The sequence below is a fragment of the Cinclus cinclus genome, chromosome 3 (assembly GCF_963662255.1).
Source record: "Cinclus cinclus chromosome 3, bCinCin1.1, whole genome shotgun sequence".
NCBI classification, from domain to species: Eukaryota; Metazoa; Chordata; class Aves; order Passeriformes; family Cinclidae; genus Cinclus; species Cinclus cinclus.
Window position 1 is genome coordinate 115,718,648 of NC_085048.1, and position 70,744 is coordinate 115,789,391.

Genomic DNA, 70,744 nt, shown 5'->3' on the forward strand with positions numbered 1-70,744 from the left:
AAACTCCTGTTCTTCCCAACAAGAGCAAAGTGAACCATCTATATTTGTCACCACCTCTGCTTTGCCACCTCTGAAAAAGTGAAGATGTTTCATCCAAGGCAGTTTTACTTACATTCATCACATGGTTCAGTCTCCCTTGCAGGTTGGCCTCTTTGCCCTGGAGGAGCCGTGTATCAGCCTCCAGCTTTGCCTGGTGACTCACTGCTTGCTGCAAAAGCAGCTCTTTTGCCTCTATTTCTGCCTGAAAATCCCTGGAGGAAAAAAGCAACATGGTTGGGGCAGACAGAGCATGCTCCTGGATGGCCACAGGGTACAGGTACCCCCTCTCACCATGCACCATAGGGGATGGAGAGGACTCTTCAAGGACTTTCCTGCCATTGACACATTGGCAAAACAAGTGGGATTTTCAAAAGGGACACCTTTTGTGTTGGAAATGCAAGCACAGAGAGCTCTCAGGGCCTTGTGCATACAGGCTCAGAGATAGAGATGGGTACAATGTTTGGCCTAAGACCTTGGAGAAGGCTTGGAGAATTAGAACATTAAAGTGAAACAGACATGAAAAAGGATATAAGTTTGTAGTTTAAGTAGAAATATGTTTTAAGCAAACAGAGATACGCATTATATAAACAAAGCAGTACATTAAGTAAGATAGTAAAAGATTTTAAGGTTTAGCAATAGAACCTGTTATAAAGTTAGTTAGAAGCTTAAGATGTATCAATGTGGGTTTGTGAAGTGTTACAGGATTAGTTTAAAAATGACGCATTGCAGCAAAGCCACAAAAAGCAAAGCAATTAATGATTGGTGCAAAAAGATGCTAACAAGTTTTGTGGAAGTATGTGACTGGCTAAAAAACTAACATAAGGCATTGTAACTAACATTTAAGTGGTTTCTGATATTGTGGCATTGGATGTAACACCTTTAATGTCTCATCACCCTTCTAGGAGGCCGACACCATGAGGCACTAAACCATCTTTTAAAATATCTCTCAGTTGCCCTGTCTCTCCTAATTTTAACCTCCCCATACACCGGGATGTGCCAGCACATTTTCTCCACCCCACCCAAAGAACCCCTCCTACCTGAGCTTGCTCTGGGTGTGCTCAAGAGCAATGTACTGCTCATCCAGCTCCCTGGCCAGCTGCAGACAGTGTCTCTCTGCCTTCTCCAAACGGAGCCTTGCCTTGTCCCTCTCCCTGGCGATCTGCCTCACCTGGGTCCTGCAGACACAGCGAGCAGGGCATGAAGAGACCCCTCACACAGCCCACAGAAGGGCTCTGCTCACAGGGAGTCGTGCCCTTACCAGAGGCACTGCAGTTTGTATCTATAGGAAGTGCCAGCTGCATGCTGGAGGCCACTCCTGGGGACCATGAGTATGTTGTCCAAAGCTGCAGGCAGCCCTGCCAGGCTTACCTGTTCCTCCGTGCTGCTGCTGCCTCTGCAAGAACAGCACACAGATTAAGATCACTTCCTCCCTCTTCTAACAGTTCAGACAGGATTTCTGTTGTTACAGTCTATCAGGGATGCCCTCCCCTCCATCTCACAGATAAGCCTAGATCACATCCACCCCTGCATTCCCCCAGCCTTGGGGTGGCCAAACTCACCCTGAACCTGGCTGCAAGCACTTCTCCCACCCCAGGAAGCTGCTCACTTCACCCACCACCACTGATCCAGACAGAACCAGGGACACTGAGGATCTCTGATTTCTTCCAGGATTCAGGTGGCAATGACAAGTTGAGGCTTGGCAAATCCAGTGCCTTTGCTGACGCTGGAGAAGTGATGTGGGCCCAGGTAGCTTGGTCAGAAGGACACGCTGCTTCCCTGAGTGTTCCCCTCTGAGGCTGAGGAAAAAAAAACAGCAGGCATAAGTCATTGGGGCCAAATTGGCAGAAGAAAACTGATGGTTTCCAATATCAAAGGGAAACTTCAGAGATAAAATCAATACTGAGGAACATTTTAGAAACAACCCCCAGGCTGCCAGGAGGGAGATGTCCTGAGCTGCCCTCGTGGCAGCTGCAAGAGCAGGTTTGCAGGCACAGACCATTCAGTTTGAGCTCCCTGCTGACCCATCAACACCCAGTACCCACAGAAAGACCACCACTGAAAGTTACATCGCTTACAGGGACTTGTGAAAACTCTCACATGGGGACTGCCAGCCAACATTTTTTCTGACCAAAGAGCAGAAACCAGAAAGGTGATACAGAACTCAAAACATTTCCAAAAGCACCGATTTTGTACCAGGTTTGCAAGAAGCCTGTCTTGAGAGAGCTGTTACCTCAAAGTCTTAAGCCGAAAGAACCTGAAATTATTCTTTTTTATTTATTTTTTGCTCAAGATCCTGGATTGAGCTGTCCTGCCCATCAGGATAAGCAGAGATTCACTTCCACCTCAGTGCATTAACATGGTGTTACTTCAAAAGCAAATGCCTTGCCAGTCCTTGGAACTGAAAGCACTAAGGAGAAAGAAGATTTTACATCAAACAAAGAAAACGTGGATGAAAGCTTGTTTGTGCACTAAAAAGAAGACAATCTGTGTCACATGTGAGGTGCAGAGACATCAGCACTTCTGAGGTCAATATTAGAATTGGGCTGATGTTTTTCCTCTCCTAGGATGTGCATCCCTCTCCCTCCCATAAAAAGACAAGGCTCAACAGCCCCCTGTTGTTTTGTATCACAATCCCACACCACCTAGGCAGGGATTACTCCTACTCAGGCAGTTCCCAAGGGAGCCTTTTAGTTATCGTGCAGTGGCTGCAGTACAGATCATATCTAAAAACTGTCATGCAAGTGAAGAACTCTCCCCAGGTCACCACGTTCAGGTGCCTGACTGATGTCTATGGAATCACCCATTTGTGACAAGAAGTATCTTGGCCTGGATTGTTTTCAGTAAACCCTGGTCTTTAGTATCCTTTCGGTTCGTTTGTTTTGGTTTTTTTTTGTTGTTGTTTGTTTGTTTGTTTTTGGCAGGTTTTTTTTGCGCGGGGGTGGAGCACAGGGAAATGGAAACCTTTCTAAGTGTGTGATGTCTGAACTCGTGTCTGGATTCCCTACAGGATCGTTTTAAAACATCAAACACAAACGAACTGTCCTGTGTAGGGGACTGGCAATGACTTAATTCCTCCTTACCAAAGGTTAGTGGAAATCACCTCATGGAGCTGCAGATCAAGGCCATCAACCAGGATCCTTTTTACAAACCTCATCCCACGGAGTTGCTGAGCCTTGGCTGCTTAAGAGACACAGACATACCGTGGAAAACGGGATTATGCATCCGCGAGGATGCGGACACTGCAGCATCGGCTCGGCTCGGCTCGGCTCCGTTCGGCTCGGCTCGGCTCCGTTCGGCTCGGCTCGGCTCCGTTCGGCCCCGCTCGGCCCTGACCCCCGCGCATGCGCGGGCCGCGCGCACATCCCCGTCCAGCCCCCCGGATGCGTTTCCTGGGGTGAACTGGGAAGAGCTAGCGGCGGGAGTTGGTCCTGCCTCTGTAGTCAGCTCTTTCTGCAGTGCTGTGTCCAGTTCTGGGCTCCTCAGGGGAATAGAGGACAAGGAGCTCCTGGGGAGGGTCCAGCGGAGGGCGACAGAGATGATGATGATGGGACTGGCGCACGTCTCATGACGAAAGGTTGAGGGGGCTGGGCCTGTTTAGTCTGAAGAAGCCTGAGGGGAACCTCATCAACGCAAACAAACACCTCAAAGGCGGGGGCCGAGAGGATGGTGCCGGGCGCTTTCCAGCGGCCATAAACTAGAACGCAAAAGTTCCGCCTCAGCATGAGGAACAACTTCTTTTGCACTGAGAGCGGCAGGGCACTGGAACGGGCTGCCCAGGCAAGGGAGGTCGCGGACTCTCCCTCTCCGGAGGCATTCCAGGCCCGGCAGGGCTGGGCGCTCTCCAGAGGGCTCTTCCAAGCCCCGGCTATCCCGTGGTTCCGTGCGCGCGCCCCGTGGCCTCGCGCGCCCGCCCCGCCCCGCGCAGGCGCAGTGGCGGCGCAGGGCGCGCGCGGCGGGCGTTGTGCGGCGGCGGCGGCGGCGCGGCCATGGCGGGGTCCGCGGGGTCCGCGGGCGGCTCGGCGCGGAAGCGCCTCATGAAGGAGGAGGACATGACCAAGGTGGAGTTCGAGACGAGCGAGGAGGTGGACGTGACGCCCACCTTCGACACCATGGGCCTGCGGGAGGACCTGCTGCGCGGCATCTACGCCTACGGTGGGCGGCGGGGACGGAGGGGGAAGGGGCGAGGAGCGGGGGGCGCGGGGCACGGGCCCGGGGGGACGAGCTGAGGGCACGGAGGGGCTCGTGGGCCGCGGCAGGGCCCGGATGTGGCCCCGTCGCGCCTGCGCCGTGCGGCCGCCGCCGGCCGGTGTCGGGGCCTGCCCTGACGGTGTTCCTTGGCCCTCGCAGGGTTCGAGAAGCCGTCGGCCATCCAGCAGCGAGCCATCAAGCAGATCATCAAGGGCAGGGACGTGATCGCGCAGTGAGTGCGGCCGGGGACGGGGCGGGGGGGGTGTGGGTCGCGCTCCCTGCCTTGAGGCTGGAAAGCGGGGTCGGCCACCCGTGGGCCTGGGCTGGTGCCTGGCAGGGTGCGGGGAATGGCCTGAGATTGGTGGGACACTGGGACGGGTTGGCTAGAACAGCCGTGGATGTGCCATCTCTGGGAGTGCTCAAGGCCAGGCTGGAAGGGGGTCTGGGCAAACTGGTCCAGTGGAAGGTGCGACTTCCCATGGCAGGGGGGACGTTCTTTAAGTTCCCTTCCAATCCGAACTATTCTGTGGTTTTATGATGCGACAAGCAAAACGCTGAAATTGCCTAACTTGCTGTGATCCTAATAGTGGTTAGCGCCAAAGTTTATTAGGTTTAGTTACTGTAAAAAAATACGTCTTAGAAACTAAGAAGGATAGGCATCCCGCTGAAAAAATCTTCCTTGGTCGCTAGTGCAAACTACTAGCCTTGCAAATTGCATTGTCTTACCTGTCATTTACTTGAAAGAAAATGTATGGCTGATGGCAGAAAGTTAAAGTGCTGGTCTGATAAGGAGTGAACGTGCCGGAGCTGGGGATCCTGGAGTCTTCTGTCCATGGTATTACTGCAGTTCTCAAAGATGCTTGACAGCAGATCACGCTCTGATCATGACAAAACTTTGTTGGCACTGTCGAGTTCTTTGCAGTGGAGGGGTGAGAGAGAGCAGAGGGGTGGGATATGTTGAAATTGCCTGTTCTGCTTGCCCAAACATCCAGAATATTCACCAGACATCTGTTTCTCAGGTCACAGTCGGGAACAGGGAAGACAGCAACATTCTCCATATCTGTTCTACAATGCCTGGACATACAGGTAATTTCACAGCAGCACATGCTAAAAATAATTTTTACTAAGTCACTGGTCTTCATCGTAAAAGTGTGTTCTTTAAGAGTGAATAATTGAAGCTTTACATTGAAATCTTTTAATTACGGGCAGTGAACCTCAGACAGAATTCTGACTGAGAACTTCACCGGACTCTCTAGCAGTGTAAGTGTTAAAGCCAGTCTGTCAAAGTAAGTTCAGATGATGTCTTGTAATCATAAGGTTGTCTTTACCAGCTGACCTCTTTCACCTCTTAGGGCTAAATTAATCTCTCAGCAGGCATTACTGTCTTCAGACAGTCCTAATAGCCTCATCAGCCTATCTGAACAACTGCCACACATTGCACAGAATCAAACCTAGATTTTGACTGACAGCTGTTTGCTCTTGTTCTGCTCAGGGGTATTGTGTCCATCCAATAGTTTTGGGATATAACTTGAATGTGCAGACGCAATTGAATAAAAGAGTGGTTTTCAGGAGGCTGGGATCACTCATCTGTCACTGGGGACATAAATGTTGCATGTTCTAAGTGGAAAGGAAAGCTTTTGCTTTGTTTATTTTAAGTGCTCCATAATACTTTTAGAGGTGACACTTCAGAACTTTGTCTTGGAGTCCTTGAGCAGTGCAGGTGTTTATCTGAACCAAACACACAGAACTGAAGGGCTTGAAATTTGCTTTTACTTTGCAAGAAGTGTGCACAGTTTTTTTGTTTCTTTTTTTTTTTTTTTTTAGACAAATTTGTGTGATATATCCTTCAGCTGTGACATTCCACAGCTTCAGTTCTGTGAGATCCATCATCTCTTGCATGCTTGGCTCTCTGGCCTGTGATTAACTACCATGTGATTCTGTGTTTTAACCAGGTTCGTGAGACCCAAGCCTTGATCCTGGCACCAACTCGGGAGCTGGCTGTGCAGATTCAGAAGGTAGGAGCATTTCAGTCCCTGTCTGGAAAGCACTGACAAGGCCTGGGGCCAGTGCTCTGGTGTTTCTCCCGCAGAGCTGAAAGCCCAGCTTCCACTTTTTCTTTCTGTTCCTGAGAGAAATAACAAAGTATCATCTGATGCTGGGCCATTTGCTCCTGGGCATTATATCCCCTTACTTTGACAGTGAGAGGGTTTGCACAGCCCCAGCAGTTTTTAAGGCCAGCGCTTCTAAAGCAGTTGTGATCCCTGAAGAACTGAATTTCCAGTGTTTTAAGGCCTGCTGTTGTGGAGGTTTAGGTGACAGACATTAAAAAGTCCCCTCTAACATCTTGTGCTAACATCTCTTTAAAAAACCCACAGCATGGCTGCGTAGACCTGCATTTCTTCCCAAATGCAGCCTGAGGAGAGCTGGGGTAATTAACACATTTCTTTGCATCCCCACAGGGGCTTCTGGCCCTGGGAGACTACATGAACGTGCAGTGCCACGCCTGCATCGGGGGCACCAACGTGGGCGAGGATATCCGCAAGCTGGATTATGGGCAGCACGTTGTGGCTGGCACTCCGGGCAGGGTGTTTGGTAAGGAAATCCTGACATTTATTGTAACACCCTTAGCGTCACCTCAAGGTGGGGAGTGTAACAAGGTAACAACTTATTGCTGTTGTGCCTGGAAAAGGCTAGGGGGAAATCAATGGTGAGGGTATTTTCATTTTCTCTGTTTATGTTTTGCTTTTCATTCTTGAGGTGACTCTTTATGTGGTGGTTTGGTAAAAGGAGAAAGTACTGTAGTCCCTGAATCTTCAAGGGGATAAAAGCCATGGCCTACATAAATGCCAAAATTTGGCCCACATTTTTTTGTGTCCTGCTGGTTACTCCTTTGTTAAATCAGGTGCACTTCAGCTGGTACCTTCTGCTGCATGAAGAGTTTACCATTTACTGTTCATGGCAGTTACCACAGGGGTTGTGTTGGCACCACACACAGCCCTTACACAAGCTCCTGTCACTGGGAGAACGTGAGCTGGTCCACACAAATGGGGAAAAAAAAATCTGAAAAAATTAGCGGCTGCCAAACCGAGCTGACTCTCAGACAGTTTTTGTGGATTCTCTTGACATCAAGTTCATCTGGCATTTTGTATTTTTCATATCTGTCCCTCCTCCACCAAAATGCCCTGACAGTGGTGGGGCTTACTTGCTTTCAGAGCATTCTCATCTCACAAAGTGAAATCTTACAGATATGATTCGTCGCAGAAGCCTAAGAACTCGTGCCATCAAAATGCTGGTTTTGGATGAAGCAGATGAAATGCTCAATAAAGGTAAAACATTAGTCTCCTTTTTACTTGCTTTCTCCTCACTTCTTTGAGATTCCAAGGTGTCCCAGTTAGCAGGCCCACTTCTAGAAGTTGTTTTTTAAAAAGACAGTTATAGTTAGTTACAGGCTGTAATGGGTTAAGCTACACAGCATGCCTTGTCTGATGTTACTGATCCATACAATAATGTTCATCCCATAGCATAGACCCAGTACTGGATTCCAGATCAGACTGGGAAAGAGGAGGATGCTTGGGAGAAGGATATGCTAACTGTTCCTGTGTGGCTTGGTTTGCCCTGCAGGCTTCAAGGAGCAGATTTATGATGTGTACAGGTACCTGCCTCCAGCCACACAGGTGGTTCTGATCAGCGCCACTTTGCCGCATGAAATCTTGGAAATGACCAACAAATTCATGACAGACCCCATCCGCATCCTGGTGAAACGGTGAGTGAGTTTCCTTGGAGAGAGCAGGGACTCTGAGCTGTCCAGCCCTGGGCAGTTCACAGTATTAACAAACCGAAATGTACAGAGAGTCTCTCGTGTTCCTTCTCACATTGCTGAGTGTCTGCAGATGTGCTCAAGTCTTGTTTCCCAGCAGGTGCTGACTTATCTCCCTGACTTTATCCTTGTCCAGTTCTGTGTGTTGCTACTCACCCTGGCTGTCTGCTTGTTCTCTCCATGGATAGCAGTCTCTGCTCATGGAAATCTGTCCTTCACACTTACCCACTTCCTGGGCTCCCCGTGAGGATTTTTTTAGGCTTCCTGTTATAATTTTCTATTATAGGGCAGGCAAAAAAACCCTTTAGCTGACTGATCCTGGGTGTTCTTGGAGGCATAGTTTACATCTGGTGGTGTCAAAGGTCCTTGTGCACTGGAACTTGGGAGGAGTCTCCCTCTTGACTGAGCTCTTACACTGCCCCATTTAGTACATTTGAGCTTCTTGAGACTTTCTTCAGTCTCTCTTGTCAAGAAGCTGGAATGTAAAAATGATGAGAACAGAGCTATTCCCCTTTGGATGTGGCTGCCTGGAGCAGAGCAGTTCCAGTCCCTGCTGAACAGGTCACGTTCAAGGCCCTTCTTAAAGCTGAGTTTTCCCAGGACTTCTTAGAACTACTTGGATTCCATCTGGACACAGGAACCCACGGCACACAGGGCATAGGGGTGTTGTCTGGTGAAGCACACCCGTCCCTTCTAACTGCTGCTCACCTGCTTGTGGTGTTCTCTACAGTGATGAGTTAACCCTCGAAGGAATCAAGCAGTTTTTCGTGGCTGTGGAGAGGGAAGAGTGGAAGTTCGACACTTTGTGTGATCTCTACGACACGCTGACTATCACCCAGGCTGTCATCTTTTGCAACACCAAGAGAAAGGTACAGGAGCCATCAGGGGGGCATGGTGCTTCCTGAGGGTGGCTCAAACAGTGCTGGGTTAGTTAAGAGGTCTGGTTGCTCCCCCGTTTGGAAATAGTTCAGTAGGACCATAGGTTAAAACTTTGGGATGTGCCTAACTTAAAACAACAGAGGCAGACCTGGTACAGCTGACAGGAGAAGTAGGTAAGAATGTGCTCAATGTAATTGCTTATAATTCCTAGAGCAAAACCACACTTCCTGAATAAATGCTCTTAATTCCTTTCCTTTCAGGGCTTGTGGAGCCCTGTAATTGTACAGCTGATGGTTTGTAAGGATTATTTACTTCCCTTAGTCTCAGAATGCTTGTGGAAGTGTCTCTCAGTCCATACCAGCTCATCTCAGCAAACCTTCTGAAGCTCAGCTGCTGTGTTTGGCTGTCTGAGCAAAGAGCTAACCCAGGCTCTGTTCACAGGTCGACTGGCTCACAGAGAAGATGAGGGAAGCCAACTTCACAGTTTCATCCATGCATGGGGACATGCCCCAAAAGGAGAGAGAGTCCATCATGAAAGAGTTCAGATCTGGTGCCAGGTAAATGCCCAGATAGCGTCACTTACATCATTGCTGCCTCAGGGCGGGGAAACCCTAAAAATACCTCTCTCTCAAGGCTTCCTTCAGCTCAGATTAAGGAGAACTCTTAATTTCCACCTATCTCTTGTGGTGTTGAAGGGTTGAGAGATGGCCACTTTCCAAGGGGGGATGCTCGTAGCTCTGGGTGTAGAATTAGTCTGTTCTATTTTGCTGAAGATGTTGAGACTTGCTGCATTTAAAATACATCAAGGAAAAAATGTTTGTGCTCCATCCTCAGTATTTTTAACACTTGGGAGCATTATTCCTTCTGAAAGATCCAAGTTGTCTTGACTGAAGTTTGGCGATAATGCAAGAGACAGCTTTCTGTGCAGCAAAAGTGTGGATGCTGCTGGTGTGCTGTGGGCAGGGGAGGGGAGCATGGAATAGCAGGGCATGCTCTGTGCTGGAGACTGGGAGTTGCCAGAAAAGTCCTCAAGTGTGCCTTTCTCTTTGCAGCCGAGTTCTTATTTCCACAGACGTTTGGGCTCGAGGCCTGGATGTGCCTCAGGTGTCGCTGATCATTAACTACGACCTGCCCAACAACAGAGAACTCTACATACACAGGTAGGCTTCCCACAGGGCACAGGGGCTGGGGGAACTCTTCCCACAGTGGCTTCATTCCCTCTTCCCCCCGTGCCTCCGCAGAATCGGCCGCTCGGGCAGGTACGGCCGGAAAGGCGTGGCCATCAACTTCGTGAAGAACGACGACATCCGCATCCTGCGGGACATCGAGCAGTACTACTCCACCCAGATCGACGAGATGCCCATGAACGGTGAGCACTGGGAATGACCCGGGAGCAGCAGTGCTGTGCTCTGGCTCTCCGCTCATTCCCTTTCATACTTTTTAATTCTTTTGTTTTCTCTCCTTTCAGTCGCTGATCTTATCTGAAGGTCTGTGGTTAGCAGGAAGTTGTACCCTTTGGTACCCTCCGTAATTCTGTTCTGGACCCACATCCTTTTTTCGTACTTTTGATCATACGTTCTTGAGTTGATCTGCACTTGGGAACTTGTGTAAATATTGTCTGTACTCCCACCCATGTTTTTCAATAAAAAAGAGGAGGTTTTACCAGAACCTGTGCTTAATTACTTCATCCAGCATAGTAACAGGCAGGGAGTTCTGAGACACTGCCATACTTGGCTGGCATAATGGAACAAAACATTGGACACTCCAGTCCATGTCTGGGTTCATAAAAGACAGGACTTCCTGTTCTCTACCCTTCGGTTGTTGTTGTGCCACGCCACCTGATGTACTTTTAGTTTCCTTAACTTAACCTTTAGGGATCAGACATCTACAGGAAAAATCTGTGGCCCGGCCCTAGCCTGCTGTAGGAAAATTGAGTTATGAGGTAGCCAGAAATTTCCTGCTGTTTACATCTTTCTGGAGCTAGAATTCACCACTGGGAATTTCCCATCCCAACAAACCTGGGAACACACTTCCCAAACAGAAGGAGCAACTCTCCTGTCGCCTCCACCTCTTTCTGCTGCTGTACCTCGTTACATCTTCCCGTGTGTCCTTCTGGCATGATGCTGTACTTTGCCAGCTGTAGCTTTCCTACCTCGCTCTGCTGTGTCCCTTTGTGAGGCAAGATTTGGCCAGAGGTCCGTTACCATCGTCTGCTCTCTGCTTTTCCTGCTAAATTCAGCTTTTTGTGTGTTCAGGGAGAGGACGGGGGAACCAAGGCCTGAATGCACCAGTTAGCACAGAATTGGATCAGCTCTCAGAACTCTTTTCCTGAGTAGCAGCAGAGTAGCCTAGGGCAGAGAAAGCAGCTGCCCCTTCCTTTGAATCCCTGTGAAACTCCTCAGTTCCCTGAGGCACCTACTCCGTGCACCAACCTGATGTTCTTCACAGTACACAGGCACCAGTTGAGAAATACAAAGCTTATTCTAGGAATACTAATTGTAAGAGGCTGCCCATGTACATGAAGCCACTCCAGCTCCATGCCTCCATGTGCCACCAGCAGCAAGGCTGAGCCAGCATTCCCACTGGGCACACACAGGGAGAATGCCCACACCATCCATCCAGGTCCATGTTCAGCACTGGGACAACGGCACCAGCACCCTCGCTCTGGATCCCTCCACGAACTGGGCAGGGAGGCTCAGCTCATCCAGTATCCAGCCTCGGGACCACCAGTCTGCTCCAGTAACCAGCAGATGGACACAGGCCCCCCCCTGCACATCCCCATCGTGCCTGCCCCTCAGTAGCTGGCCCTGGGAAACAAGTCTGTCCTTACTGGCCCTGGCAGAGCCTCTCTTGCCTCCACAGGGGGAGTCACAGGTAAAAATGGATCCCCACACCCTCCAAATCAGCCCAGACCTTGTCCCTCCAGCTGCCTCCTGCAAAAACAGATTTGTCCAACCCAGACCTAGAACTGCTCCAACAGTGGCTCCCTGGCCCCTTCCCCTACTTGCTGGCTAAATCCAGCTCGCTTTTAAGTGACACAACCTCACTCCAGGCTGCTGCCACTCCAAACAAGGTCCCATTCCAGTCCCTGGCACTTTGACCTCTGTGCCCAGAGAGTGGACTCCCCTCTTCCAGGAAAGGGGGAGATGGGATTGAGCCAATACAGCCAAACAAGGACACAAACCCGCAACCTACTGCCTCGTAACCGCCCCCTTTTATCCCCTGAAACATCCCTTTCCCACACTCCATTAAAAGTCACCTTGATCCCTCCCACAAGCTCGAGAGGATTTTGCAACTTTGCAGCACAGCGTTCAGGAACTCTCCTGACACAAAGTTGTAGAAGAGTCCAGATAAAGCCTTGCAAGTCCTTGTCCACATTGTGGGAAGAGCTCTGCTTTTGCCATCGCCGCAGGGCACAGCCTCAAATGTGACTCGCACCTTCCTGGAGACCACCAGCAGCAAGGGCAGGCCCTGCGAGCCCCCGTGAGACTCATGTGATTAGTAAAGAGATTGATCACCAAACATGGGCTTGTTTGAATAACAGTATTTAATCTGTACAGGTTGAGATATCATAAAATGCGACATTCCTACCTCCTCTTTAGCATCATTCCCCTGGAGCTGAGCCCTCACCTGCAGAGGGCAGGTAACCACCACTCCCCAGCAGTTCTTTGCCGTGCAAAAGTCACAGTGCAATTGCTTTAGTCCTAGACAGATGATTTCCCTCGCTCGAGAGAGGGGAGATGTTAAAGCTCAAATGTTGATGAAAAATTGTTACCATTTAGGAATGCAAAAAACCCAGCTATTGCACACAGCCATTTCCAGCTGAGACTACAGCAGTTAATTACTTAGCTGCCTTTACACTCCACACAGTTGATACTGATTTAGCCAAGAATGACAGTAAAGCCAGTAACAAGATTTCAGAGTGATACAATTTTTGGAGGGCAGAATCTGACAAGCAACTCCACAAGTCAAAAGCGTGCTTAAGAACAGCAGGAGGTTTTCCTATACAGGGAGGGGGTATGAGCTGGACAGAGGTCACCTTCCAGAGACAAGCATGAGAGGAACATCGGCTTCAATAGAATGCTATGAAGTACAATAGAACAAATCTGTTCATATAATTGTCAGGATAAGTATTTGACATAGTTTATGTAGTAGAATACAATACTTGAAACATCTTTTAAAAATAAGCACGGATTTCATTTCATATATACACAACTGATTTTAATAATGTACTGAAAATAAATTACAGGAAATAACTTTAAAATGCAACAGAAGACAAGAGTTTCACAACAAACATTCCCATTGATTTTCCCAAGGGGGTGAGAGATTGCAGTGCTCAAGGCAGGTAAATATCACAAATATATCAAAAAACTTCAAATTGTTGATGCATTCACACATTTACATGAGCCACAAACATTCCTTTACAGGAACTGCACTTAGCTACCACAGAACCAGGTTTTGCCATAAACTACAAAACTTTGATACAAAATCGTATTTATATATTTATATTTCATATACATGCCCTATCTGTGATTTCTTAAAAAATAAAAACTAAACACACTGTACAGACAATCCTAACTCATTGCTTGGTAGCTGTAGGCAACATTTTTGGATGGAATTTCTTCCCCAGTAGAATTAATGGCAATATTATATACACGAAGGCTAAACTGCAGAAAAAGACAGCTCAGTACCGATATGCGCCTCCCTCGGGACCAGGTCTGCGAGTTCAAGGCAAGACACCCTCAGCGCTGAGCCACTGCCTCCCTGACACCCCCAGTTCTGCGTGAGGAACCAGCACATGCACCTGTGTAACAGTGGCTGAAAGGCAAGAAAGCGAGAGACGCGTTGCAATGGAGTGGCTGCTCCCCCGGCTGCACACAGAAACGCTCGCTGGAGCTGGCGAGGGAGGCGCCGAGCTGGGGACATCGGGTGAGAGAGCACGCCTGGTGTGGGGGCTGATCGTGACACTTCCCTGAAGTCAGCTCCTGCAGGGGACGGGCTCCCGCTGTAAGCCAGAGCCTGCACGGACTCGCACTGCTGGGGAAGCTCCCACTCCCTCCCCTCAACTCGGGGCGCCAGGACTGTATAAAACTGAGCCCCTCCCTCCCACCCAGCGGGCTCCACTCCACGGCACCAGCTTGTCTGAGAAGCTGAGCACTGACAAACTTAATTCTTCCCCGGTGATGGCAGCAAACTGTGAAGCCGATCACACTTAACTACTTCTACAGTTGATTGTAAACTTTGGTTTATTTTTATTTATTTTTTATTATCATCGAGTTCTCATGGTACAGCAAGCATGTCTAGGATGAGAGGGCAGAGTTGAAGAGGAGACGAACTGTCAGTCTGTCTTTAGTCTGGCATGGTGAGCCACCTGCTCGGTCAGGCCTGCTTTGATAGAGTTTTTTACAGACTGCCTCAAATGATCCTCCATCAAATTATCACTCATGGGCTTCAACACCTGTGGAATGAGAAATGTGCAAAAGAAACAAGAAAATGAGGTAACCAAGGAAAATAAGATATGAAATCATATAAAGAGATGAGACTTGAAATCATGAAACAACTTAGAATGATGAAGTCTGACACAAAGTGGCATGAACTGAAAGAGAAATGAACTTTGCTGCTAGAGTAATGAGGTTGAAGCAGTCACATGCTATGGACACAAGTGATACCCCTCCTACACAGCAGTATTTCACTGAATTCAAACCACTTTACAGTTCCTAGAAGATGGATGTGCAATTCCATACCCCATATGCAGCATCAGTCTGGTATGGTTACAGCATTTATGCAGACCGGCCCAGACGGTCCAGCTTATTGTCCTATATGTGTAAGTGTGAACACTTCAGATACAGAAAGAAAGTTAAAAATACTGGCTAGTTTTTCTTCTTGTTATTGTTGGATGAGAGTCGCTGTCGCGGCACTGATGTAAGAGCACGACGAACCGTTCGGCGTCTAAGGACTTCAAAGAGTTTGGAAAACACCTAAAACACGAATTCAGCTGTTAGGGAAAACGGCTCTCACAACACGGCAGAAACTCAATCAAGTTCAGAAAAAAAAAAATTAATAAAAAAAAAAACCTGATTGCCAGTAACTTCTCACCTTCCTGGGATTCCTCTGAAGCAAGGAGGGAAAAGAAAGGCAGAGATTCAGAAAAATCAACAGCAAGAATGAGCATTTAAGCAGAGTGACTCAGAAGACAGGACCTGCAGTGCTTGTTGCATATTCCTGGTGATGTGCAGCTCTAACAGCAACACTGCTGAGGTCTTTTGGAGACCACCTTCCTCCAGCCCACAAATGGCAAGCTCCTGCCAGCCTAAGTCAAGTTCTCCCCCTTCCAGGGAAGGCAGCAGTCAAACCAAGCTCTGTGTGCTTGGGGTATCCTGCAGCAGCAGCTCCAGTAGTACTGGAGAGCCTCAATTTCAATCACCAGCCAGTGGTGCTAACTCAAGATACTGATTTAATTCACTGATGCTCATCTCCCTGTTATTAAAAATTCGCTTTTTCTGCTCCACTGTAACTCAAAATCTGACTGGGACCCTCAGAAGGTTCCTCAGAGAGGCCTAGTGCACCAGTGCCTGGGATGGGTCCTGAACACAGCAATTTTCCAGCTGTGGAAGCAAGCATCTCTGCAGAAGGCTCCAGCTAGTTATCTGCTCATGCCTCACAGGACACACCTTAATCCCAGATAAGGCCACTGTATCTTTTATTTCCAGTAACAATAGCAGGAAAGTATTTCCCTTCTGCTGGCACTGGACAGAGTTAGAATGCTCCAAAAACGACCGGTCAGGAATTCTCTACATTGGCCTTACTGGCACAGCTGTGTCAACTGAGTTCAGGTAGCAAAATCTCTGTGTAGAAAGTTTTCTCCTCCAGCTCTGTTGTCCTTATGCTCACGTCTTTTCTTCCAAGAATTTGTTGAGTACTCCTTGCAAACAGCAATTGCACCCACTGAAGCTGTCACGGAGAGCACAAGTCTCCCTGATGGACGAAACCTGCTGTGCACCCTCTGGTAGCAGCTGCTGAAAGCCATCACCCAAGCCAGTTCTCTCCAAGGACTAATCAACTCCTTGCTTTGAATAAGAAAGGGTATTTTGAAGAGTCCCTCCACTCTTTACCTCCAAAGCACTTACTAAGTAACCTTCTGCACCTCAAGCAGCACTTCTTTGCTAATATCCTAAGCTTATTTAACACTCCTTGTGTGCAGCATCTGTTCCCGAAGAGAGCAGTCACACTACTGAGCAGATTTCTCCCTTTGGCAGTGCTAACATTCTCTGTTAGGTCTAGACCAGCTTTTCTCTCTCAGCACTGAACAGAAACCGATTGATTTGTGTGTTCAGGACAGCAAGATTTTGCAATAAAACCAGATACCAACCTGTTCCCATATAGCTTCGGCGATCTGATCAATGGCTGTTCCAACTTCTCTGAATTCCCCAGAGTACTTAACGTATGCCCAAGTACAAAACGATATAAGAGCCATCCCCAGTACGAGATTACACAGGGCAGCTATGGAGTTCATGCCAAGGAACCCAGTCAGTCCTGAGATTATGTACATGGCAAACATGACTGCAAACAGAGTGGCAGGGGTACGAGCAGCATAAAAGATGTTTTTGCCATCGTTGTGCTTCACAAAGTTTGCATAGATCTCGTCGATTTCCACTTCCAGTTGCTCCTGGTAGCGCCGGCAGAACTCCTCCCCTCCCATCTTCTTCACGGAGCGGAACTGCCGGATGGCACTCTCTCGGAAATCCTGGTGCTTCTGCTCCAGGTCCGACGGGGCAATGTAAGGCTTATCTCCCCCACACACCTGTGGGAGCAACCAGACATCCCAGAATTACACCCTGAGCCTCTGCTGCTGCTGCACAGAAAGCACCTGCCCCTCGCTGCCCTCCTCCTCCTGCAGCCCCCTCGGCTCCATGAGCCCCAGGCCCGTCCAGTGAAGCAGCCAAAGGAATTTTGGATCGTGGCAGGGCAGGAGCCTCACTTGTCCAACCACACACAGACCCACAGTGCAGGACTCAACTCATACTTCCACTGTTCTCTCCAGGCAAGCCCAGGAGGACAGAACAACAGCCACATGCACATTCCTGCTTCTTCCCAGACTGAAGTTCTCCACATCCATCAAAACTCCCTGGAAAATGTCTACCGGTCTCATCCTTCAGAGCAGTTTTATCACACTGCCCAGAGCATGTTAAACACCAGGAGATACTGAGGGATCAAGAGGCCACCACACAAATAACGTCCACTGTTTTCTTATACTCTGTGACACTGCACCTGTTGTTCCTTTCCTACATTTCAGGGCATTAGGGGGACGGTATTTTAGTTATGCACACTCAGCAAAGGAGGGCTTTAGTTCGTAAGGACAACTCAGAAGCTGAAGCAAGAACTACCTTTACATAATCGAGTTTTAAATCCAAAGAGTTGCCACTTCTGTTCTTAAAAATAGAAGTTTCTGAGTTGTGTCAGATCAAGAACATCATATGAGACATCTGGATAAAAAACCCATTCCATAATATGTGCATAGCTCTACAGTGATATAAAAATATACAGTACTGGGGAACATTACTATGGAAACAAAGTCTGCTTAAAAGAACATCTGTTTCTGTTTATTCCCTGCTCCAAGTGAGAAACCTTACAGCTACAGTATCTCAACAACCACTGAAGACTCAAGTTTGGAAGGCAGATTTGGCACTTGTTATAAACAGCACATTTACTATTTCAAGACATTTTCCAAAACAGAAATAAAGGAGTTCCCTTAAACCAGAAGAACAACCTCCAAACAGCCTGCTAACAAATACAACTGGCTTGTCTGCCACTAGCACTAGGTCTTTAATTTCAAAACATAAAGCTACCTCAGCCATTAAGACCACAATTAGCCTAATTAATGGCGAGCTATGTTTGTAGCATGTTCTCACACCTACTGGTCTTTCTGGTTGTACAGTTTCACAATAAGCACAGTCCTGTTAAGCTTTACAAGATACGTAATGGTTTTCAGAATTTCCTATGATAAAACCTTGCATACCACTACAGTAAAGCACAAAATCCAACCAGCATTCAGCTTAGAATCATTTAAGATCACTATCTTCAAGAGAAGCAGCAGGTGGGAAATTACATACACAGGTTTATCAAAGTAATTCTAATATTCCAGGGTGTTTCTTCAAATGTTTAAGTCACTCCAATCCCTGCATTTTACAGCTAATGAATGGCCCCAGCTCAGAAGTATGAGACCACAGAACTAGAATTCCACCACTGTGCAACCCTGACCCAACCAATGTCCGCTCACCTGTTTGCAAGCATTTCATGTCACAGGATTTTGAGATGCTTGTCAAGAGCAGTAGAGGGAACTAACAGGTGGGAATCCTGCAAACACACACATTTTTTTCATACCTCCCCAGCATCAGAGACACAAGCTAAGAGCAGAGGGCAGAAAACACACAAGTCCTGGCCCTGAGAGCGCAGAAAACACACAATCCTTCCCCCAATGAAGTGCTCACACCCTGAGGACAACGTGGAAGCTGAAGGCCTGTATTTGCATGCAGGTGTTTAGGAAAGGTTGTGCCATCATACCTGCTCCATGCCTTTGCTGTACAAGTCCTTTGCTCCTGCCACAGCAGCAAGATTGTTCGCCTCAGCTGTTGCCTAGAAAACATGGAGCATCCCGTGTCATCCACAGCATTCCCAGGCTTTACACAACATTAAAACATACCCCCGAAACTTCCAGAGTTCCTGATGGCCAGGAAAAGGCCACACAAAAATAAGTGAAGCTTAGCAAGATACATTAAAACATACTGCTGCCTTTCTCCAGCTTTCTAGCACAGCTGCAAACAAACATCAGCTTGCTTGTACAGGCTTTTCATCATGAGCAATCTCTTCTGAATGGTTTACTGTTAATAACCACATGAGGGTCACTAAAGTATTATATTTTAATCATGGTACTGGATTACTTCACTACCTGAGAAGAAAGAAGGAAGCTGGTATTATTTCTGCATTATAGACTTCAAGTTTTGGTGTCAAACATATTTGTCAAGTTTGTTAAGAATTTAAGACTTATTTTCTACCTGTGTTGTGTCAGGAATAATTATTGTAGTTAAAGCTGCAAGATTTCATTTTCTGGATCTCCCAGGCAAACAGCAAGTTACAGGAAACTCATGCTTAGAGAATAAAGCAGCTAAAAAACCCAGCCAACCAGATAGACCCCAGCTCCATTTGGTTGATTTAATTTCATTTGGTTGATGAAACTGAGGAAAAGTAGCCAACCATCACAGTTCAGATGGCATTCAAAGTACACAGATCTTTCAGGAACTACAGCTGTGTGGGGGAGGTTCAGGCCCACAGCAGACATGATTCTTCAATTGCAAAGAATTTAACAAGTACACATAATCTAATCAGATTATTTGAAAAAATAAAATACCTGCAGCATAGATTTCGGATGAGGTAGCTCCTCTCCTTGATAGATTTTAATGTAAGCCTAAATGGGAGGGAGAAAAAAAAAATGTTTATTTTTCTACACATTTATGTTTAAGGAGAATAAGAAATTAGGGATGATACAAAAACAGAGGTCAGATTATTTCTTTGTACATAGTGCTAAATACTAAATTATGCAATTTTCTTCATAAAGGTCTGGCATTGTTTTTCCCTTTCACTTTCCTGTGCCTGAGACTAGGGCCCAGGAGGGCATCAGAGCACCCAGAGACATCACCACTGTCTTGAGAAGTGACAAGTTTGGCAGCAGGTTTCTACTCCCTCAAATGCATAAGGTCTTTGCTAAACAGGGAATCTTCACCCATAACAAAAGAGTGGAGATAACTACCCCAGCCTTTCTGGCAAGAGGCCTGCCCAAATTTACCCCAGTGCTGGGAGAACCAATACTCCCCCACATGCCTTGATCTACCCAAGTGTAGGAGGAAAAGAAAACAGATCAAGGCCCTGAATGCAGACAGGGCTGAGCAGACAAAACACTTGCAAAAGCTACACAGGCAGCCTATTCCACTGTGCCCCACCCCACTTATCCTCAGGTGTCCTTTCTTTCCCAGCAGGGTTTCAAGGGGCTGGAAGAGAACACACTCTATTTCTTGTCCAGCCCACAAGCTGGCCCATGGCACAGCAGGCAGTAGCAGCCATTCCAGTGCTTTGGACAAGCTGTGCAAGTTACACCAGCAAAGCCACTCTCAGCCCCTTGAGGAGGGTTTATCTTGACTCTCTTCACTGCTGCCTTCCCTCCCTGCCCTGTCTGCAAGCCTCAGGTAGGTCTGAGGATTTTATGCTCCCTGGGAGGAGAGAACAAGGTTATCAGGGTCCCCATGTACTCAGTGCTCTAGGTTGTAGAACAACCTACAAAAACATATAGAGTTCTACAGGATTCTGTTCCCTTGACACCCTCCTTGCCTCTGTAGCTATTTCCTCCAAGTAAAAGCCCTACAGTTTCCAACTCAGGCCTCACAATCTCAGCTGCAGATGCACAGTCCCAAGGGAGCAGACCTCCTTAGTTACATAAGCGTGGCATTTCTGCAGCACCCCACAGCACTGCTCCCCGACTGGATATAAGATGTGAATCAGCTTTCCAGTAGAGGTTTTACACTTGGGTTTTTAGGATGCAGTCCTTTCTAAACTGCTGCTGTACCTGAGTGGGTCCTACTAGAGAAAAATTGGAGCAAAAAGCAGCGTGCATCCACACAGAGACTGAACCTCTGAGCTCCTGTGTTGACTTTACGCTTGCCAGAACAGCCATCACTTCTGCATCCCATACCATAGCCTTCCTTTAAAAAGTTACTTTGTTTTACAAATGAAGTTAAATGAGCTCTGGTCTCAAATTGTAAAGTTTGTTTCTTAACTTCAAGCCAACTTTTCTACCTCAAAAGTAGCAATGCAAAATTCCCGTCTTTAGGCGACAGTGGCATCATTCTTACCAAGCCAACTGTTTAAGTCATTCCAATGAAAAGGAAAAAAAAAAAAAAAAAAAAAAGGGCTACACACACCAGACCAATCCCTGATGATGTAGAGATTATGTTATCACATTTCTGCTGATGTCACCATGATACCAAAAAAGCTCAAGACTAACAGCTGTGAGTATCATACATAAATATTTCAGAGCACAGTGGTGCTACACATGCAAGTGTTTAGAAAGAACCTTTCTTGCACGGTAAAAATCCAGAGGAGGAATATCTGAAATTTTCATTGCATGCCTTGCAGTTTAAGAGCTGTTCCTCTATCTGCAAAAACTACATGACACCTACTTTAATTATAAATAGCCAAAACAAAACAAACAAAAACAACAACAGCCAAATAAAACCAACCCAACTGAGATTTCAAAGTAGGAAAAAAGTATCTAATACAGCTTGAGCTATTTCAGCCTATTCACAGAGGAAAATAAAAGCCACCAACCCACAAATTTTGCTAACAGTAGCTCGCAAAAAGCTGTACTGTTAGGAAATAGTGTGCCAGTTCTGGAAAGTCAGAGTAATGAAATGAAAATACAAATGAGCTGATCAGCGATTGTCAGCCTAGATATCTTATCTTCTCTGGGAACAACGTGGCCTAAAATTAGAATACTGTCTTTTAAGCTATTAACAGAAATAATTAGTATGAGTTTGCTTACCTTGAAGTATTCTACAAGATCTCTACAGGTCACCTTGGATCCACTAATCTCCTTCTCTACCAAGTTTTCAGGGGCAAGCAGTAACGGTACCAAATTCCGCAGTTCATTCTTAAAATCCTCATCTATGTCTAGTAAAAATTCAATCAATTCCAGAAAAGAAGTGGTTAGTTTTCAATCTTGTATCTCCTAAAGGAACACTGATAGCCCATGATCCTTCTAAATCCACAGCATTACAACTCTGAACTGCATTTTTAAGGTATTTAAAGGCTTACATACATAAGGCTTTAAAAGTAGGTAGAATTTACTGATCTACCAATCTTAACTTCAGGCTGGGAGAACAAGGTTCCACTGTCCTTTCAATATTTTAAGTGCATTTCCCCCGTTACACTGATGCACAGTGACCCCACAGGTGTGTGCCCTCAGCACAGCTGGGGCTGGCATCCCACCACTGTAACTCATTTTTATAGCCTGTGTCATTCTGATCCATCCCCTCTGTTGGGGGACACGCATCCATTGGAGGAATCCTGACTGCCTCGCATTCTGCAGTAGCGGAACTCTATGGCTTTTATCTCAGCCATTTCAGAGATGACCTGTGCTTCAGCAAGTTCTTAGAGAAAAGCCTTTCCAGAAAGTAGTCTTTAATCTTGGGAATTCTGCCCTCTGGAGCCCTTAGATACCTTTGGAATCTCTGTTTAATGACCTTTAAGCATGTCTCAAGTTATCAGAATACAATAAACAGCCAGACACAAAGATATCAATTCCCTCTATTTGCTTAATTCCTCTACTTTTGAACCACTAAAAAGAACACACAATACACATTTCTAAATTCTGCAGTTTCACCTTTTAGCCTTTTATTTTCCAGTCAGGCATTTCAATAGCTAACCATTACAGTGTTTAACTTCCATCATATAAGAAAACAAACTCAGTGATCTGAATCAAGAAACGCAAAATGAAAAGCTTCCTACCATTCAATCTCCCATCAAAATTTGGATTTGTCGCAACTTTAAGACCAGGGTGGGGCAACAGGAAACACCCAAGATTACTGAAACATGAGTGAATATGCTTCCTTACATTCTGTAGCTCTTCATGTTGGTTTTGTTTTACCTGGAGGGGGAAAAAAAAAAAGGCAGTAAGTAAACTGCTACCAGTTTTACAGCACTGCAATCAAGATTAACCATCATCTTAAAAGTAGTAAGAGCACAAAAGTGTCTAAGCTTTTATTCCTGAACCTAATAATGTCAACTTTGCCTATGAGTGGAAACACCACAAATGTATTTCATTAGCACAAGGAGCCAGCTCATGATGCATCACTGCCCTGACAGCAAGGTGTCACTTAGAAGATCAGAAAAGGACTGCTGGAGGTAACTTACCTGCAACCTTTTCTCTAGGAACTTTTTTCCTCCTTCCAAGCCATATGCATGTTCATAAGGATAACTCCAATCTCTAATTAAGAACATTAATGTCTGCAACAGGAAGAACAACAGCAGTGAATGCTTTGCCTTATTCCAAAGGTCAAAAATTCTGTCACATGTGTGATAAGTATTTTGCTGCTCTAAAACTAAATATATCATAGATTACAAATAAGGATACTATGGAAGTTTTTTTGTACATCTGGCTGCTCTAAATGAAACAGCCTTGTAGTTCTGCAGTGCAAGTGTTTGCTTGTTTAAAAAAATCAACTAAACAAAAAACCCACCACTAAACAGGACTTTTTCTCAGAACCATCTACCACCAGCAAAGACTAACCATATCTCAGAGTAATAAGTAAGAAGGCAGCACAAAATTTTTCTCCTTAACACCTGCACATCACTTGACATTTTGATTCCTTTTATGCCTTATAGATCAAGCACAAAGCTCTACTTGCCCAAAACGTGATCTCCTTCAGCATTTTTCCACTGGGTTTTTGCAAAGCCATGTGGCAGTAGTGAAGGAAAATTAGTCTTGCAAAGAAGTGGTTACCTTCAGCCCAACTAATTAATCTTCAGAAATTATCCTGAGCTCGTTTTCTACATATTCAACTGCTCAAATCCATTTAACACGTAGTTACCTGAAACGGCTTTTGGTAAATTTCTTCCATAGCTAGTCTTCCATATTCTGTAAACAACTGAGAGAAAGAGTAGTGTAAGGCTGTGCCACATAGAAAACACATTTTTCTGCTGTGAAATATTCCATTGCGTCACTAAAAAACAAAAGCATTCAATCTTACATCTTACTATAGGGTGAGAATGGCAAACAGAACTCAATAATGACTACACCAACCCTCAATAAGATTCAGGTAGGAGACACGATTCCCACAGGCTTCACAGTGCAATTCCTGAACTGTCAACACACTGCAGTTTTAAGTGGGTGGCTTATGGGCTATTCTCAGAGAAAAGCTGGCTGCATTTCTCACCAAGCCAGCTTCCAACACTTGCTTCCTAGGCTAAGGAGGTCAGCCTCTCTAACATTTGCCCCTTACTTCCCACAAAAGGTTTATTCCTGGATAACCCAGGGAGTTTGGCTCTAGCCGATATATCAGACATTTAAATACAAGCCAAGTTCAGCAGATCTCTGCTTCAGCCCGTGACCTTAAGTAGTAATTGTTCCTTCCCTCCAGTATCAAGGCAAGTATCAGCTGTCTTCCTCTCATGGCTTTCACCATCTTTAATACCAGCAGCAGCATTCCTTGCTGGCCTGAGCAGGCCAAAGCACCCACAAGAACAGGAATTAGGAGCTGTGCTGGGTGGTTCAGCAGAGGTCAATACTGCAGGGGTTGATCCATGTCAGCCTCCTCACAGGTACTGGAGGTCGAGATGATGGAAGCACACCAGAATTCTCCAGTAGCAGGCAATCATTATTCTGCATTGAAGTAACTCCTGGAGCATCTCAGGTAAATTACAGCTCAAAGGACAGTTCCAGTGTTGATCACAAATTACTTAAGACTAATTTAACACAGCTTAGCTTCCAAGCCCTTGTCACCCTGAGCAAACTCAGCTGTGAAGTGGCCAAGCACCCACAAGAGTCTGGTTTCTTTAACCCAAACTCTTTACTTCATTCACTCTGCTGCTAACTGCAAAAGGCAGTCAGAGACTAACAGTATTTCACAATTACATAAATTCCTGTTAAAACAGAAAATTGCAATTCCCTTCCATCAGACCACGATTCCCTGTTGCAACTTTAAATGCATGAGTGTCCCCTACCCAGTGCTTGTATTTATCATCCTGCTCTTCCCTTCCTTCCCTCAAATCTCACCCTCCAGTAGAACAGAAATACCATTTTATTCAGATTACACCGAGGCTGTAAAAGGACCAAAGTCTCAAGGGAAGCCTGGTTCTCAACCACCTATATTGCTTGGTTGGGTTTTTTGGGGGGCTGGGGGGTGTTGGCCCAGTGATACAACTCTGTTAATTGAGAACAGCTTCATAAGACTACTTTTAGTTAGTGCTCTTCTACTTCCAGCATTGGCAGCCAATCTATTACAGCACTGAAGACACACTGAACAGTTTTAATCTGTGACAAGGTCACGGCCTTGGCATTTGGTAATACACAAGCTATTCTCTAAAGCTATAGGTTTTAAGTTAAGGAGATAAGGTTCTTGCACATGAAGCCAGAATTCAGTGGCCTTTGACCATGATGTTCCAATAGAGGATAAAATTCCAGTGAAGAGAAGACAACATTCTCCTGCTTTTATTTCGAAGCAGAAATAAAACTCTGCAGAAGTTTCTCAGCTGAAAAAACAGAGATGGCTTCTAGACAGAAGACTCCGGCCTGACCCAAACTCCAACACTTCCTTACAAACTGGTTATGAAATAACACCCATTTTCCTATTTTAAGAAAAAAGTGAAACATTGGAATTCCACCATTAAGTATTCCCATAAATAATCGCCCTTTGTCATTTTTTTCAGGAATTTCAGAACTTGCAATACAGAGAACAGACTTGAAAAGAATCAGACAGATTAAAAGTCCACACTATTTTACCTCTGCACTGGCACAGTAGAAGCATCGTGGAGTTGATGCAAACAATTTTTACAGATTGTACCAGTTTTAGTATCAGGTCAAATTCAGTGTTTTACATGAAGCAGCAAACAGCTCCAAAGTCAATTACATGAATAGCCACTTCTAAAACATTGTCAAAGACTATCAGTTCAGAAGCAGTTTAACATAAATTCACCATATTCCTACCTGCAAATGTTGAAGGTCATCTTCCTGAATATTCTGAGACAAGTTGTACACCTGCAAGAGACAGATAACTACAGTGTCACACGAAACCATTGTCTTACATTCATATAATCTCTTTCACACATTGGGAATTTTTGCTGCCTCCAGAAAAAATGCAACTACCCAAAAATCAGCAAAGTGACACAGAACACATCTCAAACAACAGTCACCTCCTTATTCAGAAACAATCTGCCAGAGCCAGCTCCACAGGACAAGAGTAGTGCTCTACATACTCCTGTTCCTTTTAGGTTTGGCATGTCTGAAGAAAGTCACTTGTCACCCCTCAAAAACCTGCTTGCTTTTGGCACTTCTAAGGGACAAGCTTAGAAGCAGTTTTGAGTACAGCACAATTGTCAGGAGTTTAACTGACACTTTAATAGGAGCAGCAATTTTAAGTTTGGCTGATAGCAGCATAATGTCACCCCAAACTTATCTACAGCCTTAAAAAAGATTCTCTAACATCTGTAAAGAAGCAGTTGCTACTTTGACACCCTGGGGGGGGGAAATGGGATATCCCAGTTCTATCAGCAATTTAACTCAGCCTGGCCTTGCATAACTTTGATTCCACTGAGCAACTTGGCCAGTTTATGTATTATGCTGAAAATAAAACAAAGCGTGGAATTTTAAATCAGAGCTGGAGGAAGAGATGCAGGTGAACTTTCCAAGTGTGGCTCAGGAGATAATTGTTTGCATTCTTTTCAGGAGAGAGGGTTCTGCCATTATTTGCTAGCACAGATATTCTCACCTGGACAGAGCTCGTCATGGTGCTCAGGGCAAAAACTGTTGCACAGTCTTTGATAGTGGATTGGCTATCAAAGGCACCTTGGGTATCCATGAGTAGTACAGCAACCTGCAGAGTTTGAAAGAACAGCAGCAGTTAACCAGATCATGGACACTTTCACACTCCAGGCCACTGGGCTAAGTCCTATTCCAAGCACAGCAAGTCTCTGCCCCTCAGCCAGCTCCCTGCACAGGTGGCTACACACACCCACAGGTGAGTAAGCAGCAGCCAGAGGGCCCCAGCAGCAGCCTCAAGCCCCTGACCTTGCCTGGCTACCTTCTCCCACTGAAACAGCCCTCAGCTCTCTTTCACTGCAAGAACATCAGCCTTAGCTGCAGATCTAGCATAGCTCATTAGAGCTAGGAGTAAGATGGTTACTAATAAAGAAATAAATAAAAATAATTCTTTCCAACAGATAACAAGATAATTGATACCATCTACTGGAATGAAAAGGAAGGAAGTGATAGTAATGAAAAAAGTTTATCAGTCCAACTCCCTTCTTTGGGATCTACTACACTTCTCTTTCCCACTGATAAGCAAGAACAAGTGAGTGATTTGTTCTCAAAGCATAAGCAGATTCACACAACATAACTGGTTTTTAACCAGAGAAAGGTTTGGTTAGCTGTGAAATTTGTTAAAACATCATGAAGCCACTATTTTTAAAACCCATGTCCCATGGATTTTACATCAGATGCTTCCCTTGCAAATGCAAAGGGTATAAAATATAAATAACCTAAAACTGATGGTTCAGAACACAAATTGTTCAAGATCACCACCTCTATTGTGGAGTAAATATTTATTAATGACATTAACACTTTGTTTCAGCATAAACACCTCCAAGTAAACTTTGCAATTAAACTGATTTAAGAGTCAAAAAACAATCAAGTTAGTGCTTTTATTCCCACTCTTAGACTTAGTCCTTTTTTATAGACTGCCTGTTAAAATTATATGGAAGGACCAGCTTCCAGACACTGCAGTACATACAGCCATTTTTACTACATTTCACTAGAGCACAGCTAGAAGCTAGAACATGTTCTCACCCTTCAGAGAACAGTGTGTGTTACAGAGCTTTTCACCACAGCACTTGTCTGTAGATGGTATTTATAGCCATTACAGTTTTACAGCATCCCATAGGATAGCCCACCCATCAGCCTGGACATGGTAGACTTTGCCAAAATAAAGTACTCTCAGAATGAGACTATTGTTGAATTTTTCTGCTGGGTTGTAAGAATCAGTCTCCATCCTTATGCTGATATAGTTTCCAGATATGTTCTACAGCTACTCAGTGCAAAGGAAAGCAACCAGTGTTCAAACAGCCACGGTGAAATCCATGACATTAAAAGAGTCAACACAGAGCTAAAATCTCTGTACAACACAGAGGCTAAAATCCTACTCAAGTTTCAGACCCTGAGTAAATCAAGGTAAGTCAAGCACTCACCTTTGTTCCATTAGGTTTATCAATTACAAACACTTCACTCCAAATCTGAATGCCAGTGGTTTCCCGTTCACATCCACCTCTCCATGTAAACCCAGTCAATGGCTCATTGTTTCCACCTATCCAGCAAGGAGAAGTCTACAAAAGGAAAAACTTAGGTAAAACCAAGAAGGAGATTATTTTTTTTTTAACATGCTACCTTTTAGCAGACTTGCACGCTGTTACTACATTTTCCTCAGAGCCAGCTGACAACACTACACAAAATACTGAAACACAATGCTACTCTGCTTCGTTTTAAGATCATCCACAAAGCAACACCATGGCATTTCAGTGGCTGCACAACTTCTCAGTCACTAAAATGTGCACAGTTTTTGAGTCTCAAGCACTCAGAGGTATTGAGAATAGCATATTCCTGTCCACCAGTTCCACTCTCACAGTTGAGAAAACTCTGCTCAAACACAACAGCAGATATTTCAACTCAGGAACAGCTAAACCCCAGCAATGGACCTGATCTTAAATGAATCCTCTCCATTCCCCCTCACTAACAGCTGGCTAAGCATTTGAGTCCCTGCACTAACAGAAGCCAGTACAAGACTCCCAATGACATCTTGCAGAAGCCACAGAAAACAGACAACAGCCAGAAGATTTACAATCTACACTTGCCAGTCACAGAGACGAGGTCAGGTAAGGAGTTTGATATATGTTAATCAACCCACCCATATTAAAATTGAGAAGCTATCTGAGAGGTGAGTACAGTTGGCAACTAACATTCCTGGCTGACAGAATTGTGAAGAGGTCTTCAAGGACAGGCAATGCAGAGCAGCAGCTCACCCCACAAGAGTCCAGCCATTACATGAGCACATCTAACCCAGAAATGTAGTTCATGCCCTGGCAAGTAAGGAACATGAGCAGGCACCCCAAGGAAGTCTCAGTTTGATAGGATTTTCTGTAGCCCTCTCATCAGTTAAAGTGTTAACTGCCTGCCACTTCTTTCACCTCAGATTTCAGTGTATATAAACCTTTCTTTCACAGGCTACAACACAGCAAAGTGGCATAAGAGACATTTAATAAATTTGCCCTGAACTACCCAGAATAGATTACCAGCCAGGAAAAAGTCCACTGAGAAGGTCAAAGTGGAGATTTCTCAATTCATTTCTAGGCTCTACCTTGCTGACTCCACACTGGCAGTTTCCAGATAACAGCTCGAGACATTTCTTCACATTTCAGAACACAGCAAGAGTAGCCAGGGACTGTACAGAATGAAAATACTTGAAACAACTAAGTGAAACTGCTTATTTCCAAAAGGTGGATGGGGAAAAAAAAAATCCTGCACACTTCCCTCACGCGTAGCAGCATGCAGGCAATCCAGCAGTTCTGCACCAGCATTCACCCAAATGCTAACAGTGCACCACTCAGCTCTGCTACTTGGATCAGACTAAGATGAGATAAGCAGACAAAAATTCAGAAAATGAACACAGGTATGCAACGAAAGAGTTCTACAGACCTTCACAGTAAGTTGTTTGGATGTTTGGGGTTTTGTTTCCTTTCGTTTATTTTGATAGGCACATACATATCCACCAGAGACACTAAGCAAAACCTGAACAGCTTTTCCCTGTAGTTTTTTTATCCCAGAAGATGCTGATGCTTCCACAGATCACTCTAGAAATGAAAGCTCCAAGTGCTCCATGATACAGTTTGGCAATGCTGTATCATATTTCACACGTACAGTGAAGTGCAGCTTTATACTTTTCAAAAAAGGATCTGTAATTCAGTATGTGGCATTTTTCTTTTATACAAGAATACTTTATCCCATTTTGGTCCAGACAATATTCCCATTTGTAACAAATCAGATCAAAACTACACAAACAGTTTGAAAAGTCCCTCAATGAGCAGTAGATAACCACCTCATTTGATTTCACACATGATCACAGGAGACTTTGGTGTTTTAACAAGCACAACTTCAGCTGAAGTTGCTTCATCTTATGGATGTACTTAAGCCTGCCTCTGACTGACCTCTGCATCACTTTGAAACACTCCTAGCTTGTTACCTTAGCTAAAGCTCAGGATTTTAAGTTTCCATCCACCAAGTTGGCTTGAAAGATATTCAGGAGATGGGAGGAAGAAAAAAAGGCTCCTACCTGAAATCAAGCTAGGAGCTGCTCTACAGTTTTATCTCAGTCACCCAAAGGGTAATTTTTCTAAGTTTACTCCATACTAAGGAAAAGCCCAATGCAGCTTTATTTGTCTAGTGCATTAATATGCAGTACACCTTGAAGATCAATTCCAAATGAAGAGGTGACACTCCTGCAAAAAAATCAACTTTTACATCTAAGCTAACAGGTGTTGCTGCACCCAATTCAATACTAAAGCTTAAGACCACAGGATCCTTGCAGCAGCTTGCTGATTACACAACTGCTGCTGCTCCATTTCAAAAGAGCAATCATAACACTAAGGATCAGTGCTTGACACAAGATGTCCACATCCCTGAAGGCAGTGATCAACCTCTGCCATGCCAAAATCCTACTTGTGACTTCAGCTGGCACCAGTGAGATTTTTACAATGGCAACTTTCCACAGGACCTCTATAAGACAAGAAAATGAGATTCTAAAGGGTTTTTTGCTAAGTTTTCCATTATGCATGTTAATCCACATAAAAGGACATCCCAAAACTGCTTGATTGGCACGTGAGCTGAATGCAGTCACTTTAATACTCTGTGCAATATTTAGTTCACAAAAAATACAGACTTGCAATTGAGCCTGACTAAAGATGGAGGGCTCAGACTAAGCGCTATAAAACTATACCAAGATCTCTCCTCCTGTACTAAATTTGGATAAGCAGAGGGTATCATTTGACTTCATACAACTCAAGAGTGCTCTAAAGAGGAGGCGTAGCATTTATCCTCCATCACCCCCAGATCCCATCAATCAGTTTGCAGCAGTTCTGATGCTTGTCAAACTCCTTCCCTAAGCCAATTTACGTCACTGAGCTGGCAGAAAAACAATTCAGCAAAGTGCAGTGTCTTCTGATGCATCAGTGAGTTGGATCTGCTCAACTAAGGGTCTGCAAGCACTGCATCTTGAGAATGGAAATGCCTGGCCAGAAGCAGCACATGGAGAGCAAGATTTGTCTGCTCTCGGTAAGAAACAGTTGTCAAAGTAGATGGCCAAGCTTGCTTTCATCTTCAGTCCAAGAGAAACAAATGCTATTTTGAAGGACATTTATAGAAAACCGAGAAAAATGACTGCACGATAAAGGAAACAGAGAAGCCTGATACACAAGGAAACAGCACTTGAATCTGTTTTTCTATATGAACATTTGTTTTATCTCACAATCTGAAAATTAGGAGTATTTTCCTACAACCCAGCCCTTCCGTTTTCAAAAGGAACTTGCACTACCTCTACCCAGCACAGCATCTTGGCCAGATTGTTGCACATAAGAGTTTGTGCTTTTCTTTGTTTGCAGGGATTGGTGGGGGGTTTATTGTTTGGTTAATTTTGAACACCATCCGTATCAAATGAAACTTTTCTCCTCCTGAAGTTAAAAGAGTCTCAAGAAGTTAGGAGTACTAGCTTGCTACTCTGTACTCCTCCTGCCCCCATTCTCAGGGTCTTTCTTCCAAAGCTCTTGGTAAATGAGGGAAAGGAACTCAATAGCAGGCACTACTGGGATAGAGAGAAGGAAGTCTTCATTTGCTATATTTCCTGTAACTGCAGGGCTCATCTTGATTTTCCCTCAAGCATGCTTGCACAAATTAGCTCCAAAGAACAGCAGCCAAAAAAGGAATCACTTCTGGGTTACTAAGAGCCTCAAAAAGCAACAAAACACTGACCTGTCAATATTCACAATGCAGACTAAAATAAACACCTCACAGCCTGTGACAGGCAGATGCGTATGGCTCACAGAAGACCCTACTCCACCTTCTCCATAGAAGCCAAGGGTTCAAAGCATAGTAGTCACAAGATAACGTTAGCCAAAAGCTACAAACTACAAGAAGAAATTAAATTTTGCATCAGGCATTAATCAATCAATAACTTAAAAGGATTTTAAGAGCTCCTGGACTGCGTTCAGAAATGCGTTCCAAGTAGCACACAGGAAACTTTCTCCTATTTGTCACACATCATATTAAAGCAGATTTAGCCCTCCAACAGCTATCTGCTAAGACTTATTTTTGCAACAATGGGCAAGTGAAAGCTACAGTATGATTTCAGGAGATAAGAAGTCAAAGCAAGGTTCCTCCAAGTCGCAACCTGGAAAAGCCCTTCCCCAAAGCTCAAATAGAATGTCATCACACTTCATCATTCAAGTTCTTGTTCTGTCCACTTACACTGGGACACCAATAAATTCCCTTGATAACTGCAAGATAGGGTACACTGAAAAAGTGTCATTTAAATACCCTTCTTCACAGTACAGAAGCAGAGTAGCTGACTTCCCCCTCCCCCAATATATCAGAAAATTTTGACCTGATATATTTATGCTCAAGTTAACACCACAAAGAGAAATTACTAAAATAGCAAAGTACTTTTCTCCTGCAGGAAAAATCCAGATTACTCACCCTGTTATACATGTATCTAAGCATGAAGTCCAGCAGAAAAGATTTTCCTTTACGGAAAGCTCCTGCTACAGATACAACCACTATGTTAAGATCCTTAATATGTTCCTGAAGCAAGATTTTTTCCAATGCTGATTCATCTAATTCAAAGTTATGGTCGTCTTCATGAGCAAGGACAATCTGTATGGGGCGTGGTTTATCCAGTTCCACCTCATCATCTGAGTCTGGCAGGGCATCTGAGTCTGGCAGGGCATCGTCCTCTTCTTCTTCATAAAGCTTACCTGCAAATTGACAGGTGAGAACACATCAGTAAGTCACAACTTAGGGCAAGAAAAGCCTTTTTTTTTTTTTTATTGTGAAACCTTGAGCTGGGCTTACATTTCCAGCAGCAAGGGTGATGTTCCTGGGAATGCAAAGAGGTCAACAGTAGCTCCCTATTTTCATCAGCTTTGTGTATAGCCTATATTTCAGACCTTCTCTATGCATTAAGGAATCACAAAAAAACCCTAACACTGACTTTCAGCTTCAAAACCCCTTTTAAAGGCATCTTAAGTCAAGGGCCCTTCATTTGAAAAAAAAAAAAAAAACTATCATTCCAAACAAGCTCCAAAGACAACCAAAAAAGGGCATTTTTAGATCATCACCTTCTTGTACTGTTGTAAGGGCTTCGGGGGAAATGAATGCTTTCTGCCAACAGGTACAAGCAATACCATGGATCTGTGGAAGCCCAGGATAACAAACACCAGATGAATAAACTCCTCTCTAATTTCAACACTGTTTCAAGCCCCAATACAGCAAAGACTTCAGAACACCCATTCCCAGTTTGCAAGACAAACTACTGAACATGTGCGTGCCCCAAGACTTCTGGGATAAGAAAACAAACAAACAAACAACAACAAAACTACCCACACTGGAATAGTTTCTGGCTTCATACTCTTCACACAATGCACTGTTTAAGCAAGATTTAGTAACAGTAAGTATCAACTCTTTAAGAACAGTTAAGAGACTATTTTATACACAATTTAAGAATTAATACCCTTTCAGGATAAAACAGTAGCTGAAAAAACTACAACTCAGATTAAAGTTACTAATGAATGACAAGGTAACACAGCCCTTCAGAAGAGAAAACCAAACTAGCCTACCCAAGGTGAAATCTCCTCTCATGCTCAGGCACCACAACAATGAAGTTTGTCCCACAGCAGAAATCAACTCTACCATTCCTGACTCCACTTTTCCCAGCAAGCATCTGGAAAGCTTCTTTGTGCTTACAGAATTGCCTCCCACTCCCAATTTACATTTTGCCATGCTCTGTTGGAAGTCCATGTGCACAAACCTGATCAAGGCACCTTCCTACCAGTTACTTATCTGGGATTATCACATATGATTTTCAGTACACTGTCCTTCTAGTCATGTTTCCATTTCCAAGACAAGGCAACAGCCACCCCCAATCCATTGATGTGCTGCCCACAGAGACATTTCCTGTGGAAGCAGCCCACAAGAAGTGTTCTCCTGCAGGATGCATCCACGAGGCACCATAGCACACAGCATCATTCGTTCATGGCAAAGAACCTGCCAATGCTCACAGGACGTGCCAAGCCATTCCTGCCAGACTTCATATGTGAGATACCATTCTCAGTTTCAAAGGACTTATGAACAGGGCTCCAGATTTGTGGATGTAACGAGACACTGAAGTTAATACCATGAATTTGAAAAACTGGTAACATGGTGACCCTTTAGTTTCTCCAGCAACTGTCTCCTTACTCAGCTCTGACAACGCTTCATTTAATTGCAAAAATGACAGAGGATGTCTCCACTTCCAAGCATCAAATCTTGTGCTGTCCCAAAGCCCAACAGCATTAAATCTTGGGAAAAAAAAATGGCTTGAATACATTAAGTTTGCACAGAACTTGGTTTGAACAGGAAGCACACTTGAGTGCTTAAACCCTAAGCAGCTAGAACTAAACTCCAACATTATTCAAGTGGGTGAGCGGGTGTGCAAAACAGTCCCCAGCATCACCCTAACTCAAAGTGATTAACACAGCAGACCAAAAAATTGATTATACTACCAGGCCTGACAACTAGAAAGAGTAACTCTCAAAAGAAAATCTGTCAACAGTTTGTCAACCAAACTATACAAACTACATTGACACTGACTAGTCACCACTTCACAGGAAAGTCTCTCACCTTTCGCCTAAAGCTTTTGAATTCCCAGATATGAAACAAGTCCTCTCCTCTTTTTTGAAAGTTTCTAAATAGGCTTTGCCCAATACAGGCAGGATCCTCTGGAGGCCAGAAAACTTGGGAGGATAGCCCGGGTATGGAGAGACAAAGATTTTGACAGTCAGAAAGAAAGCTTTCAGCATCACAGCCTAGAAACATAAAGGGAATATTCTACTGATAAAAAGTACTGAAGCCAGACAGCTCTAAGAAGAGGTGCCTGTGTTTTAGCAAACACGTCCACACAATGTTTCAAAGCCTCTGCTTCAAGGTACATCCCTGATAACAAGTGTGACTTGGTTATTTGGAACAGCCTCCTGTTCTTTTATTTAAATACACACTTCACTTCAGCTGTGGTAAGGGACTGGGTCTGTAAACTAGGACAGACTGAAAAATGGTTTGAAGCCATACCTGCAGATTCCCTTCATTCACTTGGAGCCTGACATGAACCATCCTGTTCTACCTGGAAGTTATCAAAACCTGCCAGACCTCAAAGACCTCAAGCTGTAGCAACGTCCTTGTGCCACTGCAGAGCACAGCCACACAAAAACTCTTCAGGCCAAGGAGACTTCCCAACAAACAAGTGGAATGGTCCTTTATCGTCAGTTATTTATAAACAAGCAGATTCTCCCTATCACATGGAGATAGTACTATCAAGAGCTTACACACAATATGCCCATTAAAAGCTCACATCTTGTTAACAGCATTCTGCACCACAGAAGCTCATTAGCTCAGAAGGAACAGGAGAGAAGATTAATCCTAGACCCTACTCAACCTCCTATTAGATTCCACTTACCAGCAAAAATTGGAAGTCTAGTCCAAAGCACCAAGTTGGGTTTGTTTGGTTGGTTTGTTAGCTTTTTTCTTTGACTAACTAGCCTAATATATCTGAAAGGTCCCAACCTACCTCCAGAAAAGACCATCATGGCCATCAGTCAAGCACTTGAGAGGGTGGAGAACTACAGTGCTGACAGCTGTGAAAGCAACTTGATCCATCCAGAAGAGCTGGTTTGATAACTTCATGCTTGAGTGGCAGAGAGCACTCCTCCTTTCAAGATTTTGAACTAGTTAGCAATTACCAGGACAGATATTGCACAGGTCCAGCACGTTAACTATAGAACAAGTGCTACAGCGTATCCCAGCAGCATAATCAGCATATGCCACCCTCTCAGGTGTCCTAGGCAGATGTCACAGCCTTTTCTGATCCTTTATCCTGCCCTCTGGCTGCTCACCCTGCCACTCTGGCTAGTCACCGTCTCACGCAGCACTTAGGGAGCCTTTCTAGAAGGCTTCAGTATCATAGAAAGGTCATATTACACTTCCAAGAATTGTTTTCAGTGCAGCCTCTGGAAACAAAGGTCAGGACAAGAAGCAGCCCCCTTCACAGTCCAGTTTTCTGCAAAAGCACTGCAGAAGTTCTTAAAGTGGTTCATAAAATCAACATGCTGACAGCACTGTCAGGTCAACTCAGGCCAGAAGTTTATGCAATTCAGAACTCAAAGCCCTGTCCCTTGGCCGTCCCCCATTCCTCACCTGCCCCAGCACAGTCACGGCGTACTACTTAAAACTCAGAATTTAAGCTGATTTGTTCTAAATTCCACAGACTGCTCTAGGTTATTGCAATAGCCCAGTCCCAGCAAAGCAAGTATAAAAGAGAGGAGTACTAACTTTAGAAGAGCTGCCAGTCACAGAACAGCCACTTCTACCCTGACATCTTCCTAGCCAGCTGGACAGTACTTTGGACTTGCAAAGTTCATGGCAGCATCCCTTTAGAGGTCTCCATGACAATACATTTCAGTACTGCTACAGAGGCAACCAAAACAACAGACTTTTGTGGTTTGGGGTTTTGTTTGTTGTTTCTTACAGCACATTTCAACACTTTGCTAAGCCCAGTTCCATCCCAGTAATGGAGTTACCACCCCAATACAATCACACAGAGAGTGGTTGTTTCAGAGAAATGTTCCATCCTCTGCACACACAACAGAGAGGCAACACTGCCTCCTGCCACAGGATTAGGGACTGGTAAATTCACCCAACTCACTCAAGGGGTTGATGACCATGCTCTTGGAAATTCCCATGTGCACAGAAAATCTGAACCTCAGGCTTTTAGCGCATACATAAGATTTCTCATCTGTCAAACCATATGGCACCAAAACTTGTAGCACAGTGCTGCAGGACCAGAAAGTCACTGCTGTATTTTTCTTTTTTCGAGATGTTCACCTGACCTTGAAGTTTCTGTAGTACTGAACTAACAGACTCCAGACTAAGGCTGTATCTGCTGCTCTGTCTGGAGCTGACGGATGCAAAAATGTCATCAACTGGGCTTGCCTGTGAAGTCTGCCATCCATTCACACCTATTACTGTGGCTGTTCACCAATCAGTCCCCGTGTCATTTTGGATTCTTCCAACCTGAATTATTGCCTTATAAACTGTGGGCTAATGCACAGTTCTGACTGACACGGATCACTTCCTAACCCAGGTCAAACAGGCTGGGAGCCACAAGAGAAGCAACACTGTGCAGCAAGACACAGAAGCAGACAGATTTGAATGGGAGCAAATATAGCCAAGGGAAGATACTACCACTCAGTTTCCCTATAAACTCCTCACCCCACTCAGTAACAACTACAGCAGAGCTGCTATTTATTCTCACCAGCTAAGTACCCAGAACAAGCACCATTTGTTGAAATACTAAGCCAGATTTTGAGAACAGTAGCTTCTTGTGTATGCAGACAGTATTTCAACTGAACAAACCCCACTAAATAACCTATTTCTCAAAGTGTGAGGTAAAATGAAAAGCTAATTCCTGTTTCCCATAAGTACACAGCCAGCAGCTGATGACCTACTTGTCCTGCAGCATAAGAACACGAGTGAAAACACTCAGACACCTGCATGCTATGAAAAGAAGAGACAGCCTGCTTTATATGCAAGTTCTTCCCTTTAAGCACGTTAATTAACAGAAAGTACAAATACAGTTACCTTTAAGTTTCAACCCAAATACAGCTTGAACTCTTTGAACACATTATCCACATCCTTTCATTAAAGGAAAAAAAAAGTATATACTAATTGCTAGACTTTAGATACAGTACAGGTTTTTGATCAACAAGCACTGAATCACAATTAGCAACTGCTTCTATGGATAGTGAGTTGAACACAACTGCCCACAAATGCAGCAGAACATTAAAATAAATTTAAACCCCCATCTGCTTTCTAGTTTTAAGTCACTTTCATTACTGTAACTGTCCTTCATCAGTACTTCCATTTGCTCTGTCACAAGGAGTTTAAAGAGTATAAAGCCATAAATCTTTTAGCTTAATATTCTGTTTACACAGAAACCTGCACTTTGCTGGAAGTCAACTTCAAATCAAAACTTCCAGCACCCCTAGACACTTCAGCTTACAGCATCCCTGAAATCTTTTTCCGGGTGCTCTACAGCACCACACATTCGGCTCCACACCAACAGCAGCTCAAGTCCCCTGTTCACATTTCAATACAGATGTTTGACAGGCTTCCCCACTATCACCTGAATGGTGAAAAGCAAACTGAAGTGAGCTACACCAAGCTCAAGCCATCTTGCTTGAAATTTTGTTCAACCTCCACACCCTGAGGGAGTTCACAGCTTGAATCAAAAGCTTAAAATAATTGATCATGAGGAAACTGATGCAATGCATTTAAATGAAAGGCATTCTCACAGCACTACACGTAGGAAATTTTCCTTGGAGAGAAAGGAGACAAACTGCTTAAACATTTTTTTTGTTTGTTTTGGTGTAGTGAACGAAGGAAAGTGTAGGCATGCATAAAGCGAGTTCCAGAGCAGAGGAAAAAAATATGTTAACCTTCAAACCTTATTTGGACACATCTTCTGGGGAAAAAAAAAAAAAAACAAACAAACAAACAAAAAAAACCCACTAGATTTAAGCCACAAAATCGTCCTCCCCTTTTTCCAGCAGTCCTACTCTGTGCCATAAACTCACACGAAACTATGGGGCTGCCACAGACCTTAATGCATGGCTGCTTTCTTATTGCTGACTAGTAAATAGTGCCAAGTAGCTCATTTTAAGGCCAGAAATAATTAAATGTTTCGAATATTTCAGCTATAAATAGGACTGATGAGCTAAGTTCCAAAGACTTGTTTGGACATCCAATGAGACTGATGGAGGAGTAGGGGCAGGGTACAGGGGGAAAGACACAATTAACACCCCGTGTTCCTTCAGGGCAACGGGATGTTCAAGGGACACATCCAGAACTATTACATAAACTGTGAGACCAAGCGAGAAGCACCTGAAGCTATAATTCTGCCAGGGAAGGGGAAAAAAGAAGATATTCTGATGACCTAGATACCTCTGAAGCACCACAAGTAATCAAACAGTAGGCTTGTCTACTCCTAAGTGCCTTAAATTGCTTCTGTGCTGAATGGTGTCAGAACGCATGCAGGAACAGACAGCTCTCCCCTACACAAAATACTGGCAAGCTGGCATTTTGTGTTCTCCATTTATGGGGACAAAAAAGCAAGAGGAAAATTTCATATAATGAAAATGTGTAGCAAAAAAAAAGTCAACCTTCAAATTCAGCTCTTCTCAGCCAATACAAGCAAGAGAATGCCAATAAGCAGAGACTAAGACAGAAGCAGTACAAACCCAGCAAGTAAAAAAAATATATAAAAGGACTGCTTTTTAGAAAGCACATCATGAACTTGGTAAGGAAGATGTTTCTCCATAGCTACAAGAAAAATCGTGCAGGGTAAGGATAGTGGCAAAGCACGTTTCTCCTCCTTCTTCCCCTCTGCCCAAAAATCAGCTATTAATAGCACACTCACTGAAGGTCCTAACAGGATCTCTGCCCACAGTAAGATTCACCAGTACTTTTCCAGCCCCCTCAAAGAAAGCTGTATTAAAACACTAAGGGGAGATTAAAGCACTAAAAGGCCTCTTGCTCACCTTTTCTTATCCATCATGCAGGCTCTTGAGGATGGGAATGAGAGCACTCCAGATCTGACAATGGCCTAGTTCACCCTGAACTCTGGAAATGGTAAGTGACAGCTCCTCAAGAACACAGAAAGCTAACTGGATCCTTGCAGGCCACACACACTCAAACCAGGCAGCCTTCTGCTTGTATTTCAGAGTTTATTTATTTATTTATTTATTTGTTTAAGGTTGTTGCTCACTCAAGAAGCCAGTATTTTTAATTGGTTCAGGCCATAACTGTGCTTTATGTACCTTGTTTGTATCCTCATGTCAACAGCCAGTAATTTAAACAATGAGCAGCTAACCTAAATTGGTATTTTGAGCAAGAACAGGGTGAGAAGAATAAAGTGAGAGATGCCAACTGCAATTACCCCAGGTTTGGTCTTTAGATTGGCAGTCAGAGGTGGTTTAGCTACTGAGATGTAACTGCACCAGGGCCACAGAAGAGTTCAGCAGAAAGCAAAGTGAGTGCTTCCTTTGGCTGGACAAGAAGGTGTGCCAAAGGGTCAGGTTTCCTACTCATTTCCAGGCTAAACAAGTTGTCAGTCACTAATAGCAACATAAGGAAACACAGTACGCCAAAGAGGCTCAAACTTCTCTGCTTTTAGCAAGCTGAATGGCAGCAACTGTGTGGCCAGCAGGATGAGGGTGGTGATCAACCACCTATATTCAGCCCTGGTGAGGCCACACTCCAAACACTGGGTTCAGCTTTGAGCCCCTCACCTTGAGACAAGGACCCTGAAGTGCTGGTGAAGGGTCTGCAGCACAACTCTTAGCAGGAGCAGCTGAGGGAGCTCAGCCTGTAGAAAAGGAGGTTCAGGGTGACCGTAGCACTCTACAATAATCTGAAAGAAGGCTGTAGTGAGGTATGGGGTGGTCTCTTCTCCCAGGTAACAAGTGACAAGATGAGAAGAAATGGTGCCCAGGGAAGGTTTAGGTTGTATATTAGGAAACATTTCTTTATGGGGAAGGTGGTAAGGCATTGGAACAGGCTGGCCCAGGAAGCGTCCAAAAATCTAGTGGATGTGGCACGTGGGGACAGGCTGCTAGTGGTGAACACAGCAGCACCAGGGTAAGAGCTGGACTCTGATCTTAGAGGTATTTTCCAACCTTAACGATTCAATGAAGCTTCCAATCAAAAGTGATCTTTCAGCCCAACCTCAGTTCACACTCAGCTTCCCATCCCTCTTTCAGTTCCTGCAGTAAAGAGAGCCTTCCAGCCAGTTTTCCCAACACTGAATTCCCGAACTTCTACACTCCATTTCATATAAAAAAGGGCAGTACAGAGAGAATGTAGGTTTCTTTTAAAAACTGTCTTCTCTACATCACACAGCTTGCAAAACTGATACAGTAACTACCTGCAGACAACTCCATGGAGCATTTCAGTTTCTTCTCCTTCTCCCTTCTTAATTGTTCTTAACCTGGTAGGGTCACTGACACCCACCAGATGAAAGGGAAGCCTAAGAGGGGAAACACAAGATGTGACGACACAATTAACACCCAGATCAACAATGCAGATCAAAACAGGAAAAAGTTCCACACAAGGCAGTTAAAAGAGAATTGAAACAGCAACAACAAAAACAACAACAAAAAAATCACATTTTGCTTATTTTTTTTAATTTTATTTTCACTGGAGGAAGATATTTTTCTCCCACAGCTACAAAAAAAATATTTTTTATCAGGGTCCCTGCTGCTAAGAAAACAGACCCGGGCTGCCATATCCCTTTGCTGCAATTAACCCCTAATAACTGATAAAATACCTAAGTCCACACATTTTAAAGCCCCACCCCTACTGCCACAACTCCTGAGTCTCTGCCAGGCATCACTGCTGCTGCTACACACAAATCCCTTGTTAAGGCAACAGCCCAAAGTACGTTAATTCTGCCAAGAGGACAGTGCCAGTAACAGCCTCCTCCCCTCTCCTTGCTGCCTCTTCAAACCTGCTTCAATAGCATAGCAGAGTCTTAACCACCCACTCACCCACAGGGGCTCTCCCACTCTCTCCCGTTTCCAGCACCACACTGCCTTTCCTGCTGATTCTGCCATATATCCAATGCTGCTTAGGGTCAAGTCGGCTACAGAAGCCAAACCAGAAGAGAAAGCAATCCAATACAAGCAGTTTCTACAAACTGTATCACTTCACATAGGAATCCAAGGAGCGCTAGAACTGAAGAGAAACCAACAGCAGAGCCACGCAGCCTGCTCTGCAGGGCACAGTTCAGCTGTACTGCTGACCAGCCCAGGGCTGCTGCCCTCTGTGCTGGCACTGCCATCCCAGGTCCAGCACCAGCTTATCTTGGACACCAAGTGATGTGCTCTGCACTCCACAGACAGGGAGGCACAAACCACTTCACTGGGCACTGCTGCCAAAAGAAGTTCAGCTCTGTACAACTACAAACCAGTTCAGCTGGAAAATTTCTCCAGACTCCCAAAACTCACAAGTACAGTTAAGAAGCATATTCACATAGGATCTGACTTGGTGATATGTGATAACACTGCAAAGGATGAGTAGACAACTGGGCTGTAACTGGATCTGACTGCGTGTTGCCAAAGATTTGTCTCTATCTGAAAGTCCAGATTTAGGCTGGGGTAGCCAACACATTTATTAACCTTCACTTAAGAACAAGGTTTCTTTCCCTCAGAAACTGAGGTTGCCACAGGTTTCAGTTTGTCAGTATTACGGGCCAGGACGTGTGACTGGTGGGAAGACCCCGAGCTTGGCACAGTCCTTCCTGCACTGGGGGAGTATTCCTTGAACACAACTACTGAACACACTGCACCTTCTAAGAGCTAGACCTACTACAGAGTAGACCAGAAAAACACTGATTTCAAACTCACTAGTTAAGCTGTCCCAAGGACAGCCTAACTCACACTTCAGCATCTCAGTTCCATACAAGCAGCTTCCTATGTTCAAAGGGCTCAAGGCTCACCCACTTACCTAAGGATTTTCAACATCATTTATGACTCTTATTACCACAGAAACGTTAGCCACTGCTACAAAACAAGACTCAACAACTGAAGTGTTTTTGATTTTTAAGCACATTTTCCTGGGACAGGAAATGCCATTGTCATGTGTACATTGATGGCTGCTGCCCAGTCAAGCCTAGAGGTATAGAACTGAAAGAAGTCAGCAATCTCAGGTGTAGTAAGGTAAGCCACACTTACCTCGACAAGAGCAAACACATCTCACTACTAACGCTGCTTACTACTTCTCTTTACATCAAGTCTCAACCTTGTCTAAATACATCTGGACAATCAAACTGCTTTTCTGCAGGACCACCATATGCTAAGACCACAATGGTTCAATATACATCTTTCACTTGGGTGAAGAAGGAAGAGGCAAACACAACTCTACAGTCTGTATGTTTTAGCACTCCTGTCCAACCAACAGTGTAGATCATACTTAATGTACTCATTTGGAGGATCCATGAAATCTTTCCTTACAGTATAGAGAGTAAACTCCGGGGAGAAAAGGCTAGGATTGTAAGATGTACTGAAACAGAGAAAGACAGCAGCGTGCTCCTCTTCAAAGCTCACAAGAGCTTGATCTAGTCCTAATGCACCACAGAAATAAATCAACAAGAGATTAGACTAAAGAACAACTCGGCTTGATATTTGATTAATGACACAGTGATATGTCTGCAACTCGAAGTACTTAGAACAAGACTCTAAGAATAATATTCAGTCTTTCACAAGCCGACTTCCAACCTCTTCAAAAGCACCAAATTGCATCTCAATGGTCTTCTCAAACAGGCAGGATTTCTCAAAACATCTGAAGGTTCTACAAGCAGTTAAACACATTTGCTATCTAAATGTGCACAGTAAATAGTGTGTTCATTTGTCTATTAAAAAGAGGTAAGTTTAAAAGCAGAAATAGTATTTCTTAATGTCTGTACCAGCATTATTTTATTTTGGAAGGCTTTTGGCCTTTTAAATCTCAGCACATAACATGTAGATCTTCAGCAGCCATTTCCATAGTACTACTAATTTTAGAAAATACTCCAATTCTATGTCCTAACCCTCAAAATCATTACTTACTGTGTTTTTCCAAACAATTTATTAGCAACAAGCCTGACATACCAGCAGTTAGAAAGATTTCCTTTTAAGAATTTTAACTGCATTCCCTTCCTATCCTAATGACAAGCTTAAGACTCCACTCCCTAGTAAGATAAGTGTTAACTGCTTTGAGGGCAGCTTCAAGCCAATGTTTAAAATCTTAAACACTGCTCCTTAGTTCAGGATTACAAAGTATTTAAGAAACTTAGTTCTCTTAAAAGCAAGATGATTTATTGCTTTAAAAAAGTGATTTGATTCTATCAAGAGCCTTAACCTCATTTTCTATAGCAGTCATTTTCACCATTATTTTACGTCTAAGCAGTACATTAAAGGAGGCCAAGGCTTCTGTCTCCATGCCTAGGAGTTCACATACTTCAAGTGACTGTTCCTCCCCTGAAATCAGGGCTGTGATGATTCCCATATTAGGCAAAGGACTGATGGATTAAACCTTTTTATTTCCCATAAGTTTACAGTTCCCAAAGTAGATCACACCACATGGACCAAGGCAAACGAACACTTACTAGCAAAAGCCAGAAGACTCTTTCTTTCATGCAGAAGTGGTTGAGGAAGGGAACAAGACAGCAAGTTTGCAGGGAGTAGTATCACAGGATTGGGTTTAAAGAAACAGCTAAAATAACTGCACTTATTCTTCCACTCAGCAGTACCACCCTGCTGGAGGAGATAAGAGGTGAGAACAACTTTTCCAAGTACGCACAACATAGGGAAAGCAGCTCTAACACATCAGTACAAGCAGCTGACACATGTTCTCCAACAAGTTTCTGCAATTTTCAATCCAAGGGAAAAAAAAGAAAAAAAAAAGCCACCTTGTTATCCTGGAGGCATTATCCAATACGTTGCTCTAAAAGACATTCCAAATATTTTACTGAGACCAGTAAGAAATTGTAAATTCAACATGCTTAGCTCTGAGGTGACAATGGGTAAATAAAAGCATTATAATTTTAGACTAACTACAGACTGGAACCTGATTTTGATGCCACTGAAACAACGACTGCATAAGAGCAAATTAACTTCTACCCTCAAATATTGATTCACTGGAAATTGCATTCTACACTCCACGTCTACAATCTGTACAACATCTTATCAGTTCAAGTCTTCAACATTTTGGCTTCTATTCCAGTCCGTTAAGAGAAACCCGTCATGACCTGCAGTAGCAAATCTCACCTTGCCATGCAAAAATCACCAATATATACGGCTGAAAATGCAATCATCATTCTCTCATCATCTGCACTGAAAATAAAGCTGAAAATACACCTAGGAGAAAAAAAGAAGCAAAAACAAAACAACAAACTACATGAGACATCTCCCCTCCTAGTAAAGCGTATCAGAATTTCCCTCACACAGAGTGTAAATAGAGGCTAAGTAACCAAGCTGTGAGAAAAAAAATCCTTCCCTAAAAGACACTTTATGTGGTCTTCGACTTTTGCCAGTCCTCTCACCTATTCCTCCATGATAGACAAGAGCAGGGCCACTCAAATTAAGCTGTTTTCTCATAAATCATTTCTGCAAAGGCACAAATGGACTTCTCTTTGACCTTGTACCTGATTTCCTATTAGTCCTGCTGTAAGTTCATCAAGTGGGCATCAGACAGGAATTCCAGTATCCAGCTTACCTGCATTTACTCACGTAACTTCTTCTGGACTGATATGGATGCTCAGTAGTGCCAAATCTTTGGTGGCAAACATTCTACTTAAAGTTTTTCCAACCTTAAAGAGAAGCCAGCCACTAACCATAAAAAAAGTGAGCACAGCTTTTTTTTTTTTTCCCTCCCTCTCTTTATTTATATGGAGGAGATACTTATATAGCTTCAAAGATCTACTATTCTCACACTAAAATGAGATATAAACCAGTCTTGTTACTTCGAGGAGTAACATTCCCATGGAACAGTCAAAACTCTTGGTGACAGATTCCAGACAAACTGAATAGCTAACTTTGGGAGGATGTTCACACGCTTACATGTCCTGTAAAGATAATTATGGCCCTGGAACAGGGATGTGGGCTCCCTCCCAAACACAAAGGGGGACAGTGTGCTCCTTGCTTTGCTGCAGAGCAAGAACTCCAGTTACACACCAACTTGGGGAGTTGAAGGAAGGAACTTCAAATGTTCTTCCAACTTTTATATTCAAATGTTTCAAAAAGCTTGGCAAGCACATGAAATCTTGTTTTCCTGGAAATTAACACTACACAGAATGCATTATTTCAGAAATAAAAAGAAGCTAAAGGTCAGGCAAGTAAGTCACCAATACTCTCAGAACACAAGCTCCTATTATGCATTTATTTGCTCCTAGGAATACCTTGATTATAATCCTTATCCTAAAAGACATCACTCGTTTCTTATCACTAACTTCTTTGTAGCTAACTGAAACAGCAGACATCAATGTGAGCCATGTTTTCACATATATCTAAAACTTGCTCATTTGCTTGCTCTGGTCTTTCAGACACAAATCCCAACTCCAGAAATGTATTCACTTAACTCCCTACACAGCACCATGACCTTAAAAATCAACTACAGGGTTAGATAATGACTCTTTGTATCATATCAAGAACAACCTTCCAAAACCAAGGAAAGCTACTTCTTTCTCTCCTCCAGGACATGTCAGGAAGTTCAGGTTGCTGAAAAATGTTTTAAAAAAAGAAACCCAGTCATACTTCAACAAGAGTCAAGTCTAAAGAATCACCATATATAAGCATTTCTGAAATTTTTCAGTTGTTGACCAATGGCAAATACAGCACATCTGCCTATGCAGAAACTTAGAAAATATTTTTTATGCCTCGCTCACCTTAGATAATTGAGGTTAAAGACAAAACCTAAAATACTAACCATTAGTATAGTAAGTTTAAGAAGTAAATGCAGCCTTTAGCAAAAAGTTGGAAAAAGTGCACCCAGGCAGCTGCAAATCACACTGTAAGCACAGTATGCAGCAGCAGTAGAGAAAAAAATAAATGAAATTAATTTAAAAACAAAGCAACAAATCAGTCTGATTTAAAAGTTTAAAACTCCCCATTCAAAGACTGCCATGAATATCAAAAATCATCCCTTGGATGAGGTCTGCTCATAATCACAATTCAACAACAAAAGCAAATTCAAACCTAACTTATGTAAGGTGGTATTTGGGTGAAAATCAGCAGTTTTCCTTATGAATGTCCTTGAAACTTCCATGGACTGCGATAAGATGTAGAACAGCCTACTAACAACAGGCACAAAGTTAAAAGTACTTATATTACAGTGCTGAAGTGAAGCCTGTATTGGTGCTGGCACTGGAGACCAACTCCACTGTGGTACACTACCAAACCAACAAGGACACAGAATTTACACCTGCATTCCCATCTGCCTATTTCATCTGGTTTGGAAGTTGGGAAACCCAAAGCTAGGGACGATAGGGTGCGGCCAGCAGGGGATAAGTGCTCTTCTATTACACCAGAGGAAAATCCCCAGCCCTTCTCCCCCCAACAGACCTGCTCCTGTCCAGGCTGGCCAGCATGAGGCAGTGTCCCTTCTATTATTAGGGCAGGAACAGAAAACAATTCCTCAACTATCACAGCACCTTGCTCCAGTCAGTGCTACTTCATTAGTACCATCAGTAAGCAAATATCGATCACTGATATTTAAGCAAACCACAGGGACTGCAAGTTGACACAAGGTACCTAAGAAGCACTAGGACTCTTTTAAGATGTGACTCAAGCATTCGTGTGCATCCAACAGGAACAAGAGCTGCCTGGCCTCCTAAACCAGGACAGACTGTCAGGTTTAAAACAACGCTTTTAACAACAATTCAAGTAAAACTGTTCTGTGCTAGAATTGTTTCTCTGCTAGGTTTTAAGTGAACGCAAAAAGGAAAGAACACAGCCTTCTTCAACTTTACCCCCTGCTTTCAAAATAACTCCAGCTGAAAAAAACAAAAATCTAGTGCTATTATTTGAGGTGGTGCTGTAACACCATTATTGATTTTAGAGTAAGCTAGGATGTAACAGCTGTTAAGCAACACTCAGTAATGGTACAAGAGGAGTTAAGGGCATCTCCTGTTACACTGCTGCTCTTGAACTATTCCAGCCTATCCCTCTGCCTCATTTCACTGTACAGAAAGCCCTTCTTTCTGCAGGGAGGCACAGACCCTATCACCATTCAGTTCCACGACTAAAGTTCAGAAGCAACTAAGAATGACATGCGCATGTTTCCACTGCTAATGATGACACAGTTAATTAAAGGCCATTTATTGCAGGTGTGCTGGCACTTTTACGACCTTGAGAAAACCATGCAATAATTTAACGCTTTGAGACTATTAAAAAACACAGTGGCAAAACCGCAGAAAACTAAAAATCAAAGAAAACTGAGCAGTGCTGGGTGGGAGAGAGACCAGTCCTTGAGCAGTAAAGCAGCACCATATAATCAACTTCGATCTCCGGGCTCTTTTAAATTATTCAAATTGCAATGCTGCCAAACACAATCAAACTTTTCCTGATGCTCAGAAGCACTGCCTTTTCCTCCCTGTAAATCAAGCCAGGCGAGCTGTCGCTCCGTATCTCCCAGTTTATAGCACAGCTAGATTGCCCTATCTCTACCTGGCTTGCAAATCAAGCAATTGAAACCAATCGTGGCACATGGCATCTGCTAGGTTTTGCTTAATTGTGCCCAGTCCAATCGTTCTGCTTCCAAATTAAGTGAGAGTTACACAACAAAGACGTTAAAATAGTGCAGTGTTCCAGTGCAGGGCTAAAAACCTCACATGATCCAGCTCGGCGTTCGAGTCAGTACAACCCTCACAAGTCCCCGGTGCCCCCTCGCCAAGCGTAGGGCAGGGAGACCGCTACGAGCTCTGAGCTTCTAAGCAGCTCCTGAGAAATAACCATACTTTTAAGAACCACACTGCGCAGACTCCAGCACACCCGAGGCTAAACACCCAGCCAAAGCCATGTCCCATCCCCACCAGGGGATAGATTACAGGCAAGAGCAGCGCTGACAGCGGAGCGCACCCGCTCCATGTGGGGGCCGGGCCGACAGGGATCAGTCACCTCCTTCCCCGAGCTGCTCCCTCCGCATGCGGACGCGGCCCCGGGAAAAGTCGGCGCCCTCCAGGCTATCTGGCTCCGGTCCCGGCACTGTGCAACGCTAGCGCCCCGCGGCCCCTGGGCCCCCTCCGGGCCGCGGCTCCCCGCTCCTCACGGCGCTGATGCACACACGGTGAAACCCGGCCGCACCGCACCGGGGAATAAGGTCACCGACAGTGGTCCCCGGGCCGCCCCCGCTCCGGCACGGGCCGCCGACCGCAGCGGGGGAGGCCCCGGCCGCAGCGCGGGGAAACCGGGGTGACCGCGACGCCTGGCCGGGCGCAGGGGCCCTCGCCGCGGTTTCCCCGCCGCCCCTCGGGGGCGGGCGGCCGCCCACGCCATTTTGAGGAGGGGGGAGACACGGGGTGCCTTTTCCCCGGCGCCGCCGTACCGCCCGGCCCCGCCCTCCTGGCCGACCACCGCGGGCACAGCCCCGCCGGTACCGCCGTCCCCGGTGCCGGTGCCGCCGGGCCGCGTTACCTGCCGGGGCGGGCCGGTGGCGGGCCGGGCCCGCGCGCCGCGCCGCGTCCCTCGCCGCCATCTTGTCCGAGTTTAAAATTAACTCCCCGTGACGTCAGAGCTCCGCCGCGAGACCTTTATCGCCCGCCGGCGGCGCGCGGGGCGGGGCCTCGCGCGGGGAGGGGCGGGGCCGGGGCCGCCCCCCCACCCCACCCCCGGGGGCTGCAGCGGGAAGGGGGGGAGCGCTGCGAGGCCGGGCGGCGTGAGGGACGGACACACAGACACACAGATAGATACACAGACAGACAGGCCCCGCTGCCCGGCCCCGTCACCGGGCTATGCTGTGGGGCCCGTGCCTCCCTCACGGCGTCCCGCGGACATGAAGCAGCGGGGCGAGGGGTGAGGAGCCCCCAGGCCGCACAGAACATCTCCTCATCCCTCAGCGGGTCCCTCACTCCCTCCCTCGGCCGCAGCTCGCTCGTGTAGAGCACACAGCCCGACCGTCAGCCGTGTGCTGGTGTCCACCTCCACCCTCACCCTTTTGGGCCCTGGGGACAGCCAGGAGAGCGACCGGACCGCTCTGCATTTCCAGCCCTAACTCCAGCTCCTCACTCCAGCACTGCTGCTGCACGGGGGCTGCAAACGCGCAGGAGGACAGCTCTCAATCACAAAGCCACACAAGTTTCCAAGGATCCAAACATTCCTGCTGTCTCTGGGGTTTGCAAGGGTCCTTGTTTCCTCTCAATCCGAACTGACCTTGCTTCATCCTCTTAAAAGGCCAGCTGTGAAAGTGAGCTGCCCTTACTGCATGAAGTTTTTAAGTCTGTGAGGTTTCGTATTGCTAAAGGCTGTGTAAACCTTCACAGGCAAATTGGTCAGTATGACCTTGTTACTTGTTAGAAGAACACAATGTCCAATAAATCATCGTGTGAAGTGACCAACAGGCTTGCAAAACCCCACTTCACCATGGCAATGCTCTCTGCAGAAAGCATTTTTCTCAGTTTTTATCTGTGCTGACTTACTTAGTAGTGGAGAGGCAGCTTGTAAGTGACTACAATCTGCAACAGCAAACAGGGTTTGGTTCTGCCAAAACAAAGGTGGAGGGAAAGCTCAGAAGAAATTTTCAAAGTAAAAAATGGACTAACTATCATGGAAGCAACTAAAACTGCTTCCAAACCTTGCTTTCCTTTACTACCAAAATAGCACATAAGGGGTTTCCTAACACAGGGGTTCATGACACCTCCTACCGTGGTTACACTGGCAGCCCTTGTGTCTCGAAGTTTAAAATCTACAACACATGAAAAACAAATTAGAATGTCTAAAATACGCTGCAGTCACACCAAGCGAGAACTGCAGAAGGATACAATGATCAAACTATTATAATATATTCAATTCTAGTTATGACACTTAGATTAATAAAATATGCAGTTCTGTGAAAGAACTTTATTATTGTAGATTTACATCAGCATAAATGGAAGCAAGATTCAACCCCTTTGTACCAAAGTGCTCATATGAATGCTAGGATAAAAACCAAAAATGTTGCCATTGGCCTTTAATATCCTCCGTTTTTTTGGTGGAAATGAGTGTGCCATTACTTGTCCTTCTAACCTCGTACCAAGTGAAGGAAAACCTTTCTTTCTGCCACAAGGAATTCCAGCAGAGCACACTCTGTACTCTGCAGAGGTACTACAGAGATATTTCTGCAATCTGACAGAGAGAAATAACTTGAAGTAAAACACATTGAAAGCTAGAAACACTGTTAGCTGACAAATTTAAGCTTCCGTAGCTCAATATACAAACTAAAAAAAATTTTAAAATAGAAAAAAAAGTTAGGAAAAACGCCGCAATACTAAAGAAGTTTCCTAATTCTGCTGTTAGTAAACAGCCTTGTTCCTGGTCAAGTCTGGAACAGTTTATGCAGAGAAGAGTTTGAAATAGCGTGTGTTCAGAGAGATAGATTTCTGCTTCATGCAACAGGATTTGCTGCTGCTGTAATGTGAGAGCAGAAGTCAAGAACTTGCAGGTCAGAAATCTCAGCCTTAATTCTGTCCCCTTATGTTTGAAGGAAGGAAGGAGACATTTTCTGAGCTGAGGATTTTGCTATGAACATGTTTTCTCCTGCTTGCAAAGGTTCCCATCTCCACTGCACTCCCAGCTACACTCCTCTGAGCCAGGCTAGGAAAGGAGTCAGGACTGAAACTGCTTATCTGGCTGTGGAACTTGGCCTGGAAGGAGCTTGGGAACGACTGTGCAAACCACAGGCAGGCTGTGGTGGGAAGGGACTGCTGGAGCAGAAGGACCTGACCCACGAGTGCCAGCTGGGCCAGTAGTCCATTCAGCCACCAAAGTCACAGTTTTGTAGTACAGGGAACATCTTCTCCTGGATTTGGCCATGCTGCTCTTAAAACTCTACTGTCCCAAGCTTGTCCCAAACCCACTTGGGGCCGGCCAACACCACCAGTGTCACCCATGCAGTGGGACAAAGGCTGATCAGCCACGCTGCGTGGAGAGCTGTCCCTTCCTGCGGCTGGAAGAGAAGCAGAGCCACCACAATGTCCCCCGGCTTTCAGGCATCACATCACGGCAGGAGACTGGCCAGGTCCTGACCCCCCTGGACACCAGGAAAGGCTGAATCAGACTTGGGTCCTTTATGCCTTTTCGTAGGAAGTGTTTTTCAATCCTCATCAGCTAACCTGTGCAATGCAGTTGGATTTGTTTAATCGGCATGATGACAAATCCTTCAGCCAAACACCTACCTGGAGCACACTGAGCACCACTCCTGGGCTGGGGAACAGAGCCACGTCCCACCTTGGAGGGCTGAGGGTCCTGGGATGAGCTGGAGACGTCTCCATTGTTGCTCCTGCGCTTAACAACCTGTCTCCTCATCTGCTCCAGGCTGTCGAGTCCCAACTAGTGACCAGGTGATTCCCACTCCTCCTTCCAGACTGTGCAGGGCTGCAGGCAGCTCAGGAGCTGTGAGATAAAGGTGGCTCTTCTGAAACCCGCCCTGTCCGCAGCAATAAGGCACCTCCAACCCTCTGGCTGCAGTTGCTAGGACCACCCAAGGGCTTCCCAAGGAACAAAGCTGGGGAAGCAAGGAGAGGTCAGCTCTGCAGTGGTAAACCAGCGCTAGCACTGGGAACAGCCAGGGCAGGCAGTGGTCAGCTGCCCTCCCACCAGACGCCACCAAGGGAGCCGTGTCACTAAGGCTCTGAGATGTCCTAACAGACTCCCACTGGGAAATCCGTCTGGATCTCGGGCTCCTTCCCAGAGGCAAACACGTACCCTCCCAGAGTTGGGAAAAGCCCTACAAGGCGTCTTGCTTTTCTCTGAAAAACACCCAGGCTGCCGTACCACAGTCCTACTACTCAGGGACTTAATCTACTCACAGTTTCCCACCTCTTCCAGCTGGAGCGCTCCTCCCTCTGCTCAGTGCCAGCAGGCGCTGGAGGATGTGCTGCTCCCCGAGCCCCTGCCCACTCTGCAGCTAGATCCTCCCGTTGGCTCCCTCTTCCCAGCGCCCATTCCTGTGCCCTGCCCACATGCAGGAGCACCCTGCTCGCTCCTGCCCAGGCTGCCCGATGTTTACCTCACCACCTCGGCAAAGATCTCAGCCCCATAGACAGGCAATTTTGGTTTCCTATGCTTTTTTTTTTCCTGGTCCTCGGCAGATGCCCAAGGGCATCTCTCTCAGATTCAAAACTGCTTTCGTTTGTCACACAGGTGATCTAAAAGTTGCTGTGCGTCATTAGAGAATGCTCAGCACAGCCCCGAGCTTGTAGTTACCTGTGTTTGTTTGCATAACCTGGGGCTCACACAAAGCAAAACCGAGGTGAGACACGGCATGAATCCAAGCCTGGTTTGTCTGCAGAGAACTCCAAGGAAGCAGAGGCATTTGGGAGCAGAAAGAAAATGGGGAAGGAGGGGGGGAAAAGCACTTCACTTAATCTCCTGAACCTGAAAGGTTTTAAAAAGCTGGCTACAGGACACATGCTCGAGAGAGAGAAAGCAGCCCCTCCCATACCACTAATTTATGTCAAGCTGAGTGGGAAACGTCTCATTCTTCCCTGATGTTGACCCAGAAGCTGCTCCTCTGGTAAGGAAGGCGGCAATGGCATTGAATTTTAGCTCAGAGCAAGTTGCTAGGCACCAGCTGCAAGAATTGCCTGCAGGTGCTCTTGCAGGAGAGGTTGGGCCGGTTGATTGGGCTCTCCCAGTACAGCCAGAGTGCCAAATACCTTTGAAAGGGGCATAATCCGTTCTCAGCCTGAAGGAGCTGTTGCACAATCTTCCCAGGATTAAGGGTTTAAATCGAGGGACTGTGTCACAGCCGGGGAAAGGGCAGTGGGCAGGCTCAGGAGCCACGCAGGCCTGTGGGGTGGTGGGACACAGCCTGCCCAGGGAGGTGACTGTCTTGCAGGGACACATGAAAGCCATCTCCCTTGTCCTGCTATCTACATCTTACCAGGGTGATTGAAGTCTTCAAAGGATTAAATGCTTAAGTGGTTTTCTTCTGCTCCTGGAAGCAAAACTCCATAGCCAGTTGAAGATTTCATTGCAAGCGTCCACTCAAGCAGAGTTCTATCATTTCAGTCTGTATAAACACAGTGAGATTTCTATCTCACTCTTATGCAACAGCACCAGATGAGGCTGTTTTTAAAGTCTGGCTTAGACACTGACTGCTGTGAAGGCTGCAGTGCTGCTCGGAGTGCCCAGGGCTGCCCCACTACAGAGATGCCCCTCTACAGTCAGCACATTGCTTCCAACCTCCCCTGGAGGCCTGCTCTGCATCTCTAAAAAGGAGAAGCACCTCTCAGGTTTGGATCTCCTTGGTGTTATTTCCCAAGGACCCTTTAGGTCATCAAGGCCACTACAGAGAAAGAGCTTTCTCACACCCCCAGACACTATCTTCTAAACCTCTTGTTCTAGAAAAATAATTCCTCCAGCTATTACCACTGTGACATGAATCAAATGTCTTGCAGAGACAATCATGCCAGCCCCTGAAGTCACACAGACTCCTTTTAAGAGCTGTCTGTTTTTCTGGTACAAACAAAAGGCTCAAGGGAGGAGGATTTCCCAGTGAGTGTGCTTCAGCCCGTGCTACCAGTGCTTTGTCTGCATGGTGCAGAATGCAAAAATCAGGCTACCAGGGACAATTTGGGATGGAAAGTACTCCACCATCACAGAGGCCTTAGTGGCAGTTCACAGTCTCTCTAGGAAAAAATGCTGCGTAGACATTTCTTTCTTTGATATAATAAAATCAGACTGATTCAGCTTAGCGCGCTGCAGGTATTTACCAGCAAACACTCCGATCAGCACTGGCTGTGGGTTTTAGAAGAGGGCATTTGCCCTTGTAGCATAACTGATCTCTCATATCACAGGCCAGCTCCTCCCATATGGGGCAAAGCATCGCCATGTGATCCTGATTTGAGGGAAGCAGTGCAGCTTCACACCTGGAGAGGGTGTTTGGAATTGAGTCCTGTGCAGGCAGACCTAGCTTCTGGTTGCATGTGGGGTTAGGAATGATTGCCCTGGCATACAAAGGGTGCCGATTACACAGCAGAGTTTATTTGCATCCTTTGCAGCTACACGACTGGCTTGTTGGGTGAGATTTACAGGTCCACAGGAGGAAGTAGGTGGTTTATTCCCAGGGTTTCACATGCTTGTTTTCTGTGCAAGTCCAGACTGGCTGCAGAGAGATGAGTTGTGCTTAAAAGAGTTCTCTGAATTCCCACAGCAGATTCTGACTGGCAGCTCTCATTGTCCTTTTCTGGAAGGCAAATCCCTCCAGCACAGGGTCAAACACACACACTTGGATGAGGCTCTGTCAGGACAGGATGGCTTTGGATGTAATTAAGCCACACAGCCACAGCTCACTGTACCCAGCTCAGAAGTTTGGGACTAGCACAGGCTGCCTTGCCAAGGACTTGGGTACCTCAAAGAAAGGGTAGCTGCCAGCAGAAGCTAGCATAAGACCCAGCGATGGCAGCACCCAGGAAAGCCAGGTGAGCTGTGGACCTGAGCTTCCCTCAGCAGCACCGTGGGTTTATGAGAGGGTACCTGGGGCAGCAGCACCCTTCAGGGTTGGGATTACTCCTGTGCTCCCAATCAGGCCTGGATGTAGGTTGTGATCCTTAACACACTGATGAAACTGTCTGGATCTAGTCTCAGGTATTGAAGCAAAGTCTGGGTCTGAGTCGAGACATGAAGGGCAAGACCAGTTTTGTGGTCTGTGTTTGAGGTTCAGTCTGGCCCCTGGGCCAAGCTAGGGACACAAAGTAGAATGTGCCACTTAATCTGTCTGAATTAGCATGTAAATTTAATTTCATCTCATCTCTTCTCAATAAAATCAAGAATGTGCTGTTGAAAAATTGTATTTAATCTTCCTCCAAGACTTTTTGCATACATTTGAGCAAGGAACTTGCAGCACAGGGCAATTGCAATGAAATGAGAGACCAAGCTTTAGCGAAACCCAGAGGGTGGGGCTGAGATCAGCATCCTGTCATTTTTGGATTTGTGGATGTGGTTCAGAGGCTGTCCTGCCCCCTCTCCTCCAGGAAGACTGTACAGTGGATTTAGGTGCTGTCCTGTATGGCACTCCATGGCAGCTGTCTCTGCACCCAGTCAGCCACAAAAAGCAGAGTGTTGCACTGGCTATTATCACATTTAGGCAGTTTGACAAAGAAGGCTCCAGGAACCCATCACAAGGAAAAACATAAAATTGCTTAGAAATATTAATCAGGGGGATATCATCAGTTTTGTTCTTCTCAAGTAATGTTAACTCGCAAGAAATAGAAAAATAATGAGAGAAGGAAAAGGGGACAGCAACCCTGGCTGTAGCAGAGGGCTGGAAACCAAAAGGCAAATTCATTTGAGATCCAGGGATTAAGATCCAATCATTTGACCTCAGATTAAAAAGTGGATGAGCACAACAAAGAATAGCTTAAAACATTTGGGAAAGTGTAAAGGAAAATCAAGCAGGATTAAATAACAAAACAGCTGCATTAAGCCAGAATGCCTCCCTGATCACAGCCAGCAAATCCAAGTAAGGGATACTTCAAGCTTCCTCAGAGCCATCCAGTCATCGCCCAGCATTTCTATTTCCCAGCCATCCTCTGAGTTAAATCAAAAAGAACTTGCCCTGCCCCACACCAGTTTGTTGCTTGTATTGAGCTGCTCTCCCTCACCCTCAAGGGAGCACAGCCACCTGCCAAAACCCCTTATTAGGAAGAAATTACCCAGCTGAAGTAGGCTAGCTAGCTGTGAATGCGTGCTCGAGGACAGGAATCCCAGGGCAGTGATGCTCAGGCTCTGAGTGCAGCGTGGCTACTTCCCAGCTTTGCTTTGTGAGCTTCCCCCACCAGCATGGTTTCTTTTCCTGGACTTGGCCTCTGTCTCCCAGGGAAAATCATCCAGCTCCCTTGAGTGACTGCTTACTTGCACAAGTCATCAGTCCCCATTGCCACAGGTTCCCTGATGTCCTCCAAGTGTCCAGTTCGGCTATTTGCTTCTGCAGCACCTTTGAAATCATTAACACAGTGCTGTTAAATGGGTGTCAGTCCCAGGTGAGCAGCACAACCCAGCATTGTGGCACTGGCCCAACCACTACGTGCTGGCCAGCAGCTCATGGAAGGCCACGGCTCTGCCTCAGCCTAGGTTCCACTGCAGGTTCAGGAAATGCAGGGAGCATGGGCTGGGGGGCACAGAGCAGTGCTGGATGGATGCTGGGTGCCCACCTTGCCCAGATTCAGTGGAGAACCAGTGTCCCTGTGACAGGCAAGTTCCCTTCTTGCACACCGAGCCACAGCATCGCACAGACAAACACCAGCCTTTCATCACCGTGGCCAAAGCCACCTCCCCACTGCCAGCCTCCTACAAACAGGCTGTGCCCTTGCCTCTGTCACTGAAAAGCACCTTGCAAGGAGGAGCCCCAGCATTGGGAAGGGTCTGAGCATGGGACTGCCCAGAAGTGTGTTACTGCTTTCCCTTCTCCTTCTTGTCTGGTGGACAGTGATCCTGTTTTTCCAGCAGCCCCACTGCCAGCTGCAGTGGCCTGGCAGGCGCAGTGACCCCGAGTGATTATTTAACAGCGGATTGTATAACAGAGCAGGGCAGACATTACATTTCTGTCTCTGACCTCAGCCCTGGGACATCTCCCACCCATAAAACTTCCAGTCTAATCTTTCAGACCTCAGAGAAGCAGCCTTAGGCAGGTGACACCATCCTTCAGAGAGGAGTGACCAGCAGGGACCAGGTAACTCTGGGCAGGAATGGGCTGCCCAGCACACCTCAGTCCCACAGCAGGGAAAAGAGGAGGAAGCCCAATGCTCTATAAAAGCTCAGGTTTGTAGCCCACATCCTGCTGAAGTGCCCAAGATGACCCTGCAAAGTTCCTCTGCTCCCTGCTATCCATCTAAATGAAGCATTACACTCTCCTCGCCATTCAGAGTGAGCAGTTTCAGCAAGCTGAAGATGGATGAGCTGGCCTTGAGCAGGGCAAGCCAGCTCCACCAGCTCCCCTGGGTTTCAGCCACACTGCCTCTGGAATCCGGGAGCAATTGAACACCTTGGACCTACTCCAGAAGGGGTGGACAGTGCCCAGGAGCCAGTGGAGAGGTGCCTGCTGCTCTGAATAGTCCAGAACTCAGGACAGCCTTGTGCTGGTGACGTCCCTAAATTGTGTTACTCTTCCATGGGGCTGAGGAGACAGTTCAAAGCAGTGGCCTGAGCTGCCAGTGGTCAGGAGGATGCGGCAGTTTTCCAAGGAGATGGGCACAGGCAGGCCTTGCTTATCAGCGCTGGGCATCTGCCAGGTGGCTCAGACCCATCTCATTCCATCAAAAATCCATCAAAACCAGCTTCTGAAGCCTTGTTGGAGCAGACTCAACAGGGAGCTTGTTTCGGAGCTTGACTTCAGCATGTCCTGGCTCTAAGCATGCCCTTTCAGTAGGACTTGGTGGGTGCGAACAGCCCCTCCAGGATGAGCATGGATCTGCTGGAAGCTGGAAAGGACTAGCAAGGCTACCAGGCTGGTTGAGGTCAGGGAACATTGCCTACAGGGAGAGGTAGAGACAGCTGGTTAGTTGGGAAGGACAGGAGGTTGAGGTGATTTAGTAGAAGTCTACAGTGACTTGGCAGCTAGAAGGGAGGATGAAGCTGAAGTCTTTCCAGAAGGTAAGTCAGCCTGGCTGGTTCAGGGTGTTAGGAAAAGCTCCTTTCCCAGAAGGGTGGTGGGACCTGGACCCAGAGTGGAGGGGTTTCCATCCTTTCAAATTTTCCAGCCTTAGCTGCTCTGACCCAGCTTTGGCAACAATCCTGCTCCAAAGGCTAGCTGAATCTGAGACTGCCACAGGCCCCTTCTTACCAGCACTTCCTTTGTGAGGTACTTCTACACCAAACTGAGCCAAAATCAGCCTCCTGCCTTGAGCCATTTGTGCCAACTTCCATCAGACACTGCTCCTGTATAATTTACCAAAACGCACCTACTCAGGGGTACAGCAATCCAGAAAGGATTTCACAGCAGCCAGAGCTTAGGAGCACACAGTTTACCAACAGCCACAGCAAAAATAAGTCCAAAGGGCAAGATCAGAAAATCCAATGTTTAAAATGAGTGACTTGTTCCACAGCTGGGACGGGGGAGGGCAGCTGCTGCAGCGTGGGTCTGACCATTAACCAGGTGTTAGAGAGGTGTGATGCTCTCTGAAAAACAAGAGTGCTGTGCCTGAGGTCTGTGTGTGCCAGCCCTGGGAGAGGGTGTGCAGCAAGGCACCGGGATGCTCCTGCAGAGCCCACAGAGTCTGGAAACTGCTACCATGTCTGACCCCTCTGCACTCCTCAGCAGCAACTAGCTCTCAGAGTTTACCTGAAACCACGTCTGACCAACTCCTTGGCAGGGAAGAAAAGAATAAGAAGGCACATTAATGCATTTGTAACAGGTTACATAAAAAGTTAAGTTCAAAGCTGCCTTACAAACAGGTGACACAAGATGCCAGCGCTTCCACTGAGAGGTGAGCCAGGCCTTTCATGCAGAAAACATTTTGGCTGTCTCACAGGCAAATTATCCTCCCCTTGGAAGAGACAAATCTCAGCTGGAAGCTGCAGCTTCCATTTACTAGGAGTATTTTAGTTTTTCAAAGCTAGTCCACTTCATTTACAGGCAAGGGGGAAATGGATGGGAGCAGTCCTGTGGATCTTTAAAGCCCCCTGTGCATGCATGGTACCTGCAGTGCTGCTGCTGGCAGGAACAGCCCTGCTTGGCCCTCACCCCTCTGGAGTGATGCAAGAGGTGCCTTTGCACTTTGCCTCAGTAGGAAAGCAGAGCTGGCAGCAAACCCGCCTGGGAGGCAGCGCAGGAGTCCGGGGGTGAAGGACCACAGCTCGCTCGCCATAAGGCAGGGTGGGTAACACCTCTGGGCAAAGGGTTTGCCCAAGGAGTGTGTCCAGGGCAAGTGCTCCCTTATCACACTCTCACGGGGCTGTGTTTGCCAAGCTGCTCTTCCAGCTGCCTGGCGGCTGGAGTTTCTACCCTGCTCAAAGGGCAGGGGCTCACACTGGCTTTTGCCATCTGATCACACGGATCCAGCAGCGCTTTCATGCCCAAGGACAGCTGGCCACACTGTGTGTTCCCCATGTCACAAGGATCAGGGGTGTCCTGGCATGGAACAGGCCGAGATCCCGGGCCCCAGATCTCTCCCAGGCCAGCAGGCCAAGTACCATGGAGTTCACCGCCTGACACAGCAGTGGAAGTGGGAAGGCAAGCAGCTGCCCTGCATTTTCAGTCTACTCCTATCCCCAGCAAGGCAGCAGGGACAGCACAGAGAGCAGCCCGGAGTCTGGAGACAGAGGGCTGCCAAAAATGCCAAACCAAGGCTGGCTCTTCTTCCCCCAACAGGTATTACGAAATCTATGGCTGAGTTTAAACACCAAAGAGACTGTGACCTCTGGTTCTAGGCTGACCCTTAGAAACACATGCCCCACCCTGAAAGAAAGGAGCATAGACAAAAAGAAAACCCAAAGGAGCAAATCCAGAAGGAAAGCATGGTAGGAACAAGCCCAGCTGAAGCCAAGAGGGGAGGGCAAAGGAACAGCTTTCCAACAGGGACTATTACGCAGCTGCTCTACGACTGTTGCAATATTCCTCTTCTGAAACTGCATCTAAAGCCAATTTTTCTTACATGTAATGAGGACAGAGAACAAAATGAAGGTGGAAAATTCCCAAAATAACCTGCATGGTTAATGTGGTGTCAAAACTGTTTTGCTCTGCGTATTAGTGGACTGCCTCCAAGTTTGAAGCTGCCCCCACCCTTTCCAAGGAGTGAAGATAACACTAGAGAGTCCAGAGAACAGCCAGAGCTTGACAACACACGGCTGGCAGATCAAGACTTTGCCCAGCTCTTGCTTTGGCCCAAGGCAGCCTCCACCAGTGTTAGGGCTTCTCCTTCACTTTTGTCTTCCTTCTGCAGCACATCGTTATGGAAATATGTGCCCACAGCCTCTGCTTCCCACCCCAGTCTCCCTTCTGAATCTCAAACTTATTTTGCCAACGTGTCAGTGGCAGTAAAGTCCCTGAAGCCCCCCCCCCACACACCCTATGGTCTCAGCATCCTTCCAACCCAGCTCTCAACTCCTGCTTTGTGTGTGGTGAGAGGGGGTATCTGCACCTCGTGACCATCTGAAAACAGGCTCCTCCTTGAAAAAAGCTACCAGAGCTCATCAGGTAGGCAGGGCTTGCTGTTCCCTGTGTGGGGGTGAGCTCCAGACAGAGCCCGCAGGGCATGGCTCAGGAGTGGCACCATCCAGCAGCCAGGCAGGAGCCAGGGAGACAGACCCAGCCCCACCTCTGCCATTACTTCCCTGATGCCCCCGCGGTGAGAAGTGGGACAAGCAGAGCCCAGAGGAGAATCAGGAAGAAAGGGAATGGGACCCAGTCCCACCCTCTCCCAGGTAAATGTACAGGCTCCCTGCATCTCTTTCATGAGCCCTGGGAGGCAGATGTCTCACCCCATAGGGAAAACCTCCAAGCTCCACCTAATGCTGCTGTGGCAGTCACTTTTTCATGTCTTTCACTGCCTCGTTGCATTTATTAATTTCTACTCCTCCAGAGTAGCATTGCTCACATCTTTGGCTGTTGGATCCTTTTCTATTCTGTCCCCAGTGGAAGCAACCACACTTGCCTTGCAAGATCCCTTCTTCCTAAGCCAGGCTGTCACTTATCCATTATTATTGAAGTATCAAAGGCATTTGCACATGTTCAGAAGCACACCAGCTCCCTCAAGGAGGAGGGATGAAATATCACCTCTTGCCTGATAAAGTGCTTACACAAGGGGAATCAAACCCAGGTTTCTGGATTATCCAGTGGGACTCTGTTGCAATGCTGCTCTTAGGAAAAGGGTTGCAGAGATGTCTTAGCTCACACCCTAGAGCTGGTAATACTGGAGGAGAGATTCAGACATCTGAGTTTTCCAGCTTGGATGATGCTTGGTCACTCAGAGGAGACTCCAAGGTCAAGGATGGGTTTCTGCAGAAGCAATCTTACACCCTGCCCTCTCCAAAGCACAGCTGTGTCCAGCCACATATCTGCTTGCTGCTCTTGGCTGTACCCTACAGTCTCTCTCCTCACCCACAAGCAGCTCAGCAAATTCTGGAGTGACCATTCTGGTGAATGAAAGTCCAAACTCAAGCCACCTGGGAATCCTTCTGCACGTCTTGGCAGGTCCTTGAGGGTGATTCAGTGCAGACGCTGCAGGACAGCATCCCATGACCTCAAACAGCCCTTGTGATGCCTTGGGTTTTAGCTTTTATATTTTTCAGATTCTCTGCTGCTTGGTGTGTAACACTGAAATTTCATATTAGATGTTAGTAAGCTCTCTTCACGGGGTGGTTAGACAAAACAATCCCTTCCCAGCTAGAAAATCAAGGACAACCACTACTCAAAAAGTACAAACAATGGGGAAGGAAAGGGGACGAGCCAGGGGGCTCAGAGTTCATGGCCTGGGGCTGTGGTTGGACAATTGACCCCAAGAGGCAGATGAACCAAAACTCATAAAAGTGTAAAAACTCGTGACCAGGATCCATCTTGGATTTGATTTGGGTGTAGCCTCAGCTGGGCTCTTGCACTGCCCAAAGTGTATCCTTTCAATAAATACCTATTTTATTCCTTCTGCTCTGTCTAGTCTCTGTTCCAGGTCAGCCTTTCCAGGCATCAGTTCTGGCACCCCAAGAAGGGACCTCAAACAGCCCTCGAGCACAAACCAAAAGCCATGTCAGGTCTACTTCTAAGATTTCACTGTCCCCAGTTCAGCAGAAGCCAACACATGCAGTCCCTGGTGCTGAACTCGGAGCCAAGGGACCTGGATTTCTTGCTGCCACCTGCTGTCCCCTGTCAGCAGGACAGGCCCTGCCCTGATCCCTGCCAGCTCTGTCCCAGCCTGGATCCAGGGGAGGAAACAGCAGGATCCACTGACCCTGGTCCTCAGCCCCTGTTCCCTGTGAAGCACTAGACAGACTCAAAGCCTGGATATGAACAGAAACATAAAAGCAGTGGCCTCTGTGTCCTGATTCTCCTGGTTACAAGCTCCAAAACTACAGTCGTGCCTGATTTTCTCCATGGAGGACACATCCCTGGGGAATAGTGGTCCACTTTGGTGTTAGCCAGGACAGGCCCCCAAGGGAGCTTCCTCCCTACTAACTCAGCCCATCACAGGGAGGGAAGGAAGGCGATAGCTGTAGACATGGAAGAAATAATGATCACAGTACAACAACATCTATGCCTGCTACTTGGAGATACTAAGTTTCCTGCTTCAATTGACAGGAAAAGAAGTTGAGTGGATGCCAAGAAGCATTTCAGATCCAGAGATGCAAACCAGGATAAATGCTGTAGAAACCTGACAACAGCAAAGCTGCAGGTGCTTGGTCCTGAAGGACCCTGCCCTTTCCTCCACGGCAGCCTTCTGTATTTCAGATGAACGGGACAACCCAGGATTTTATCACCTGGACTGTGCCTGGCATAAAGCGAATGTGGGACCACACATCATCTGAGGCCATTTTTTCATTCTTTTTTAAAATATTGTATCATTTATTTTCAGGCAGAACTACAGGCCCTGAAAAGAACCAGGAGAGGGAGGAGAGGCAGAAGTCTGTTGTGAAAAGTCTGCAGAGAAGTAGTTGATAAATGGCTTTGTGGCAATAGCTGCCTTATACTTCACTGCACTCATCTCATTCTCACCAGATTCCTGGCAGAAACTGGCACCCCCTGGCCTTACAAAGCCCTGCAGGCAAAACCCAGGCACAGGTAGGTTATTCAGTGTCATCTCCACACAATGCACAACCAGTCCAGTGACATTCCCCAGGAAAGTCTGGACTAGTTGGAGGGCAAGGACAGGCACTTAGCTGTGTACCTGTGAGGACCAATGCAATCTCCAAGGTCAAGCAAACTGCATGGGCATGCTGCAGGAAAAAGCTGCTCTATTTCCTCCTAGGAAACAAGAGGGAATTGGCAAGAAAACAGGGAACTCAAAGATCCTGGGCCTCAAGTATTCATCATGTGCAAGCCAGGTGCCAGAGAGTTATCTTGCACCAAGCCCAAAGCTCTCTAAACTGCCTAAATAAAATCCATTTTGCCCAATCAATCTACCAGACACCTGTGTGCAAACTCTACCAGCCTGGCTCTGAAAGCTGCTCTGCTTTACAGGCCAGCAGCAGAGACATTGGTGTCTGTCCTGTGCTGCTGCCACAACAAAGAGCCAAAGGTGTGCTCACGTTCCCCCTGCTCCCTATTCACAGAGCAGATAAAAACAGTATCTCCCAAGTGAGCACAGCCTCTCCACCCACCCTTCCCCCTGCTCTCAGCAGTGTAACTTGGTCTGGGCCTGGAAAGGACACAAAGCAAAATGCACTTGTTATCAGCTTGGCCTCTGTGCTGCACAGCCCCGGGCACAAGGCTGATTCAGGGCTATTGGCAGAGTGTTTGGCTAAAGGCAAACAGACTCCACAGCAAGCTGTAGGACAAGTGTGGACAAGTGTCTGAGCTCCCAGTGAAACCTGGAGCACTAGGCAATTTGTTTTTAGGGCTCTTTTGCCCTAAAATGTCAGGGCAGACTCTTACCCTCCTTGGCTCAGAAGCCAACCTCACAGCTGGCAGGCCTCAGCTCAAACCACACACATAATTCAAAGCAGGCACTCAAGTGAGTGACTCTTTGGGATTCTGATCTAGTGTCTTTAACAGGAGTCAGGCTAATGCAAGGTACAGGCAGTCCCACAGTGACTGGGGAAATGGGGAATATCAACATCTCAAGAGGACTAAAAGACAGAAGCGGCTTAAGTGCTTGCAAAATGGCTTAAGAGCAGCTTCACATGGAAAGTGACTGCTGCTTAAGCAGTTTAAAGACGAGCCCCTCTCAAACATTGGTCAGCTATGAGCAGCTTAGTGCAGGACGGGCTCCTGCCAAGGCTGCTGGGATGGCAGGATGCCACGGGAGAGGAACAAATGTCCCCTTGGAGCCGGGAGACTCACCCCACACACGCATTCCGCCGATGAGCCTGTGCCATCCTGGTGTGCTGCTCTGTCCTTCCCGTCAAAGGAGGCTTGTCCTTGGCCGGACGTTCTCCGGAAAGGTCCACAAAGCAGAGTTCCTGGAAAGCTGAGTCTGCTCGCAGCAATTAAATAAAACTGAGGCTGTGCTGGCAGTCTCAGGCCACGAGCTACGACTCTTTTCTTCCTGCCAGTTTCAAAGAGTAAGATTAGCTTCTGTTGTCCTTGCATCCTTGAGTATATTACCTGCCATGTTTCTTGGGAATTTTCAAATTGTGCAGAAGACAGAAGAACAAGCTTTGTTTGGAAGCTTTGGGAGATAAAAAGAAAAACCTCATTTTTTTTCTCTCTTTTTTTTTTTTTTTTAATCTTTTTGCAGTGCCAGGGTCATCAAGGGTGGGAGCACTGGAGGTAATGGCAGGGGCAGATTGAAGCAGCACTCAAATATGAATGATGTGTCATTTTCCTACAGTGATGAAAGCAAGAAGAGCAGGATTGCACTCAGATGTGAACTTGGGGTCCATATGCTTGAAGACCTGATGAAGTGTTATCCTCTTATTTCTCTTCATGAGAGAAACCTATCCTTCAGACCACCTCAGGTAGGGGGGTTGTTGTCGTTATTATTATTACTATTATTATTATTATTATTATTATTAAGTTGTAGCTGAAAAAAAAGCAAGACCAGAGATCGTGTTACTTTGAAATAAATCAATAGCTCAGTCCTAATCTGGAATCCTCTGGTTAGCTCTCATTGCTTCTTGTTAAAAGGACACAAAAAGGAGGAGTTAGGGACACGTAAAGGATCCTTATGAAAGTACAGACAGGTCTTAACCCATACAGCAATAAAGAGACAGAAAAACACCACAGAAATCTTGGGCAAGGGGAACATATTTAAGTGCAGCTAAAATACTCCAGATTGAGCTCTATCCTCAGAATTCAGGAGCTTGTTTTGGATTTAAAGTGCACCCCAAGAAGATGAGAGAACTAAAAGTTCAGGAAGTGGGATTCCCACCTTCGGCTACTGAAGTTTTAGGTTACTGTGGTTCAATCAGAAGGCATTCATCACCTTCAAAAAAAGATTACCAGGTCACTGACCAGGCTATTTCTTAGGCAATTCTGAAGCCTTTTGACAGGATGCTTATCTAAAGCTCACTGATTTAATCTGATTTAGCAGTTACAGTGCTGTGGTTAACAGAAGAGAAAATAGAAGCATAATCTATATTACATGCAAATCCCTGCCATTCAGTTTAAAATGGCCAGAAGTTTGCACTTTGCTCATAGAGAAAGCATCACCTAAATACAAACTGTGCTTCCTGAAATATCCAAAGCCTAAGAAACAGAAAATTTAGGATTTTCCATAAGAAGCACTCTAATAACTTCTGGCGGCTTCCTGACTACTACCCACTTGAATTTTGAATGGAGCACAAACAATTTAATTTTTTTTAGTGGCTTGAAGAAAGATGAATCCACAAATGGAAAGATGGCAAGAGAAAATCAACAGGTAATGGCTTATATGAAATTGAGTAATTACATCCTGCATTGTGCTCCAAATGCCATCCTCCAATCCCACTCCAGTACTTAATTCTGAACACTGTTTCACTGCCCCTGCCAGGATTGATATCTTTTCCTGGATCCCAGATGCTTTGGAAAAGAGGGTTAATTATCTTGCCATAGCTGCTGGCTTCCTGGCACATTCCTGCAGGACTCACTCCCTTGCATGAAGACCCACCCAAGCTGCAGCTGCTCCATGAACACCAGAGAAGGAAAAGTTAAATAAATCGTGCCAGAAATTAAGACCACACTTCAGCAGCTGCAACAGTGAGGAAGAAGAGCAGGGAACCCATCTGAATTCCTGTATGGCTCCAGCCCAGGGAGCTGGCTGGGTAAGGCCAGGACAGGAAGGCTTGGCACAGGGCAGATAAAGCTTGCTGAATACAAGAAAAGGGACTGAGGTTACTTCCTTCAGAGAGCCATGGTCAAAGCACAACACAAGTAATCTGGCTGCATTAGGTTCCTCCACATCCTGTGAGAATTACAGTCCTTGGAGGAAGAAATCTATTTTTAACAGGGAAAGGCTGTTATGTAGTAGGAGACTAAACAGAACACAAAATATTTTACTCTTTTAACTTGATAATGCAGATGTCTAGGAATGGATTGACCTTTCTCAATTCAGATGCTTTAGCAGTAGAACTTGGGGGCCTCAGCATCTCAAAAACCCTGAACACCTATTTGGTTCAGGTTATTTTTAACTGACTAGTTCTAAGGAACCCAAATGGCACCCTAAAAACATCACATTATCACAGGAGTGAGCACATCTGATCTCCCCTCCCCATAAATGTCAATATTAATGGTGCAACTGAGAAGATACTTGAATTTCACAACAAACCAGTCATGCAGCACTCTTCTCTCTGACTGGTTAGACATAAAGTAGACATGAAACCCTGGAACGGCTAAAAAAAACCCACTGGTAACTACAGATGTGGGAATGCAAGGTATTTTCAAGAAGAGGAACGTACAAAAGAATCCCAAATATGTTTAAACACATCTCTGAGATGAAAAAGTAATTGAGCAAAAAGTGTTCGTGTTCCCAGACCTCAGTTCATTATTTAGCAGAAGAACCTGAATGTCTCCTGCTAAGCCACCAGCACATTCAAAAAAGTTCAAGAGCTGTTCACAAGAAAACACACAGCAGGAAAAGGAGCAAGTTGCATTTAATTACAACAAAAGGATTTCAACCAGTAACAAGCCAGCTTGCCCCAAACATTATCCCTTTCTAAAAGATAGACTTAGTGACACCACATCCAGTTGTATCATTCTTTTCACAAAGCAGGACGCCCAAACACATCCCCCATGGTTTCTTTTAAATATTCTCTTTCATCGTCCTAGCAATATATTATCTTGCTGTGGTGGTACAGAAAGTCAAAAAACAACTCTTCACACTTCTTGCATATAAGGAAAAATAAATATAAACAAAAATTAGAGTGTCATGAGAAGAGCAACATATCTTCATCTCAATAAGTCTTTACTCCCAATGAAAGGTGATCAACTGAAAAAACAAATATAACATCACCAACAAACAAAACCCAACAAAACAAACAGTGGGACAGACATGAAGATATGACACTGTGAACGACAGCTGCTCACAAGCAGGGAATGTGCATAGCAATGTTCAGTGCTTTGCTTGTACGATTTATGCAAAAGAGACAGAGGAAAAAACCCCTGCATTAAGAGACCTTGAAGGTTTAATTTTAATCTAACAACTATGGTAAAACCACTGCCAAATGAGAGACAAACTTCACTCCCTCTGGAGCAACTAATCCCCCACCTGCCCCACTGTTTGGGCTCTGTTCTAAAGAGCAAGATTAAAGGTGAACACAGACCTTGTGTGTGAAAGAAGACCAACCTCAATCCTTCCTGAGGACAAGCATCCAGTCTTGTAGGCCCAAGAGAAAACATTGCTTTCTTTTAACAGCATAACACCAACAAGGAATCTTTCCTGTTCTCATGAATAAGATGATTATTTTGTGGAGAAAGAAGCTTGCACAATTCTTCAGTCTCCTTTCTTTTCTGCCCCACATGGCACAGGCTACTCATTTTGCATATGGGCCTTCCAGCTGCTATCAAGTCAGTCCTCTATGATATACTCAGAACCATGCTCCATTGGATCTGGGAAGACACAGGAAAGATGCCTTTCACCTGAACATCTTAGGCACTGAATGCTGTGATCCACTGAGGACACCAAAACATTAAAGTGCATTTCTTTTTCTTTCTTTTTTTTTTTTTTAAATGAAACCTGAATGTTTTAAGGGTCTCTCATCCCACACTGAAATTTGAAAACAGAAATGTTCAACTACAAATGACTTCTGGAACTACATTAATACAACCAGCAATGGAAATTATGACAGAAGAAAGAGGCTTCCACATAACATTCAAGTTGATAAAAGAGAAATAACAGACTGGGAGAGATCTTTTACAGTTATAACACTAAGCAGCACAGAGCATTTCACTAGCAGCAAGATATGGCACGTGCACTTTTGTGCTGGAACTGTCTGGAAGCATTTTCTGGGGAAAAAAAGCACTGAGGCTGAAAGAGTCTCAAGCAGTGCCCCTAAAATGCAAGTCTCTTTGCCACCTCACAGACAGGAGGCTAGGATTATTCCAAACTCTGTGCTGAAAGAGCTGCCAAAGAGCAGCTGGTTTTCAGCTCCCAGTTCAGACATATTAAAAGCCTGCTGTGAATACCTAAACCACTCAACACCTGAAACATGAACAAAATGGAGGTGGACAGGGCAAAAATGAATCATTGTTGATGAGAAAAACCTGAAGCACAACTGACACATTTCCCCTTGTACGATAAGGAATATTTGCCTTGAAATTAAGAATGGGGAAAAATCCAGTCTATACTGAAAGATGTGCAATGCCCACAGCCTGTAAACATCCTACAACATGAACTCTCAAGGACAAGCACTCTGCACAAATCATCTTGCATAAAGGATGTAGATAAAATCCATAGAGACAGAATAAAGAACTTGTAGGATAAAGCATAAAAGAGCTGATAAACTAACTTCTCTGCAATGACTAAGAACAAAATTGAAAGAAGCCCTCAACAATCCACTTCAAATTCAGAAAGGGGAACACACAGAGAGCCTAGGACAACAGCTCCCAGACTCCAATGCTTGGATTCCCATTTCTGGGGGCTTAGCCCAAAAAAAGACACAACTCCAGTTCAAGAAGACAGATTTCAAAGTACTGGGATAGAACAAATAATCTTCTCCAAAGTGAAAGATTTCTCACCTCAGTAATTTCACATCACATATTAAGTTGTTTTACCTGAATCCCACTGAAATTACCTCATTTTAAACTACACACAAGCCAAGACTATTCATCCAATGAATTCCTTCAGGGTCATAATAGATGTTTAAGATAAATCAGACAAAAGAAAACATTGAATTAACTGTTCAGGTATGAAAGGATATGGTGGGGGCTTTCTTTTTGTTTTAACAATTTTTATCACCTTGGTTTCCATTGCAATCCATGTTGTCAACCCCCCACAACTTTTAACATTTAGTATGTCATAACCACTGCTTTAAAAAAAAAAAAGTGTCAAAAGGATATGCTAAGCACCAAAGATTTAAGTTTAAATCACGGAAAATGAGGATGAACACATTGATACAGGCTTGCAATTTTAATTTTTAAAAGGCCCCTATGGTGGGACTAGCTGTAGATGGCATCATGCTAATGCAAATGGAAAACAGGTTTAAAAAAAAACAAACAACAAAACAAAAGTAAGTATGAATTCATACCATACATGTGTACATACTTAATACTTTTCAATGTTAGCTCAGTTTGAACTATAAATGAAGGCTATACTACTAAAAGTTCAGTATGTGCAACATTAACCCAATCAAAGCACTTCATAAATAAAAGCTTCTTTTTAGTATTGCAACATACTTCACTACTTAACATACTGAAAAACAAGTTCTACATTTAAAATTCTGCTGTAATAGTTCTATCTGCCAATTAAGACTACAAATGGAAAAATACTTGCTAATCTTCAACGTTTTGAAAATGCAAATATATTTCATTTTTTGAAAAGAAACAATCTTGTTTATCCTACTGGTGCTTCTTTAGACATTTGAAGATACTACACTAACAAAATACAAACTTTGTAGTAAGCTTACGACATGTACTTCTCAGAGGCAAAAATAAAAAAAAAAAAATCTGGTTTGCATTTATGAAGGAACACCCATTTATTATAAAACAAGATAAAAGATATTAGAATTAAGTTGAAACAAGGCAACAATAGAACAACCACTTTAGAGCTTTGTGAACGAAGTGTAGTTTTTAACTTGCAAATCCAGGTGAACGTAGCTTTTAACATGCTGTCCTCTTCTCTATAAATGGGATGAAGTAGAGAAGCAAAGCTTCAAGGTGTAAGGGTTGGAGCCATCTGTGAGGAGACAACACAGAAAACACCGTGGGCA

The 70,744-nt window shown here is 45.5% G+C and overlaps 3 protein-coding genes across 5 annotated transcripts in view; 1 reads left to right on the plus strand and 2 right to left on the minus strand.

The window, feature by feature from the left end:
- Positions 1 to 4,003: 4,003 nt before the first annotated feature.
- EIF4A3 (eukaryotic translation initiation factor 4A3) lies at positions 4,004 to 10,591 on the plus strand. The gene is made up of 12 exons (XM_062490690.1): positions 4,004 to 4,191; positions 4,387 to 4,459; positions 5,247 to 5,313; positions 6,180 to 6,242; positions 6,687 to 6,819; positions 7,473 to 7,553; positions 7,849 to 7,990; positions 8,775 to 8,913; positions 9,365 to 9,480; positions 9,976 to 10,083; positions 10,165 to 10,292; positions 10,392 to 10,591. Exons 1-12 carry the CDS (start codon positions 4,026 to 4,028, stop codon positions 10,406 to 10,408), a joined length of 1,233 nt encoding a protein of 410 aa, XP_062346674.1. The 5' UTR covers positions 4,004 to 4,025; the 3' UTR covers positions 10,409 to 10,591.
- Positions 10,592 to 14,041: 3,450 nt separating this feature from the next.
- ATL2 (atlastin GTPase 2) lies at positions 14,042 to 52,117 on the minus strand. Of its 3 annotated transcripts, XM_062490693.1 has the most exons (14): positions 51,988 to 52,117; positions 32,478 to 32,755; positions 27,929 to 28,063; positions 26,455 to 26,559; positions 25,674 to 25,724; positions 23,560 to 23,616; positions 22,883 to 22,975; positions 22,478 to 22,616; positions 21,513 to 21,640; positions 19,329 to 19,385; positions 18,485 to 18,556; positions 16,293 to 16,724; positions 15,020 to 15,034; positions 14,256 to 14,901 (listed from the first exon to the last, which is right to left on the minus strand). In XM_062490693.1, exons 1-14 carry the CDS (start codon positions 52,115 to 52,117, stop codon positions 14,794 to 14,796), a joined length of 1,800 nt encoding a protein of 599 aa, XP_062346677.1. In that variant the 3' UTR covers positions 14,256 to 14,793. The 3 variants fall into 3 exon arrangements, with proteins under 3 accessions (XP_062346675.1, XP_062346677.1, XP_062346676.1); XM_062490691.1 differs by lacking the exons at positions 15,020 to 15,034; positions 51,988 to 52,117 and adding an exon at positions 44,230 to 45,169 and having other exon boundaries at positions 14,042 to 14,381; XM_062490692.1 differs by lacking the exons at positions 15,020 to 15,034; positions 51,988 to 52,117 and adding an exon at positions 44,230 to 45,169.
- A 17,712-nt stretch (positions 52,118 to 69,829) lies between these two features.
- The window catches only part of HNRNPLL (heterogeneous nuclear ribonucleoprotein L like), a 24,583-nt gene continuing 23,668 nt past the window's right edge, over positions 69,830 to 70,744 (minus strand). The window contains exon 13 of the mRNA XM_062490694.1: positions 69,830 to 70,710. Within this exon, the coding sequence (XP_062346678.1) occupies positions 70,655 to 70,710 (56 nt within the window). The 3' untranslated portion in view covers positions 69,830 to 70,654. The remainder of the gene's footprint in view (positions 70,711 to 70,744) is intronic.

Bases quoted from the DNA above. Each gene is read 5' to 3' on its own strand.
- EIF4A3 (XM_062490690.1), top strand. From the start codon at position 4,026: ATGGCGGGGTCCGCGGGGTCCGCGGGCGGCTCGGCGCGGAAGCGCCTC. The intron at 5,314-6,179 runs GTAATTTCACAG...TGTTTTAACCAG, and splicing joins TACAATGCCTGGACATACAG to GTTCGTGAGACCCAAGCCTT. The intron at 7,991-8,774 runs GTGAGTGAGTTT...TGTTCTCTACAG, and splicing joins ATCCGCATCCTGGTGAAACG to TGATGAGTTAACCCTCGAAG.
- ATL2 (XM_062490691.1), bottom strand. From the start codon at position 44,428: ATGTTGTGCGTACTTGGAAAAGTTGTTCTCACCTCTTATCTCCTCCAG. The intron at 28,064-32,477 runs GTGAGTAATCTG...TTCCTTTTGTAG, and splicing joins TTAGATACATGTATAACAGG to ACTTCTCCTTGCTGGATAGG. The intron at 18,557-19,328 runs GTATTTTATTTT...CATGTTTTCTAG, and splicing joins ATCCGAAATCTATGCTGCAG to GCAACAGCTGAGGCGAACAA.